This window comes from Ruditapes philippinarum, unplaced genomic scaffold (genome assembly GCF_026571515.1).
Source record: "Ruditapes philippinarum isolate M1 unplaced genomic scaffold, ASM2657151v2 ctg6983_1_1_1_1, whole genome shotgun sequence".
Taxonomy (NCBI): domain Eukaryota; kingdom Metazoa; phylum Mollusca; class Bivalvia; order Venerida; family Veneridae; genus Ruditapes; species Ruditapes philippinarum.
Window position 1 is genome coordinate 5154 of NW_026856954.1, and position 72089 is coordinate 77242.

At 29.8% G+C, this 72089-nt stretch overlaps 2 protein-coding genes across 2 annotated transcripts; both read left to right on the top strand.

The window, feature by feature from the left end:
• Nucleotides 1-25146: 25146 nt before the first annotated feature.
• LOC132748251 (uncharacterized) lies at nt 25147-25939 on the top strand. The gene has a single exon (XM_060737825.1). The coding sequence runs from the start codon at nt 25226-25228 to the stop codon at nt 25937-25939; it is 714 nt and encodes a 237-aa protein (XP_060593808.1). The 5' UTR covers nt 25147-25225.
• A 2710-nt stretch (nt 25940-28649) lies between these two features.
• On the top strand, nt 28650-32788 carry LOC132748252 (uncharacterized; the record flags this gene model as incomplete). The annotated part of the gene is made up of 2 exons (XM_060737826.1): nt 28650-29390; nt 32531-32788. Coding segments are annotated over exons 1-2 (999 nt in total), but the record flags the coding sequence as incomplete, so codon positions are not given.
• Between the last annotated feature and the right edge of the window lie 39301 nt (nt 32789-72089).

The window sequence follows — 72089 nt, forward strand, 5'->3', positions numbered from 1 at the left end:
AATAGATAAGCATCTATTAAGTATGATCATTGTAACCTTTAGCATTAAATTTTGATATATAAATAGTAACTTAAAGGAATTCATTTTATATTCGAGACTAAAAATAAAATCCGTTTATAACGGGGTCATGACATTGTGGAGAAAGGAGGACATTAAAGTGTTGTACATTTTGTCTAATGATTTTTATAAATCCCGAGACTTTTGCATAAGCCCTGTATCATGTGACAATTACGAATGCAATTTCTTAAGAAATCTTATGTAATTTAGAAAGGTCTACTTGTCTCAAGAAGTGCTTAACAGTTGATCCAATTTATTTGTTCGGATTGTTACAGCAGTGTCTATTGTCTATAAATGTCGCTGTCAATCACTTAAAGTCTTTTTAGTATTTGATTTAGACTAATTTAAAATCAGTATAACAATAAGTGTAGTGTCGCGTTCGTCTTGATACTTTCCTGATTTTAACTATATACATATGTAGATATAACTAATTGTTTTCAATTATGCCATTAAATAAGTAAAAGTCATTGTACATTTAAAATGATAAGTCGGTGGTATGAATTTAAATACAGACGGTGCCCGTGCTCGGTGAAGTCGGAAAAATGATAAGTCTGTGGTATGAACTTTACTACAGACCGTGTCCGGTGAAGTTGGCGGTAACATACACTTCATTGTACCGACTATACAAAGGTTCCATTAAACCTAATCAGCACTGTAACATTTACTGCGCAATCTCGTGACCTTAAGATTTTTTAATTTTAATAGCTTCTGATAAATCGAATATATAATAATCTACGGGGTCCGTGCAGTAAATAATAACCTAAACTTACTGCCTTGCATTAGAACTTGAATTAAGAGAAGAAATGAGACGATAAAATTCCTGAGGACATTCTAAATCGGCATTGTCAACACACACTGTATTTGATTTACATATTTCATATTGTCATCAATGAAATAAAATCTTTTTATTTCGTTTCTAGAATAATACAATATTAACAATAAATTTGTATTGTTTAATTCATGATGCTGATACATTACAATATATATCAAAATTCATCGCGATTTAAGTCATCAGCAATTATCATGTATGTCATGATCAGTTTTAAATTAATCATTAGTTTTGTCATTTTTATAAAAGAAATGTAATTATACATAATAGAATAATTCCATGAAATATCAAGAAGACAGTTTTACTGAATTGATATAAAATGTAAAAAATATAAATAAGACTATGTTGACCCAAATTGTTGTTTCATATCGGACAGGCAGTCACAGGCATTTATGGCATGTCTAGACCAGTTCACATCTAAAAATTAATTTTATCGCAAAGACATATAATTATATTAAAAAATCGTATGATATTGTATCAGTTGAAATTAACATTGTCGGTACAAAAACTTCAACGTTGTGACGATTTAATATAAAAAGATCTTCTAAGAATAATCATTAAAGTAAGTTTTATTTCGTTTTTTTTTTACAAATTACATGTGACAGGAACCGTCCCCCCCCCCCCTCTCCCGTTAGAATAATCTTAAATCCTTATAAGATTTGAACGATGCCGTATATGACAGACATTTGAATTTACACAGCTGCCTGTGCACAAAACATTGATCACGATCTGCACCACGATTAACAGGAAATTTTAACCCTTTCGCTGCCAGAGGGTTATTGTTTTAGTGATCACCTATTTGGCAGAGGGTTTTCTAAGAAATTACTACATTATTAATTAATATAATTATTATTATTATTTGTTATTAGTATTATAATAATTATATATGTTTCCAAATATGCTAGTATAATAATAATTATTGTCGATGGTATAATTTTCTTTATATTTATTATTATTTTTACTATTATTATTAATTTATTATTATTATGATTATTATAGAAACGGCAAAAGCCGTCCATATGGCAGTGAAAGGGTTAAAGCCAATTTCCTACATAATACAAAACTAAACTAAGTTTGACATTTTATGGAAAATATGACGTGTTGATTATTATACTTTCTGAGCGGTGAATAATTCTTGCCTTCATAATTCGACACAATTGTAGACAATAGCCTATTCGTGAAGAAAACTAATAAATGTTTAAGACAAATCAAGTTATTTTCGTGTTAATTTTTCTTTTTCTTCCTCGATAAAAATATTAATTTGCGTTTCATTTATCAATTAATAATTGATTTTAGCCAACATTTAAAACATTTCTGGATGATTTAAGAGTTCATATTTCATATCATTTATGAAACAATATACTATTTTTTTATTAGCTTACATTAATCTTATTAAGACAAAGTTCAACGTACTTAACACAGTTTCGCAGTTAAGTTCCATAACAAAGATGATTTGTAGCTTGCTTTCTTGTTTTTTCTACGCAATGCATTTGTCTGCAGACTGATTTGAAAATTTTGTATAATACAACCTGACAGAAAACTTAATTTTAAAACAGGCATATGTGACTTTAACATGCAAAAGAGTGATGTTTTAAAAAACATGTTGAAAATATTGTCGACATTCATAAAAAACCAACACATTCTCAATGGGTTTGTTATAATTTGAATGTTAACAATTTGTAAGCTCAATGATACTAGAGAGAACATACCTTTCTAATAAAGTTCTTTGCTATACAACTTGGGATATTTTCTTCTACATTGCTTATAGTCCAAGAGATGGCGGGGTTTTATTGCAATTTACGGTATCACCAAAAGAAACATTGCCATAATAAAGTATATTGTTAGTAGTTTCTAAAAACCCATTTCTTAAGTTACAAAATACCATATAATTTTTGTTTCTTGATTTTTTACATACAGATTTTGTACAATGTAGTTTTAATTGCACAATATCAGGTAAAATATGGCTAATTTATGATTCAATCAAGCAAAAATGACAATTACATGGCAAACTTTAAAATTATCACTATCAATTTACCAAAAAAGTGGTAAAAAATAGCATTTTTTGATAATATGATGACTTTCGTTTTTCCGTATTAAAACAATATAAATGGAATTGCATTGAAATTGTGTGTATTTTATCAATTTAACATAGCTAGACAAGTTAAGCATAAAAAATCATTATCTGAGTATTTATGATGTAAGAGTAGAGCTTCAAAAGTGGGTGGGGTAAAATTACCGAAAAAAATATTCAAAATTACAATGTTCCCAAAACATGCATTTACATTATAATTTCAGTTTAATGTATAGGATATTGTGTTTAAATTGTATGTTATTTGTCATTTGAACATTTCTTGATAAGTTAAGCATAAAACTTCATTACCTGATCATTTATCACAGATGAGTACAGCTTCAAAAGTGGGTGGGGTAAAATAACCGAGAAAGAAAGAGGAAAAAAAAGAAGAAAAAAGTTCAAAATTATTAAGCTTCTAAAACTTGCCTGTACTTTACAATTTTAGTGTTTTTATCATGTAATTGAATTTTGTGATAAGAAATATAAAGATTGTATTACATTAAAGAAGAAAGAAACATCATGACATCGCAATTTAAAATTATCACAAAAAATGGTACCGAAACACATTTTTGAGATTTTGTTGCCTTAAGATATATCGTAGAATGAAATTATGTCATAGTTGTCTGTCTTTTATCAGTTGATTATAGCTTGACAAGTCATTAAAAGTAGTTAACTTATCATATATCTTAGAATTTTAAAACTCGGTGGGGAAAAATAACACCTCAACCATTAAATATAATAAACTTGCTTCTTTTGTTCTATAATATATGTCCAACAATTATGTGATGGCATTTTATATGTTTTGAAAACAAAAATATTGTATAGATAAATACTTTTTTGAAAAGATTTTTTTATAATGTTCTTTCAGCAAAATTTGTAAAATGGATATTCAATCTCATTACATTTTAATATAAACTTTAGTTTTGGTTGACACATCATCAGTATCATTTTAACTTTGACTACTTTATTATCTTAAACATGAAAGAAAAGAGAAATGGTTATTGTCATTGGTAAAAGGAGCATTTATTAATGAATGTTGTGCAAATATCATACTGAATAAAATCACAGTCATAGAAAATTGCAATAGTGGATAGCAAAAGGTATTTAAGCCTTAATGGACATATCAATTTTTAAAACACAATTTCTGCACAAAAGAAAACAGTCAATTTCAATACTTAAAATAAAAGCAGCATTTTATGCCCCTCTCCTACAAAAATTGAGAGGAATTATTATTTGTACAGTGCCATCCCTTCTTCCATATTCTTTACTTTGAGTGTGGTCCATACCTTTGCATATTTTGCATACATAAATTGTGCACTGATGGTCATGTCAAGTCAATAATTATGTCATTCCTGGATGGATTTTTGAAATAAATTAATAAAAAATGTTTTTTGACGTTATATTAATGTGTGACATTCAAAAATCAAGTCACACTTGTACTTCCATATTCATAATATGATTAATAGATGGCGTTGTCTTTCCAACGACATTGTCATTCATGGATGATTTTTTTACAATTATGCATATTTTTTTTTACATTGATCTGATGTGTATCACGCCAAAACAAGATGTGTTGCTCAAAGTTACCTCTTAATTTTTAACCAGGTTTTCAACGAAAACCGGGTTATTGTAATGCCGAAGTCGGCGGGCGGGGCGGGCGGGCAGGCGGGCGGGCGTCAACTTTTGGTTTCCGCTCAATAACTTGAGTTTGCTTTGACCTATTGACACCAAACTTGGTGTGTAGGTAGCTTATATCAAGAGGCAGCTTGGGATTGCTATCCAGGTGTCTGTGATCAAGGTCAAGGTCACTGTTACTAAAAATAGAAATTCAGTTTCCACTCAATAACTTGAGTTTGCTTTGGCCTATTGACACCAAACTTGGTGTATGGATAGCTTATATCAAGAGGCAGCTTGGGATTGCTACCCAGGTGTCTGTGATCAAGGTCAAGGTCACTGTTACTAAAAATAGAAATTCAGTTTCCGCTCAATAACTTGAGTTTGCTTTGACCTATTGACACCAAACTTGGTGTAGGGATAGCTTATATCAAGACGCAGCTTGGGATTGCTACCCAGGTGTCTGTGATCAAGGTCAAAGTCACTGTTACTAAAAATAGAAATACAGTTTCTGCTCAATAACTTGAGTTTGCTTTGACCTATTAACACCAAACTTGATGTATGGATAGCTTATATCAAGACGAAGCTTGGGATTGCTACCCAGATGTCTGTGATCAAGATCAAGCTCACTGTTACTAAAAATAGAAATTCAGTTTCCGCTCCATAACTTGAGTTTGCTTTGGCCTATTGACACCAAACTTGGTGTATGGATAGCTTATATCAAGAGGCAGCTTGGGATTGCTACCCAGGTGTCTGTGACCAAGGTCAAGGTCACTGTTACTAAAAATAGAATTTCAGTTTCCGCTCAATAACTTGAGTTTGCTTTTCCCTATTGACACCAAACTTGGTGTATGGATAGCTTATATCAAGAGGCAGCTTGGGATTGCTACCCAGATGTCTGTGATCAAGGTCAAGGTCACTGTTACTAAAAATAGAAATTCAGTTTCTGCTCAATAACTTGAGTTTGCTTTGACCAATTTGACACCAAACTTGGTGTATGGATAGCTTATATCAAGGGGTAGCTTGGGATTGCTACCCAGGTGTCTGTGATAAAAGGTCAAGGTCACTGTTACTAAAAATAGAAATTCAGTTTCCGCTCAATAACTTGAGTTTGCTTTGGCCTATTGACACCAAACTTGGTGTTTTGGTAGCTTATATCAAGAGGCAGCTTGGGATTGCTACCCAGGTGTCTGTGATTAAGGTCAAGGTCACTGTTACTAAAAATAGAAATTCAGTTTCCGCTCAATAACTTGAGTTTGCTTTGGCCTATTGACACCAAACTTTATGAATGTGTAGCTTATATCAAGAGGCAGCTTGGGATTGCTACCCAGGTGTCTGTGATCAAGGTTAATGTATTTAGTTTTCATGTTATAACTTGAGTTTGCTTTGACCTTTTGACACCAAAATTGCTGAGTGACAGCTTTGGATTGCCACTTAGATATCTGGGAGCAAGTTCAAGGTCATTTGCTTACAATATAATTTTCAGCTTCTACTCAATAACTTCAGTGCACTTTGACCTATTGATTTCTGTCACATCAAAACTTGGTCGTTGAAACCCTGGTTTTCGTCGCATTGCGGCGCTTCTTGTTCATTTTATGCGTTGATACTCTTGTCTGGTCAACAATTCTGAGTTGCACAGATGTGTAGCATTTTAAGGTCGAAAAGTAAATAATCAAGTCTCAAAGGTTAAGGTCATAATTGTCAATTGTCATAATTTGGGGCTTTAAATTTTAAATCTTTGTTTAGTTTTTGGAAATATTTTTGCAAAAAATCCCTGCTTTTTTTAAAAGGGATAATCGACCTCAAGTTTGTAAACTTTACTTTTAATTATGACAATTTTTCCAAATTTATAAAATTTTAAATTTTGAGAGCTTGGGTTTTTTGGGCTTTTGCAGGTAATTTTGCAAGCATATTTTTTCAGAGATGGGATTTAGGGCCCCAAGGGAAAAACAACAACAAAAAATTTTTTAAAAGGGTAATAAATGCCATTTTTTTAAAGGGTCAGTCGCTATGTCCACCCTTGTTTTGCCTCCCTGGGCTCAATGAGAGAGCAAAAAAGAAATAAAGGATTTTCCCCTTGATTAAACCCTTCCGACAAAAAAAATTTCTTTTTTGGAAAAATTAAATCTCTCCATCGCTTTTTTTCAAAATTCAGGTGGGGTAAAACAGGGGTCACTCGCTCAGAAATTTGCTACTTAATTATCAAGGAAATCCGGTTAGGTGGATCGAAAGCCGAAATAAGACCAAAACATTTGTTATAGAACACCAAATTTATGTTTCGCCCATTGTTTTCTCATTAACACATCCTGATAATTATGGGACCATACGCCACTTTTAATGTACTGGCTGAAAAAAGTCAATTTGAGCTTTCCATGATGACCTCCATATTAACACATCTGCGAATGTTTCAAAATTCAAATTTTACTATTTCATGCTAAAGGTTGAACTTTCCTTGAGGAGGTGCTTGGGGTTGTGGACGGTAGTTTGCACTATTCAGTACCATCCATGAACAGGCTCAATAAACCAAGTCTACAACATTTTCAATTTTACTGTTTATTGGAAGTTCTTTAGGGATTGTATTTTTTCTCTATTTACACCTGTAACTTATGCCAGACTAGCATTGTTTAGAATAAATATGCTCAAAATCGTTCAAGCAAATAGAATGAAAAAGGGGAAGCTTTAAGAATACACAATATGGCACACTTACGCTCGTTTCTTTTATGCCTATATTTTGGACAGCAGTGATATATGCAAGCTTCTAACAATGTCCTCCAAGCAAAATTCAGTATTTAAACAAAAATGTAGTGAAATTATAAAAGTGAAACTTAAAATTTTAAACATCCGTAGACAAGTTCATAAGACGGTAATCAAGGGATCTTCAATGTAACAATTGCGCCACTCCATCAAAAACAGTATATGGACCCAAGTAAAAAATAATGCGTGTAGCCTAAATATGAAAATTATGTTGAACTAGATAATTGAATTTTTTAAAATAGGGTTATGAAGTCTTAATATCAGATAAAAGCCACCAAAGGAGAAATCTTAAGTCAGGCAACACATCCTTAAGGGTGATATTCAGTATTCACGAAGGAATACTAGAACCACCCAACGGGGAAAAAAAGTCAAAAAGAAAAAAACTAAAACAATGCAACACAGCAATGTTATTGTGCTGAAAGATATTCTAGGATCAAAAATATAACATCCTAGATTGATCAAACTGTCAAGAGCTGATGCATCATTTTTGCCATCTACACCGTCAGTGCTCAGTGTGATTTTGAAGCATTCACAATATACTGACATTTAAAATATTATTTCTGCTAAATAGTGAGACAACACATAACATAGCTAGTTGATCTGAAGGAAACAGTGACTATGTACTTATAAATGTAAATTACAACTAAATGATGGTCGGTTGCTTTATGCGAAAATTGTTGCTTTTAAATCGACTTTTGTACAGAATGTATTAGTGCATAATTTCAAGATGTATGTATTTCTATGACATGCATTGATAGCTTAAACATGTTTTAACTATTTGGATGTTTTGTGTGCAGTAACATTCACAACTTTTGCTAAACTTATTCATATATGATTGCTAATTTTATAAATGACAATTCTTCTTACCTTTGTCAAATTAAAAAATGATGATGTGTTTATATCATATTTCACAACTACACTCTCACAAAATGCATTTCACATACATCATGTTCTTGATTAATATATAAGTGTGTCTTTTGATGTTGCACTTATTCATTATCCCTCATGTACAGACTCAATCAAACCGAGTCTGCAATTCTTATGTTATTTTGTTGTGATTAATGCTTCCAAGGGATCACTTTGTTTCCAGAATTTTGTACTTCACAACAGCAGGTGTCAAGTGCCGTGTGGCAGCCGTAAAAAGTTGCCCCGTACTTCACTTCAGTGTTGTTATATTTTCTGGTCCTTCGGGATCATTGATGCCAACACTATAAAGTGTTGAGAATTGAGTACCGCTCAAGCCGGTGCTAGGGGGCGTGAGGGATGTTGCACTTATTCATTATCCCTCATGTACAGACTCAATCAAACCGAGTCTGCAATTCTTATGTTAATTTGTTGTGATTAATGCTTCCGAGGGATCACTTTTTTTCCAGAATTTTGATGTTTTTAATGCACTCTTTCTTAATTGTAATTATGATGCAAAATTTCTTACCTTTATCAAAGGCACATTATGCCTAAAAAACCAAATAAATTAAATAACGGTTTAAGAGAATGTAATATGCTTGTTACCTGAATAAAATAGCAATAAATCTAAAATACTTTGTAGTAAATGTAGCAAAATGTAAGCAAAGTAGTACTTTAACTTCCTTCCATACAAACTACTTATTCACAAAAACTATACGTATTGCCAAAACGTAACAGATAAAATAGTTCAAGTGATTGGCCAGTGAGTAAAGATATGCCGATAACATAAAACTATACCAAAACTAAAAAAGCTTTAGAGAAAGGAAGCTTTTCTGAGGCATAATGAGCCATTAAGGAAAACATAATCAATTACAGGTGTTATAAATATGTATCAAAATTAATAAAATTACATTTTTTTTTTTGTAGAAAGAACGTAATAAAAACTGTTTCTGTCCATAAGAGTATGTTGTAAAAGCATCGTGATGTCTTCAGGTCTCAGTTCAATTTTATCCCACACACTTTTTAGTGCTTCTTTTCTGAGACTCATGCCTCGCGACAATTTCAATTAAAACACAGTTACATCTATTTTATGTTACAAAGATGAAACAAAAGTTACCAAAATACTAGTATGTTGTTTTTATACATTTTGTGTGAATTAATTATGATAAATAAAACATTTAAATGATGTTTTTTTCTTAATTGATTAAAGAATTTATCTACTGGAATTTGAAAATAATTGTATTTGATATAGAGCCTCTTTTTTACCATAAAAACTTTTTTTTGAGTACACACATACAAGATTTGATAAGTTTTCACTCCATACACTATAGATAAACACGGTGTAAATACATAACGTCATTATAACTGGCGTTTTTTAGTAAGGACCATATTAACTTGACCAACAATAGGGAGTGCATCTTTCCAAACTTTTTTATTCAAAAATATTCATTAAGAATTTCGTAGATTTCACAAAAATATCTGCAATAAAAGTGGTTTACCAAAATATTACTATGCTAGGAACACCGTTAACATAATTTATTGATATTAATTGTCAGAAAATGGCAAAACATGACTATTAAACATTAAAAAGTAAAAGCATGTTCTGTTAGCTCTTTAATTTTTAAAGTGTTATGTCGGACCCATTTTTTTTAAACTCTATCCCTCTGTGATACATTCTCTTGTAATGATTTTCATGCCAAACTATTACAGCTATAATCGACTAAAACAACTGTAGCACAATTCTTCTACTTTGTGTCAAAAAGATACTAAAAGGCAACAAAATGCAAAAACTGTGTTTTTTTACCTATTAAATTTTTGGTTAATTGTGATAATCTTAAAGGTTGCTATGACATGATGTTTCTTTTCTTCTTAAATGTAATACATATTTATATATCATACCACAAAATTCAATTAATATATCATTATTGCACTTAAGTTGTAAAATAAGGGCAAGTTTTAGGAGCTTATTAATTTTTAACGCGCTTTATTTTACCCCACCCACTTTTGAAGCTGTACTCTTCTGTTATAAATGCGTCAGGTAATGAATTTTTATGCTTAACTTATCAAAATATGTTCAAATGATAAAGAACATACAATTAAAACACAATTTCCTATACATTAAACAGAAATTATAAAGTAAAGGCAAGTTATGGGAACATTGTAATTTAAATTTCTTTTTCGGTAATATTACCCCACCCACTTTTAAAAATCTACTCTTACGGCATAAATGCCAAGAAAAAAATTGTTTATGCTTAACTTGTATATCTATGTGAAATTTAAAAAGTACACACATTTTAAATGCATTTTCGTTTATATTGTGTAAATACGGAAAAACGAAAGTCATCATATTGTCAAAAAATGCTATTTTTTTAAAACTTTTTTGGTAAATTGATAGTGATAATTTAATGTTTGCCATATAATTGTTATTTTTACTTGATTGAATCATACATCAGCCATATTTTATCTGATATTGTGCAATTGAAACTACTTTGTACAAAATCCGTATGTAAAAAAATCAAGAAACAAACATTTATATGGTATTTTGTAATTTATGGCGGCCATATTGGCGGCCATCTTGAATTTTTGTACTTTTGCCCGGGCTGCGTAACTTAAGAATTGAGTTTTTAGAAACTACAAACAATATGCTTTATAATGACTATGTTTCTTTTGGTGATACGGTAAATTGCAATAAAACCCCGCCATCTCTTGGACTATTACTATTGCTAATTGCCATCGCCTGTAAATTTATCAAGTTTTTCTTTCTGTATTAATAGAAACAGGACATATAAATTACTTTTTATTTGCTTCTAGTATTAATTTTAGTTCCTAAATGAAAAAGTGAAATGTGATAGTCGTAAAATTACGAAATTAAGTGAAAACAAAAAAAAAAGAATTTAATTGTTTTTGTTTATATGGAAAGACATCATGTATTGATAACGTTTAAAGTTATTTATCCTGACTTTGCAACATAGCTTCATTTCAATTGATCCCCCTTCGTTTAGATATCAATTACACAGATATTCAAATATCAGCAATTGTAGTATTAAAACTTTCTCTGTTTGATCTAATATATATATCCTTGTTTTTCCAAGAATGAAGAAAGTTAGAAGTACTTTGATAGTTATTACTTTTACTCTTTCTCAATAATTCTTTTGGTTGTGAACCGCCCTGCTAGCTTATTTCTTCCTCAAACAATAAAAAATAATAATAATATTTTTAATCATATATCCTTATCAAGGCGTATTTGCGAACAATTTACAACAGTCATTCTGAAAGTTGATTTGTTTTTAGATTAATTAATATTCGCAATGGAATGATTAGAAACGACATAAATGATTTGTCATGTATTGCTTTTATAACATAATATAGAGAGTTATAACATAAACCGCGACGCATGAGTGTAGGCGCGTCATTTAAAAATTGACTCTTTTAAACAGTTTACCATTCTTATTTTAGATTTGTGATAAAAAGAATATTATATTCGTGTAGGTTTAATACTAAATTTATTAAACTCGTTTATTAAAACAATATTATGCTCGCCAGAGGCTCGCATAATATGATTATATTCAACTTGTTCAATAAATTTAGTATTAAATATACACTCATTCAATATCCTCTATTTATAGACTGTAAAATAAAATCCATAATAAGATCAGCGAATTACGCCTGATGAATTTGATTATTTACGGAGTGGAAAGATTTGAACACAATAGACATAAGGATTTTTAGAGGTTTTATAATAAGTTATAAACAGCGTCGTAGAGTTTTTTGTGTTTAGATAATCGTTCATTTTCTATACTTCACGATCTATTTCAATATTTTACAGACACATGCAAGGGGACTGGTCGTTGTTAAAGGTCTTAACAGACGGTAGGGTTTAGAAGTACAACACCAATTAAAACATAGATGTACAAGCAAAGCTTATTGGGTGAAAGCTGCTATTTCTGAATTCGTACAACTTAGTACTAGATTTACAGGATAGGACATGTTCTATTTTGCAATTCTTGTTACTTAGATAATTATTAAAAACTAAAAGGTTCTTTTAAAAAAAATAGAAATGTCCTTAATTACTCATGATGGAAATACAATTATTTCACCATAAGACCAAAATACAGAACATGTTTCCCCATAAACATTTTTCGTTTTATGTAGTTTTCATTTACCAATATGTATATATGCAACCTTAGCATACGCATTTTAATTAATACTACGAGCAATAAATTACGTGCTTAACAAAATTTTATCAAAAAATCCTGAGCATTTGCAAAATTAAATTTCCTTTTACGAGGCTTTTAAAGATAAAAAGAAGGCAATATTTTGTTTTCCAAACGTCAGTCTAATTTGAATTTTCCTCCTTTAAAGACATCATATTTGGAAGAAAGAAAAAAAACATGAATTCAAACTGGAAATATCAGGAGTGGATGTCGACATAATCTAAGAAGTGTGTTTTCTCGACCTGTGATTCAAATGTGTTTTCTGATTATAAAATCACAAAAGGAAATTTAAAAATGAATCCTTATCGTGCAATTTAATTAACCCTTTGTTTGACCATCTGTCCTTATTGATTACATTGTGCATTTATCATTTTAATCTTTGAAGAATTTATATTTCTTTTACATTAAAAAAAACAAACATTTCAGATTGCCATAACAACTGCGTGTGTATTAAAATGATCACACCACAATTGAGCAAGATATGCACTTTTCTAAAAATATGTATATGCATGGCAAGTAGAAAAAATAACCAGGAAAATGGCTCGTTTACATTTCACATACATAAGGCATTTTACGAAAGATTAAACATGCAGATATAAACACAAAAAAGATGATAAATGATTTTCAAGTCTATTCTGGTCATATATGTTAGATGTGTTTCGCTAAACTAATTGTGACACAAAACTTTCACTCATTTGATTTGATTTAGAAAAGAAATGTACTTTTATGATCATACAATTTGACATTTCAACAAAATGCAAATTAATTGATCAAATTTGTATTCATCCATTTTCTGCTTATTACACAAGCCTTAAGAATTGTTTAAATAAAGTCTAAATATTCATGAAGTATTTTGTCTGAGCTAATAAATATTATATAATCAAATTTGTTAAAGTTGTGCACTTCAAATATTTGTGAATTGCCTGCGGAAAATACTTTTGGAAGATAATTTGAATAACAACAAAAGATATATTGAAGTTCAAATACACATTTGTTACCGTAACGGTAAAGAACAATCAATTCACAACCTTTTAAAAACATAAAACAATCACATGTTTGGTAATTGCTGCTGATTTGAAACACACTTTTTTGTAAATCTTAACTGTTAAAATCTACTGTTCTGTTCTTTGTGCCTACAGACAGGTAATTTTCAGGTATCTATAAATTCAATGTTGCCCAAGAAAATGAACATATTTTTTTTTTATTTTGTTGATGTATTAAAAGGGGGCATAAAAAGACGTTAAGTCTTAAATGTCTTTGTTTTTCAATTGATGGATGATTTGTTACAATGTGTAATTTACATGCATTAACATTGATAGCAAGTCATCCTTGGGATAAGCAATAAAGATTTCTCAATTTCTCGTTGTCTTTATATTTCCAACCGTAATTCGAATGTCCTTGTTATCATACTATTATAAAACGTCACATTAGAGAAACAAATAAGGGGGAGAGTTAGGCAAGGGTTCTTAACCAAAAATATGCAAAGTTAAATTTTAAGTCGTCATTTAATGATATATACAAGTTTATCAATTTCGAAAGAAATGGTTAACTTTCTTTGACAGTAAAATATATATTTAATGTTAGCTTTTTACAAAATATATATTTACCTCATTTTGAATTTCGACATACTTTTTCTTTTTTTAATGTACATTAAATTTTTCAGAGTAAACGCATTGTGTACAATCATGAATTTAAAGCTTCTCTTGTGAGCAAAGAAAGAAAGAAAGAAAGAAAGAAAGAAAGAAAGAAAGAAAGAAAGAAAGAAAGAAAAAGAAAGAAAGAAAGAAAGAAAGAAATAATGCATTTCCATACATCACTACATTTCATTACTACAGTCTACATAATATCTTGCAAAAATAATATATTCCTAGAATAAATGTGGATATCATACGTATTAAAAATCAACTTGCCGAATTTATTTTACACAATTAACACACCAAATTATCCAAATATCTTGAGTATTAACTACTTTATTATTTTATTTTACTTCAAATATTACAATAAATGAGTAATTCATTACCATTTTAATTGCCCAGGATAATTCACACATAAAAAGAATATACAACATCAATGGTATCTATGTTTATCATTCTACATATTTAGTTGTATATTTCTCCGAACATATCTAATGAGACAATACTACTCGTACTTATGTAGAAATGTCTTTTATACGACAAAGTTATCTTTGAAAGGGAAGACATAAAAGAACATAATATCTGAGGATTATAATTTGACATGATTGGTTTATTGTATAATGCATAATCTCGTTTTAGAATTACAAAACTATTTAAGGATTACAAGAGGATTACATACTTTTATCTTGATACCTATAATTGTCTCCAGACTGACTCATCAGCTTTAATGTGACTTTTTTAAGCAGCAGTATATTGAACCCTAACTATACTTAATATCATTAACATACATAGACTTGTCTATCTTTTTATCTGAGCAACATCATTCATCGGTTTTAGAGAAGTTTTGTAAAGATGTACAATAATAATAATAATACTGAACATTACAGACCATGCTCAAACGGTACAGGTGTACCTTCTGATCTTAGTGTGCAAAGATCCATTATATAGATAAAATCGGTTTTTATTTAGGAGCCTTAAAGTTGAAGTCCTACATTCAATTTAGACTCTTACGATCCCTTAGCAACGTTATTGCTTTACGAGTGTATGACTTATCCATCTTTTTTCTTTTGGATAACTTTTCTCCTTTCAACTTCCTTTCTTAGTCCCTATGATTTACCAATAAGTATAGCTTATAGACGAATTAGATTTAAATACGTAATATGTTATATCTAATTACATTGAGAGGTATTTAGAAAATTTGACATCGTTTGTTTCGACACACTGGAAAATATGAAATACGAATTAATATTTTAAGCACGTATGTCTATCTCGAGACATTGAAAGGCATTATTGAGAGTAATGATAAAATTTATTATAAGAAAACAAACATTCATTTGAATTTTTTTAAGTGTGGAAAGAAGAAGAAGGAAATTTTAGTCATATCTTTATCAAAATGACAATTATATGTTGTTGTTTGCTTTTTTATTTTACTTAGCTTGGTTTTGCAATGTTATGAATAGCATGGTTATTTCAAAATAACATGTAATATCTAATTTTAATGCAATGACATATACAATAAAATACAAATACAAATTTATCAGATAAACTTTTTTCTCTGTCCTTTTACAAAATGATATATCTCATAAGTATCATATTGTCATTTATTTCAATCGTATATAAGTAAGTGTTTGGCTTCACTTCAAATGGTATTGTGGTAACTTAACAAGGCTAGACAAGTCTCATTTTCTACATATTCGTATATATTTTTATATATATTGAATTAATAAATAAGTAATATAACAAAAGTATCGAACCATGAAAATGCTTACATTTGGTAAATTAACCCTTTTACAGGAGAAAGAAATCAGCTAGGGACGCACAAAAAACACACAATATCGCAATGCAAGACAGAAATAATGCGCAAAACAGGTAAGCCAAAAAATGAAACATGTTTATTACATAAAACTTTTAATAAACACAGTCGGTAAATGTTAAAATTGCATTTGGATACATTTAAAAAAATAAACAGACAACATGTACATATTTTTGTTGCAACAAATAATGTTATGACAGAATCATTGCATATGACATTTTGTTTTTATTTGTGTTGCTTTTATTATAATTACTATCTTTTGAACAAGATCATTTTTAACAATTTAAGTGAGTATTTGTCGTGTGTACGAAGGGGAAATAATTTTTGAGAGAGGTTTTAAATATATTAAGGCATGTAATGCAATAAACATATGAAATAGCATATCTAAGTATCAGAAATAGCAACAAATCACGAAAATATTATATATTGGTGTTGTTGGAAAGTGTCGGATAAATAATCTGATATACCAATTATTTATATAGCAGATGATAATATATTCTGGAATGAAATATTATTATTAATCATATAAATGTATATAAATATATATAATTTTGCTGTATTAATGCTTCCGATGATCACTTTTTACCAGATGTGTACATCTTTTTTTTTTCTTTTTTTTTTTATTGTCCTCGTCTAATGATGCTGAAGGGTCGAGGGCATCCCAAACAGCATCTTACAATGTCATTTCATGTATAATTATAAACTGTATACAATGACAAGAAACAATAATATAAGATACATGTATATAGGAAAGTTACTTAATAGCTATAATATTAAACAAAATAACAACAACAAAAAAAACACAAAAACTTGCCCACCTTTGTTACATGAACCATTGGTAGAATTTTCTTTGCTAAAAGAAAAATATTTAAATATAAACTTAATCTGAGGCGTCCTGAAAAATATTTTTGACCAGTTTCCATTCTTTTTCAAAATCTGATAGTGTATTTCTTTTGAAAGCTATATTTCTGTTTAAATTGTATTGAAATTGAAGAAAAAAATTGAGTCTAGGGAATGTCAAAGTTCCATTTAAAAATCTACTTTGAAAAATAAACTGTTTTATTAATAGTAATGTATTATACAGTGGTATATTGTTTGTACCTAGGATAGTTTTTCTTTCATTCACTTGGAATTGTATATTATTTCTTTCACATACTAATTTTACCTCATTGAGAAGCCTAGATGTATGAACACATGACCAAAAGAGATGCTCAATGCTTTCATTTTCTACATTACAATAAGAACAAAGTGGGGAGTCTTTCAATTTTAGTTTGAAAAGGTACTCATTTACTGGTAATATTCTATGTAGTATTCTAAATTGTAGCCATTGTGCACTAGTATTTTTGGTGTTGTTAAACGGCAAACTATAATAAGATTTCCATTTGGTTTGTTCAACTGAAAATTTATGTTGCCATTTAATCTGACTTGTTGGTTTTTCAGTGTTATTGTTAAATATTTTGTATATGGCATTGGTACCTTGTTTATTCTTAATTATGACTGATAAGTAAGCAGGTAAGAAGGGTTGTTGTAGCTTATCTATAATGATTATATTTACACTGATTTTCATTTTTTTACATCTTTATTAGCATATCTTTAAGTAATATTTCAAGTGATACATTTCTATTAAATTTATCAGTATTTAAAATACTTATGAAAATAATTAATATATTCTACCAGCTATAGATGTATTCCGAATTCACTACATGTAAATATCTAAATTTTATATTCGTCATTTGACAAGAAAAACAATATTTTAGTCATAATTTCAAATTATTAATTTGATATTTATTCTCAAAATATCATAAGGGACTGTAATAAAATCTGTTTAAAACAATGCCATGATATGGTTAAGAAAGAATGATTTACATATTAAGTTAATTTAATCGGATGATTCTGTGGTAAAATCTTGCACGTTTTTGCATAAGACTTGTCGATGTGACAATTACAAATGTAATTTAGTAAGAAATTTTATATAATCTCGATACGTCTTTGTTTCTCAAGAAATTCTTGACAATTGATCCATGGTATGAGTTTGGACTGTAACAGAGGTGCCGTCTTTTTCTGTAATAGCTTCTGTCAATCATTTGAGGCCTCTTTTACAGCATTTGCATATTGAATTTCGACATAAACAACGAAAATTGTATTTTCACTCCAAAATGTTACTTATTCCGAAATCAACTTTTTTGAGAAAAACTAAATGTTTTCTGTTTTTTTTTTTTTTTTTTTTTTTTTTTGGGGGGGGGGGTATTTTTTTTGGGGGGGGGCGGTTTTTTTGTTATGGTTGATGTTATTGATGTTTGTAATCTTAATTTCTTACACTGTTATAATCCAGTGAATTTAAAGTCAGTAATAAATGAGTTTGTGCCACTTAAAAAAAGTCATGGGAAGATATGTCTTGCATGTCATTTTTAAAGTGTTCTCTTTACTAGACTCTACCAGAATCTCATTTTATCTGCTTTATGTGAGCTTTAATGTTCTTGGTGTTACAAAATGGTCAAATAACCCTAATTTGATGCAGACGGCAACACACAAATAGTACAATATTATAATGATGGATGATTTTCAGATATGGTATATTTCTGATACCTGAAAATCTTTCCGGCCATATATGTAGATCATGTGCTTCTTTCAAAATAACCATTCTCTTATATGGTTACATTATTCCATAACTAACCCTTTGGCCTCTTGGCTGATTTCCAAATTTCTTTTTGAAAGCTTTCTAACCCCTTATCTACTATCAAATTCCATTTTGCTTTGTTCCTAATTGCTCAAGGATTCTACAAAATAGAACATACGCTTGTTTTCATTGAACAGAAGTGTCACATTGCAAGAAGGCTCAAAATGATAGGGGGCTGATTAGTGCCATTCCGCATGAGCGTGTTTTCGAGGGCAAAAGGTGGAACTACGAAGCCAATGTTTTCGCGGGGCAAAAAGTGAAATTTTTTAAACCTGACAAATGTTTTGCGAGTGCTTTACACGGTACAACGTTTCAAAATTTATTAATGATTATGAATAAATAAACAAATAAATAAATGACAAAATCCCTATAACATGTATAACGATTAAGAGAAAGTTGACAATTTCTAAATTATATTCTTAGTTCAAATTTAGTATAATCTAAAATCTAACAACAGTACAAATGAAATAAATAAGATTAGAAGTTTGATATACAGGGAAACTATAATGTAATATTTTATATTTAAAAGACATATAATCATGATATAAGAGATGTTTTTCTTAAATGTAATTTTGAATATAAAGCCACACAAATACATTTGTAAAGTACATTTTATAAAGAAGGATAAAGTTTGACCTCAATCCTAAACAGACCAGACGGAAATGACACATATCTTACAATTAATGTTGACATTTCAACAAATTAGATAATAAACTTTTCAAACAAAAATTGACGGCAAGTTAGTACTGCTTTTTATTATACTTTTACATTTTTTTTAGATTTCGCAGCCTATGGTAAATGATAAGCCTTACGTTTGCCAGTTTTGAGTAGTGACTACTCTAAATCTATAATATCTTCCTGATGCCGTTTAAAGTTTAAACACCGATATTTTTAACAGATTTTTAATTGTTGTTAACTGGGACATGATTTGTCATTAAAAAGCGAGTTTCATTATCTTTGTGTAATCTAAGTTTGAATATAGAAAGAATGTGATTAAGAGGCATATAAGTTCCTGGGCACGGATACAGTCAAAATTGCTAGACATACACATTCGTATTTTCAAAAGTAGTTTTCATAAGGAACACTTTACAATTCTGGAATATTGGCAACGAACGCCCTCCATAAGGTACGGGGTGTTTTAATTTTTTTTTAAATTATGGTATTAATTTACCATAATGATGCCTTTATTATGAGACAGGAAGGCAAATGCAGTGCCTCAAAGACTTTTTGTTTGTAAAACCATTCAATATCATAATTCTTTTCACTAGTCATTTTATTGATAAACCGTTTCAATTTGATGGTTAATGACTGGTTACAAAATATTTGTTGAATAGGTATATCTTGAAGCCATCTCTTATTTTCAATACTTCTCAGAAGAATGGATATCGTGGAGAAATGAATATCATGATTGTGACTGGCTCAACATTGTTATATCAATAAATGTGTCCAAAACAGCCCAAATATCTAAAATTTCTCTCCGTAAAAAGTCATTTCAAATATACTATATTAATTTAGTGTAATGTGTAAAATAGAACAATCAGCCGAAAAGACAGTTATAAACTATATGCTGCAATATTGTAAATAAATCTTTGTTATCGCTAATTCTAATTGATATCAGATAAGAGTAATTTACATTTTAATACTTTAGTATCAACAATGACATATACGTTTATTCATGACAGACCAATATACAGAACAACTTGACATAATTTGAAAACAATGTTCTAAAAATGTATACTGGGATAATGAGGTGTATTCGTTTCTTTTGCTCCAGATTTTATTTCCTCCTACTTGTTTTCTTAAAAGCTTCCGACTTGGTTTCGGCAATTTCTTTTATCAAAATACAACCTATCATACTTGAAACAGTGTACTTGAGTCACGATAAAAATAGTCCCTTTCTAGAGCTATTTATATCTCGCATCAAGGATTTAAGCTACTTATTCAAAACAATACAAGTCTGTTATCAGTAAAAACATGATTGATGAAATCAAATAAGAAACCAATCAAGGGTGGTTATTTTAATATAAAAATGTAATTAGAAAAGATAACAAATCTCAGGAATGGTACTGATGAATTCATGAAAATTGACAAATTTGAAAATAATTATGACTGACTTAATCTTATATAAAATGGACTTAATCAGCTTCGAATTGATCTTCCTTTTTAACATATTTCAAGTCTTTTTGTTGGAAATGATTTTTTCTAAAGAGTCTCATTTAAAAAGAAGTCCCATAAGAAGTTGATTAACTAATATGGTAGCATTGGGAAACCAGTTATGTCAATGAAAAAAATCAAATAACAAGACTTTCAATCAAATTTAATGGACTTAAGTGAAACCGAAAAAAGATACTAAAAGCGTTGTCAGTTTAAAACTTTAAGATAACCCATTTTTTACAGTAATGCCAAAAAAAGAGTTTTATCCTCTTTACATTGGACATTATACACTAATTAGAAACATTATATTAAATGACTTATGATTTATGAGAAATACTCGTTAATTATCATTATAATACTAAGAAAAAACCAGTAATTTGAGGCATATAATTATGTATATCTACATAAAATTTACGGAAGGTATTTTTAAGAATGCAAACGACAACCTCATATGTATTTTTTTCAGAAAAGAAAGAAGTTACAAAAATGCTATTGTACATAAATGGTGTCTAGAACGTTGACAAAAAAAACCCCTTCATTTAATGTCATGTATTACATTTCTACAGACTATTTAATTGCAAATACTTTAAACATACATATTTGAATATCAGTTGGTTGGATAATAAACGGTTTAGTTGTTACAAACAAATTTATATTTCTTCAGAGAAGTTGATCATTGATATGCATTACTAAGTGAGTCTTCACTTTGAAAAGTAATAGATGGTGTAATGCCGTTCAGCAATGTTGCCTTTTCAATATAAATTAACTTCCTGGCAGACCATATCATGACCCGGTTTTCATGATTACCATAACAATTTATGATTTAAAAGAATTTTAGACTAAGTTTGATCTTAGCCTCCTAGATAGATGAGTAAATACAGTAATTGTATTTTATGACCAGATATATTGGAACCGAGGTTGGTACAGTGTTAAGAAATATTTTGAAAGTGTGTTTCAATATTTAGAGCATTGCTTTGTATTTGATCGTTTACATTTGAGAAGCGCTTAATATGCAATTACAATAACTTTATTTTGATACCAGGCATTCACTGTTAAACACAGTTGACTTAAAGAAACATTGACAGTTATAAAATGTCTTAGAATCTCATTTCTGTTATGGTCCTAAAAACACAAGGACATGCATTAATATTTAAATGCTCTTGAATGTATGGATTTTTTAAGGAAAAGTTTATTTGTGCAATTTGCCAAATCTTGATATACTGGTCAACGATTTCCATTTAAGGATTACGGACCCAGAAAAATCGGTATTTTCCGTGTTATTTCGGTAGATTCCGGAATGTTACGTTTCCGACCATGTGACCATGATAAATGACCACTTGATCGGATTCTGAGCTGATACAAAGATGGCCGAACAAACGCGCAATCGTAGAGGCAGATTTGCATCCTTAAAAAAAGAACCTGCTAAGCAGAAAGCATATGAGCTGAAAGAAGAACACAGCTATGTAGCAACTGATTATGTTGAAGTTAAGAGTTGCAAGACTGTGGATGGGAGTTGGAAGGAAGGCACGCGAGTTGTTGAATTCGCCGTGTTGTTGGAGGGACTGCGGTTTTGCAAATCGTGTCGACTTGGCCCTATTCCTTTAACTATAGAGAACGTCATTGGGGAATTAAAGAAGGGATAAGGAGGATATCTAAAAGTGAAATGTTTGAACTCAGATTGTGGTCACGTGAACTGTATAGCGTATGGAAAATTAGTGAAAGGGAGTAAACAGGTTGCCTCAACTTTTGCCGTGAATACGAAGCTTGGAACAGGTAACCTCTTGAAATTTAATTCCTTATGTTGATAAATTATTGTATTAACACTTGATCTCCATCATTGATTCATTCAGTGGTCTGTTAAGAAAGTGTGTACGATTTCACACAATATTTTGTAAACATATGTTTCGTACCCAAGCAATTTCGAACCCAGTAAAAAAGGTCATTTTATATCACAGTTTTGGGAAATTTTCTATGCCAATTTATCTATTTATACTGCAGCACACTCGTCAAGAGCATTATGTGCAATTGATAGTCATATGTCGAATTTGTTTCCATTGATTTTTTTTGTAAAACAACAATTTTTTATTGAATGTTTGCCATTTGTTTATGCATTTATAATTTATTTGTTTATGCATAATTACATGTATTAGTGAAATGTTGCGCAGAAGCCCGCAGTGAAATTTCATAGGCATACTGCTACAAAATGTAATGCTTTATGTAAGTGTTCATGTATTTTATGCCTTTTAATTCATCCAAAAGCATATACATATATAATTGCTAAGAATGAAATTCATTGGCCTAGAAACTAAATTGGGTTGAAATGAAAATATTGTCTCAATAGAAACTAGATGTTTCTGTGTATTTTCAGCCATGATCGACACATTGGGAGGCCCGAATAAAGTCAACAACATGCTGGCAGCTATGAATATACCCACTATCAGTAATAGTAAACTGAAGAAAATGGAGAGGAGGGCAGGGTCATGCATTGAAAAAGTGGCGTCTGAGTCAATGGAATCTGCAGGCAAAGAAGCATTTCAGAGAGAAATGGAGTAAGTATTTTTCAAATGCATTTCTTAAAATAATAAGTTATTTGAAGAATAAAATGAACAAATATTAGTTACATCTGGCACGAACCAAAATTATTCTTGTGCTTGGACATAAAACATATATGATATAAATCAGTTCAATGTGATATTTCGTTGAATATTTGAAAATGGGCGACAAAACTGAAGTGCATGCACATACACGTATGGAACTGTTTCACATTTGAAAATCCCATTTGGACTTCACATCAGAAATTTTCCAGAATACCTGGTTAAAGTTATACTTCTATAAAAACATTTATATATTGTTTTCTTGTATCTTATAATTCTTTCTTTCTAAAGGGACATAGCTGTGTGTGAGTGTTTGGAAGCAGAGAAGTCAACAAACATTCTTATAAAGGACCTTGGGGTTTCTATTCTTCCAGAGGCTTCTCCTATGAAAGAGTAAGTTTAAAAAATATACCCGTTACTGGCTGAAATAAATGTTGAGTAGTACATGTACTGTTTTTCTTTGTATATAGTTTACTATACACTACTGGAGTTCTCAAAATCTTCTTTGCACATGACTGTAAAAATTTATAATTATAAACATGACTGATGACACATATGTGTCTTTTGTCTGGTTTAGACTGTTGTTTACTTTCTTTTCTTTTTGTCTTTTCAGGGAGTTGATAATACCAAGCGACACTAAAGACATAAGTTGGGCAGATGATACAATGAGTCCACAATCTTCGCAGGAGAAAGGTGTTAAGAGAAGGTAGGACTCATATGAACATAGATTCATTGTTAGAACATCAGTTGAATTTCAGTGCAAAGTACACAAAGCTTGAAAAAAAAATATCTAAAAAACTTCGTAGTTGAAAATCCCTTAAACTAAATTTGCACTGTAAATGCAAGGGCTATTTGTCACACTTCTGTTCTGTTTCTTTTTATACCAGTGTTCATTCTGTCAAAAAAAAGCTATGGGACCATTAGGGCCACTTAATTATTATATAAACCAGCATGTTAAATATACATGTGAACATTGTTCTTTTCATACACTGTAAATGTTTTGACAATCAATTAAGATATTGAAACATTGCCTTTTCTTTTTTTCTTTTAATACAGAAAACATAGATTTGTTATCCATGGACATAAGCTGGGTAAAACTTCATGTAAGAAGAGTTTGTTGAAAAGGTTCCCTTGTAAAACCCGCTCTGGCATGTCTTGTTCAAAAATTCAAAATTTTACTATTTCATGTTAAAATGTTGAATTCTGCTTAAGCCGGTGCTAGGGGGCGTGGACGGTAACTTGCACTTTCCAGTACCGTCCATGAACAGGCTCAATCAAACCGAGCCTGCAACATTTTCAATTTTGCCGTGTTGGGCTTTCTTTAGGGATTCTGTATTTATCTATTTTGTGCAGTTGATACAGCCTGGCAAAAACGAGGCTTTGATAGTCTTACATGTAAGTAGAAAAAAATGAATCTGTAAATTAATGTTTCAGAGTAAATTTTACACAAAAATAATAGCAGTGTTTTAGTTTGTGATCTGTTAACCAGTCGGACGATTGAAGGGTTATGACGTTAGCAATTTATTCGGTTATTGCCATCCCTAGTAAACAGCCTTATAAAAATCTGGAAGAAGTGTGATTCTTCAGAAGCCTTAACCAAAACAAAATTACATGAAAAATTGCAGACTCAGTTTGATTAAAGTTAAGCTTTTTACATAATGATCACTTCGTAATTAGTTGAACATGCTTTAGCCTTTATGTATGTTTACACTTTATGTATGTTTACATGTAAATGTAGTTTAAAACATGCAGTCCAGCTGCTTTGTAAAATCGTGTCAATTGAAAATGATCTTTCAAACAATTTTCTGTATTATTTTGTTTTACAGCTCATACCTTTTTTATGAGTAAGGCGAAGTATGGTAAAAAGGTATTGAAGGCTATTGTAAAACACCGAACCTGTGGAACATGTAAATGGTGGAAAAGAAACAAACCAGATCAACCAGTACGTCTACACCGCTTGGTCCAAAACCATACAGGAAGTGCAAGATCGATGGAGAGTGCGAGCGGGAACAAGGTATATTGGAATTGTTCAAAGAAGGAACACCTGTAGAGTATATTGAAGGTGATGGAGACAATACACTTATAGCTCGGTTAAAGTCTAATCAAAATATTAATATGAAAAAGAGATTTGATAGGAACCATGTTGTGAAGAATGTTGGTAAACACCTGTTTCAGTTGCAAGCCTCCAAGAAAGTTCGTCTCAGTAAAGTTGTAATTAACCACATCCAGAAGTGTCTCAAATACGCCTTTGCTAAAAACCAAGGAAACAAAGAAGATCTAGAACAAAATCTGAGGGCAATCATACCCCATCAGTTTGGGGACCATAGCTTCTGTTTCCCAAAGTTTTGTGGCTACAAGAGGGACCAAAGTGTAAAATATCTTCATCGTAGCTTGCCATACAAGGGCCCTATCAAAGATGAAACAGGTCAGCTTCGGGAAGAACTTGACAAAGTTTTCGCACCTGTCATTGGCAATGCAGAACAGTACTCTGACTTGGGTTCTTCACAACAATGTGAACATGCTAACAGGGAAGTATCGTTGAGGGCCCCAAAGTCACTTCACTATGGAATAACTCTGAGGTCCCTTGGACTTCCGAGTGCAGGCGAAGCAAGCCTTCAGCAATGAAAGGATAGAACTTATATGCAAAGGTACTAACAAGAGTTTGACACTGAACTTGCATGTGATTAGTTTGATTTTGTTTTATTTAGGGCTGGATCTCATTTTGATATGAAATACTTTTACACAAAATTTACCTTTCAAAAATTCATCAAGATGACTTTACAAATTTAATTTAAAACTATTTTGATGGGTATGTTTGTACCCTTTTGATATCCAGCACAAAATCAGTAGGGTTTAAGCTGCAGTTAGTGATTTGTTTCTTATTTGTTTTAAATACAAGCAAAACAGCTGTAAAATAGCAGTATTTATTCTTTTAGATGATTTATTTCAATTTATAAAGCCTGCAAAATACTTAGCCTGAAATTTAAATCTAAATCACTGGCTGTAGCTTTAAGGGTTAAAAATGGTATTCCTTTTTCAATTCAGGAAATGAAGTTGTCAGACATGTTTTGCTAAGATTATTTGTTTCTCACGTTTTTTTTTATTCGTTTGATGTTTACAGTTCACAGTTCATGTTGATTTATGTTTACAGTTCACAGTTCATGTTGATTTATGTTTACAGTTCATGTTGATTTCTTTGTTTGTGTTGCAGTTACACTGTTGGATATTTTCATACAGTTTCAAGCATATGGTGCCTTCTGCAAGTAAGTACTGTTCATAGTTTGTTATTATTTGTTTACATTATACATGTATTGTCTATAAAGTTAGAACACAACAATGTTGCAGAGTTATGTTGCTTTTTTCAAGTGAATATACATGTATGCATTATATGCTACTTACATAATAGTCCTTACATTTTTACATTATTAAAAAGGCGAATGAAAACTTTTATCATACTAATATAATAAGCTTTTGGGCATCATTCAAGTGTTATGAATGATTACATTGAAGAGCAATGGTGACCCATGTTACTACAACAACTTAGTTCACTATGGCAACTAAATCTAGACCAGATATGTCAAATTGTCTTGATTGGTAAATGTATGTAACTATCAAAGCTTACACAATTTTTTCTATGTTAGGCTAATGAAGAAGGAGGTCTTTCTCCGGGGTTCCACACAGAAAAGTACTCTAAGAAGTGTATGAATGAACGCAAGCGCCGAATGGAACGCTCCAGTCTTCCTTCGTCCAAGCGTCGCAGACTCACATTGAAACAAGAGAGGTGTATATGTAAAGGAGCAACTGAAGTGCTAGAAGGTGCCACATATCAGTCAGGTTAGCCTTTTATCTTGTAATGTTAAAAAGTAAAAAAAAAAAGTGGTACGTCAACTGCTTAGTGCACTGGGTACTTATAGTAGAGTTTCAAATCCTAAGAAAGTTGTAAGTTCTACCACTGGTCTGGTCATAGTACTGATCAATAGATGGACAGAAAGTATTGTTTTTATAAAAAGGATGTAATGTTTGCTCACTCAACTGTGCTGAATATGGTTAAAAGACCTTTGGTACTCTAACAGTTCAAATGTTTACATTGTCTTATAATTTATGATTGGACACACATTATTCTAATACAATGTACTTCAGAAATTGGTCTTCAGAATGATGTTGATGTGGAAACAATTCCGGACGCTGTACCACGTGGTGATTTTAAGCCCCTGAAACTTCAAAACTCGATGCCAACATTTGTTGTATTAGACTCAATCAAAATTCTGGAAACAAAGTGATCCCTCGGAAGCATTAATCACAACAAAATAACATAAGAATTGCAGACTCGGTTTGATTGAGTCTGTACATGAGGGATAATGAAGAAGTGCAAAACCGAGTCTGCAATTCTTATGTTATTTTGTTGTGATTAATGCTTCCGAGGGATCACTTTGTTTCCAGAATTTTGTACTTCACAACAGCAGGTGTCAAGTGCCGTGTGGCAGCCGTAAAAAGTTGCCCCGTACTTCACGTCAGTGTTGATATATTTTCTGGTCCTTCGGGATCATTGATGCCAACACTATAAAGTGTTGAGAATTGAATACCGCTCAAGCCGGTGCTAGGGGGCGTGAGGGATGTTGTACTTATTCATTATCCAACATGTACAGACTCAATCAAACCGAGTCTGCAATTCTTATGTTATTTTGTTGTGATTAATGCTTCCGAGGGATCACTTTGTTTCCAGAATTTTGTACTTCACAACAGCAGGTGTCAAGTGCCGTGTGGCAGCCGTAAAAAGTTGCCCCGTACTTCACTTCAGTGTTGTTATATTTTCTGGTCCTTCGGGATCATTGATGCCAACACTATAAAGTGTTGAGAATTGAGTACCGCTCAAGCCGGTGCTAGGGGGCGTGAGGGATGTTGCACTTATTCATTATCCAACATGTACAGACTCAATCAAACCGAGTCTGCAATTCTTATGTTATTTTGTTGTGATTAATGCTTCCGAGGGATCACTTTGTTTCCAGAATTTTGGAGACTACAGATCTTAGAAAGTGTGTTATATAACTACTTCTTATATTGGCGGTCTAATATAGATTTATGTTCCATTATTATAAAAAAAATAATGTGTTGCTTTTCAATAACATCATGAATGTTTTACATATGAAAGTAACTTTAGAATGATGGAATATTTGAGCTGCGTCATGTGAAAATGGGCCTTAAGGCGATTTCCACCAGCTGGCATGGATCCATACTGGTTGGGCTCGCTTTTATATCCATTTTCTCATGATGCGGCTCATATCTGATGTGTTTTATATAAATTGCTTTTTTGTTTATTTCAGTACGAAGTGGGAAAATGCCTCATTTGACCCAGATTGCTGCCAGAGAATTAAATAGTGGTAGTGAGTTTTCAACTTATGTTACACCGAAGCTACTTATATCAGAAGGAGCACAGCAGACCACTGGTATTAGAATGGCAGATAATAATGTTATGTATGTTTCCGGAACTATAGTAGAAACTGTAAACATTCAATGTGCTGTTGAAAATTTCATAAAGTGGCTAAAAAAGTATAACATAGTAGTGTTGGTGGCACACAACGGGCGGAGGTTTGATTTTTCAGTTCTTGTTGCTGCAGTTTCTAATGTGAATAAGTTGGAAGAATTTTTAGCAAGTGTTGTAGGTTGTTTGGATACATTACCATTGTTTCGTAAGACCTATTCTGACAGAAGTAGTTACAAGCAGGGAGATCTTGTACAGGACATTCTCGGTATACAGTATAATGCCCATGACGCTCTTGAAGATGTGCGCGCCTTAGTGAAATTGTTCCAACATTGTTGTGCCTTAGTAAATGATATGATAAAGTTCACTTTTTCTCTAAATGCAGTGTATCACCAATGTTTGTCATCGAAGGAAAAGGCAAAGAATTTACCGTCATTGTCATGTCTTATAGCAAGTAGTGTTTGTAAACTTCCTACAGCTGAAAATATCGCGTCTTCTGGGTTAAACCTGGAGCATCTAAGGAAAATCTTTATACGTGATGGTGAAGATGGACTACACAGTACATTCACGATGAGAAACAGTGAAGGCCAACCACGTGTAACAAACACAAAAAGGACACTTGAGACTGTCATTCCTAAACTGGCTGATTTCTTACAAAAAAAACAGTTAAAATTTGTTTTACTGATAATTGAGCCGTGTCATGACAAAACCAACATAATGCGTTTGCGACCAGCATGGATCCAGACCAGCCTGCGCATCCGCTCAGTCTGATCAAGATCCATGATGTTCGCTATCAGTTTTCTCTTCTTGTATTAGAGTTAGTAAGCGAACAGCATGGGTCCTGATCAGACTGCGCGGATGCGCAGGCTGGTCTGGATCCATGCTGGTCGCAAACGCATTATGTTGGTTTTGTCATGACACGGCTCATATATACTGTTGGATCTCCAAATGCCATAAGTTATATTGTACTGAAGATATGTTTCAGCAATTTTCTATTGCAGGAAAGCAGTATATTTCAAAGTATTTTCACTCAAGGCCATATTGACATGTTTTCATTGAAATTTAGGCTTACTTACATTTTTAACTTTAGTCACAGAATCAAAACCAAAATGTTACATTGTTAATACATTTTTTTATTTTTTGGTATCTGCAGCACACATCAAAAAACATAACATATGATAAATAGTAGGATATTTTTCTTTGTAAGTATTATTTTTGTGAAAATTTTAGTGCTTGGTGTGGATAAATAGTTCTTGGTCACTATTTGATTTTCTAGCTCTCGACCACATGTATGTATACAAAATTTTGAAGAAAACACATGATTTTATTGTTGACAGAAGGTACCTTTTCTATTGATATAAGTGTTTTTATTGCATTGCAAGTCTTGTATTGTTTCTAAGCAGAAGCTGTAGCATTATTTAATAGTTTGAAACAAAGAAAGAATAAATAATGAAATTTGACCTCAAATTGTCTCCCTTGACATTTGATACCAAACTCATAAAATGTAGTGGTTTGAACTAACTAGACGGTAAAAGTTTTTCCTTTTTTAATATTTTCCCCTTTATATCTGATAGAAACTTTGTATTTGGGTTTTATATTGTGAAACAATATTGAAAGCATTAAAAATTTGGCCAAAACATTGTGTATTTGGACATGACATGGAAAAAAAGCCAGAGTCCGCAGGGTCAAAATTTTTCACATAATACATTTTATTTTTCTTTTTTCTTTGTGAACAATTGTTATCAGTAAAGTAATGCATGATATAAACTAAGGTCATATGAACAAACAAGGTACATTTCACAAATATATTCCTCAATTTGGAAAAATTACACAAGATTTATAGCATCTAGGTATTTGCTCTTTGGGGTTCTTCTCGGAAAAGTGGGGTAGCCGACATCAAATGTACATATCTCATGTTTTGAACGGTAAATTTTAATAAAATTTCATATTTGGGTTGTCTTAATGGATGCTTAACAAGAAATCATCAAGTTGTTTAAACCAAATTTTTTTAACGTGGTTTCAAGGGGCCGTAAAAACCCCTTTAAAAAAATTTTTTAAACGGCCCCTTTAAAATTAAAAAAAGATCTTTTCGCAATCAATTAACTTATTCAAAAACGAAATTGAATGAGGGAAAACTTGCTCATTTTTAGCATATGTGTAGAATAGTTGCTCAAATTTATATGCTGTCAACAACTCGTGTCTTGATTTCCTTAAGGTATACAATTTTGTTCGTGCACAATGATTTTGAACATATATACAATCTGTTTTATTTTTTGAAGAAATGTTCGGACTAACATAAACAATGCTTATTAAAATATTGAAGTTAAATGAAAATCATATCAATGTAATTTTCCACCGTAGAGCAACATTCAAATCTGATTGACCAGATATCATTGATATTTACCCATGTAGTTTGCTTTTCTACCGGGGCACTCAATTGAGCAATTACACACAAAGAGAGACGGTATATGTTTTCAAAATAAACTTTTTCTAATTAAGCTGATTCAAATATGTTTGGAATAAAGAGACAATATCAATACCGAATATTCAGGATAATGCTCGGAAAATTTATTCATGGCATCGTAATACTGTCTAGTTGGATAGAAAACTTGTTTATTTTAGCTTTAGTTTTTTTTTTTAAGAATTGAAAGAAATGGTACCATTGCTATTGCTAATAAACTTAGATTTATGTGGTTGCTTTTAAGTTATCACATAATTGCAACGTCTGCTTCCTCTCGCATTATTTAGAAAAAGGTTACCGGTTAGTGACTTCCTTCTCGTTTTGCGTAAACACAGTACTAATTAAATCACAATATTTCTATATCTAGATACGAGTCTGTGGTATTTCTGAACAACATGGCCTTCTCCAACAAATGTATATGGATCGGACATAAGATAAGCTAGCTACAGATAACGTGTTATCATTGCACAAACATTTTAGAACGTACTTAAACATACAGAAAACAAGATTTTATTGCCAGAAATCAGATTGTATCAGAATAAATTTTAATATGAATTTGTATTATTGTATACTATGTATGAGTATATTTCCAATAAAAACAAATGGTTACATCAAGTGATCTATTTTCAAAATATTTTCCCTATCGGAGCCTGATACTAGCTGGCCAGACAACTAAAGTAGCATTAGAAACTCTTCAATGAGTGAATAAACACACAAAACGTTGTCTTTTACTTTTGTCTTTTTCAAACTCGGCATATAACTAAAATGAGCAATGGAATATCGTTGCATTATACTCTTCACGTATTTAAATTTAATATTATTCATATATATTGTATAATGACAAGTGCTGAATAAATTCCAACTAGAAGGGTCCCCACTCCAAAAAAAATTTTAAAAAAATCAACACACGTCTCCCAGAACTAGGTATGATACTGATAACTCCTGTGAAGTTTAGTCAAAAGCCTGATAAAGCCGGACAGTACTTTTCCATCTAAAACTCGTGTAGTCATTTTGTGCAGCGAAGCATGTCCGCGATATGCATAACTAGGAATGGTACTGATAACTCCTGTGAAGTTTGATTGAAATCCCCCTACAGTTTGACCTGTGTAAGTCGGACAAGGTTTTTCTTTTTCTAGCTCTGGTGGTCATTTTGTGCATCGAAGAATAACATGGCCATGATGCGCACAAGTAGGGATGGTACTGATTACTACTGTAAAGTTTGGTTAAAAACAGTTTGACCTGTGAAAGCCGAAAAGGAGTGTTCTGTTTTGTGTAGCGAAGCGGAACAAGCTATGCACAACTAGGGATCGTACTGATCACTCCTGTAGAGATTGGTCAAAATCTTAGCAGCAGTTTGACCTGTGAAAGCCGGACGATCTTGAAGCGGAGGGACGGACGACTGGACGGACAGAAGAATGGCGAAGGCAAAAATAATATGTCTCCCAAAGATTATGGGTCACGTATAAAGCAGCCCAACCATTCTATGAAACACAATATGTCATCACACATTAAATATAGACATATTCGAGCAAAGGTAAGTCATATGAAAATGTGTTGTTGTATACATTTAACAATCAAATTATATTGATGGTGACTTGTTTGATTAAAGTCGATTAACTACAATCAAAAATGTTAGTTTGAATGCTAAATGGTGAATCATATGTACTCGGGGAAATATTTGTTAATGCGAGAAAAGAAAAGAATCTATCTAATTTGTTTTAAGAATTAAATCATACATTTTTTACCATATTGTATTTATATAAACATTGGATGCATTAATATGATTTTAAATATACACTTATTTGTTTTCTCAATGCATTTTCTAATCATTTGTTTGGCTTTGCCACGTTAATGAGTATTATGTTTTGTCTTAGATCATCATTATTATAATTAGTTACTCTCAGGTACAAGTTCTATTCAGAGTTTATATGCTGTACTCAGGAGATATCATACGAAACCAATTTGTTATATATTATCTTTAAAAGCACCAGTTGCAAATTTCCATACATTTTGATGAACCTCATATAAACATTTTAAAAATTTCAGTTTCCGAAAAATGGATACATGATTTTGTAACTCATGTACAACTTACTATATATAGGTAACCTTCTAAATAACAAACTGTGAAAATGGTTCTACACGGACAGACAAAGGACCAAATACCTTTGTTAAATGTTTACAAAATAAATCGAAATAATATGATATCTGTCTGTTTGAAAACAATGTTTTTTGTACGCGCTTTAATCAGGCATTATTACAAAAGGAACTCATAAAATCTGTTTTGTATGTATATAATTTTAGTCATGTTCTTCTTAAGTATATTCACTAATAAACAGTTTTTTATTTTGTCATCCATTGTCTATTTTTATTATAATGCCTTAATTTGATGTAAATTTGTTGTTGGTCAACATTATTCCACTTTATGTTATTTCAAGCTATTCATGTATCTAATCATAACAGACATTTTAAGACTTTCAAATTATCTAAATTGTACTTTGATAGACATAAATTGAAGAGGTTTTATCTCAATTTTATTGTAACGAACAATTTTATGAATCGCATGTTATAATACGCTTTTGTAAAAGAAGTTTTAGAACAAAACCATTCTCTTGGACATCATTATTTCCATTTTATTGAAGTAAAGAATATTTATAAGTCATTTAAGAATCCTAAAATAAGTTTTATAACTTAAATAAATATTTATGAAATAAAACTCTCTGGATTTGTTAAATCCCACCAGATAAAATACCGTTTTTCTCGTACCTAATTGTATATTAAGTATTGAAATATTCCTGTAATGTCATTTGTTATTACAACATATCAAAGACAACTAAATAAAATATAATGTAATGAAAGTTTTTTTCGTGATAAATTTAAGACAATTGAGATATTAGGTCGGTAAACTTTAAAATTTCTTTCTTTTCTTGTTGGAATTTCTTTAAACGAGACAAGACATTCTCTCAATGATTTACATAAAATATGAAAAACAAGATCAACAAGGAAGGGTGGAATTCAATTGACGCATCTCCCTACACGATCCAGCAACGCAGACCTACCGACACATTATAAACGCAGAAAAAATGTGAAAGCACTCTCCGGAAATAAAACGTAAAAACGAGTGAAATTTGTATTTTCTGGATAATCTTGTTAGAAATGTGTAACGTGCTTTTCTTCGTTAACGGCTGAGGTAGGTTAATGTCCTGTTAACATAATTTATGCCAAAATAATTAAGATCCTGTAACACAATTTTTTATGGTATTATTTTATAAATATGATGCTCAAATTAAGATTTGTCAATATTGTAAGTTCCAATAAGTATTATTTATTAAGGTATTACCAAATTTAACATTTCATGTAAATAAAGGGAGGTAATTAGAAATTTTTTTTTCTATAAATTCTAAGCCAAATTTGCAATAAGAAATGAATGCATATAATTCATTGATTACATATATTGTGTTCAAATATTTGCAGAACATATTTTACATATTCTTCGATGTTTGAAAATTGTTTATTTGCGTAATTATATAATTATATACATATATAATTTCTTGTAAGTGTGGTACAAACACAGTAATAATATCAATCACAAAACATACAGGATCGTTTAATGATTACAATTTCTAGTAAGAATCGTTATCTGCTTGTTTGAGGCCCGACTCATGTTTTCGTATAGTATTTTCATTGAAAAATATGGAAAAAGTGTGATGTTTCGGAAGCACAAAAACACAAATAAACATGAAAATAACAGACTGGGTTTGATTGAGTCTGTACATGCGGGATAGTAAAAAAGTGCAACATCCCTCACATCACTACCACTCGCTTTAGCGTACTCAATTTTTAACTATGACCATCTTGATACATTACCTCCGCTTTGTAAAGTATTTTCAAATAGGTTACAACTACGATTGAATACATTGAAACTTAGGGCAATGGGTTCAAACCCGAGAAGGGTCAAACTTTTCTTTCTTTCTTTTTTTAACATTATTTATGTATCTCTCAACTACTCTCTCATATCCCTTTTGGGAAGAAAATTTATTAATATAGCTACTTATTGGCTGAATAATGCTAAATCTAAACCTGCAACTATATAAAATGAAAACTACACGGTAAAAGTATTTAGTATTTTATTACAAACCAATATACTTTTGCAAAAAATGGAAAATTTAGGGATTTTTCTAATTAGGCTCTTTAATTAGGAAAATGATTAAAAAGGTATTACAAATGGATGGGTTAGGGTAACAATTTTTATATATATTTCATAAATTTTAGTAGAAACAATCATTTTGCTTATGTGGATTGTTAGTTGATTGTTACATTTTGTTTCTTATTTTAATTTAATGGGAGAACATTTCATGTAATTTTGTAATGCTTCAGAGGGATCACTTTTTTTCCAGATATCACAACGCCAGTTGCCCGTACTTCACTTGAATGTTGTCATATTTGTCTGGTCCTTCTGAATTATTGACTCCAGCAATTTAAAGTGTTGAGAATACTGCTCATGCCGGTGCCAGGGGCATTAGGGATGTTGCACTTTTTTACTATCACTATTCCTCATGTACAGACTCAATCAAACCGAGTCTGCAATTGTCATGTAATTTTGCTTCCGAGGGATCTTTTTTTCAGATAATTCTATCAATAAAAATATCGTGTCTTTCCATAAACCGCAAAAAGAAGCGAGGCAAGCCTACACCCTAGTATTAAATATGTTTCGTTAGATTTTGTAGTGTTTTTGGTATCATTCGGTGTAATATATTTAAGAACAAGAGTTACGTCTGAAATAATGATACTTGTAAATGCCTCAGTTGCTTAATGGATAACACAAATTATACAAAATTGTAAAAAAAGTGTTATACGCGTGCATATAATTTTTTTATTAAGTTGCTCATCACCACATCACACTAATCGTAATAAACCTATGTGTTTTCTTTTTACAAACCTATTATATAAATCGTTGAATTAAAATATATTATTTATTCTGCTATATTCTGTATTTAATATACATCGAGACAAACTTAGTAGACTTTTGTTTTGAAAAAAATGCTTTTAAATTTTAGATAAATGTCATTGTTTTTCCTAGGGTTTTTTTAAAACTAAAAAATAAAAAAAAACGGGGTTCAAAGATTTAAAAATTTATTCTTCGATTGTTTAAAGGGAAAAAGGTTTGAAAAAGAAATAGTGTTTTGCCCGTTTTTAAAATTTTTTATTTACTAATTTTTCCCGTGATCTTTTAAATACTTTTGAAATTTTCTAAAAGTTTTTAACTTTAAAGGAAAAAAAGCCGGTTTTAGAGGGCATGAAGGGTTGCGGGTTTTTCCCTTTATCAGTCAAAAACAAAAATTGATTAAAACCCGGTGACTAAAATTTTTTCGTTGAAATTGCCCTCATGATTTGGGTTCCCCTTTTGGGAAAAGATTATTTCCCTTTTTTGATGCAGTTTTGGGGGTTTTTGTTTTGGACGGGGCTTTAAATTTTTCACAGAAAACCCCTTTTCAGGGGAAAACTTTCCTTTGTAATGAACACATTTACGAACATTTCTCAATTCCCACTATTTTCATATTCTGCTTAAGCCGGATCTAATTAGGGCGTGAACGTTAGCTTGCAGTTTTTCAATACCGTCCATAAACAGGCTCTACCAAGCCGAGCATGCAACATTTTCAATTCCGATGTTAGGCGAAATGAGGAAAAATTCCGTTGATCTCGATAAATAGAGTTCTTGCCCCTTAACAGTTCACAATCGCAAGGCATTGTTTAAATTGTTTATATACAATTTTCTAATACCCTAAGCATCAGACACCGAGCTTTATTTAGCATAAACACTGAATAATGGAAATAAGCGAAAGCCATGCCAGCGATAAATCATATAAGGCACACTTTAACAAAACTCATCGTGTAATTTTCAGTGTATAAAAGGAAGTAGGGTATAAAAAATAGTCGGTTTTGAATAGCTTCTACAAAAAAGTAATACAAAAAGGAAATAAACCGTATATAGTTTGTATAGAGCATGAAAAAAGGTAGCTTATACATGAAGGTATATGACATTTAACTATTCCAAAACAGTATGATAAATGGCTTGTGCAAGTTCAATTATAATCACGCAATGAAACAATTAGTCACTACGCAAGATTGAATGAATTAATGACAAATGGAATCAAGCATTATGCAAAGTCTAAATATAATAAAGCAAGAAGGAATTAAGCATCCTGCAAGTTCCAGTGTCATCATGCAAGATAGAATAAATAAATTAATTTCTTTCCGATTTGCAGATATATAAAGATATCTTGTATCATTGTAATTTTCTACACTAAAGCAATTGAACAAATATCATTAATATTCTCATGTGTAGTTTGTTTTTCTGTCGGGGTACTTAATTGAGCGATTACATATAAAGAGATACCGTATATGTATCTCAAATTTAGCTGATTGTGGAAAAAAGAGACAGTATTGACACCATATTTACAGGATAATGCTCGGAAAATTTATTCATGGCATCGTAATACTGTCTCCTTGGATAGAAAGCTTGTTTATATAGCTCTATATTTTAAGACTTGAAAGAACTGGTAAAATTCCCATTGTTAATTAACTTTGTTTTATCTTACTGTTTTAAAGTTATCACATAATTGCAACGTCTGCTTCGTCTCCTTTAGAAAAATGTTTTCGGTAAGTGACTTTCTTCTTCTTCAGAGTATATCAAGAACTTATTTAGTCACACCATTCAAATTTGCATGCACAAAAAATAATTTTTCGCATTGTGATTTAAAATAGAAAGAAAAAAAGAATCCCTAAAGAAAGCCCAACAAGACAAAATTGAAAATGTTGCAGGCTTGATTTGATTGAGCCTGTTCATGTACGGAAACGGAAAAGTGCAAGTTACTGTCCACGCCCATCAGCACAACAATAATGCCGTGCTGAACGATCTTTAAGGATTGAAAATATAACATCCCTGATAGAATGTACGAGCCTCCACACGGCACAAACAACGCTGATGTGGCGATAAAATAGAGAGAAATAAAGAATGCCTAAAGAAGGCCAATAAGACAAGATTGAAAATGTTAAAATTTATTTGTTTTGAAAAACTCCTTTCTTTATCCAGATATTAATCTAAAGCATTTATAACATAATGGCTTTCAAAACTAAATTTACATCATGATCGGTACACAACTACGCTAGCAAAAGTTCATTGGCTTTTGTGGTTCAAGCACAAAAACAACGTGTACGATTATTACGTATAACACCCCGAACTTCATAACTTAGAATGTACCTTTACTTACAGAATAACCAGATGATATCACATTGTCTGACAAACATCTGTAATCAGATTGTATCAGAATAAATTTCAAAGTTAATTTGTATTATTGTATTAGAAGTATGAGTATATTTCCAATAACAACAAACGATAACATCAAATGGCCTTTTTAAAACCGTTCTGAGAAACTCTATAATCTTATGCCTTATCTGGCCAGGAACTTTTATCTAAATTATCCTAAACTTTATCTTGATTCTATTCACGTATCGGAATGTACAACAAAAAAGTTTTGTTTTTGTTCATAATATTCCAAGAAACATTAATTGTATTAATTATCTCTATCAGCCAAATCTTGAGATATGATAAATGTATCACATTTTTATCAGTGATCATTGAATTAAACATAAGACCGGGTTTTCGAAGATGATATGCATCTTTATACTGTTTACCTTGATGAAAACTATTTTGATATACAAGATTGTAAAATAACGTTTATACACGGCCATAAAAACTGTCCAAATATTTATAACGGAATTTATAATACAGCACAAAAGGAAGAATACTGCAGTATGGACATATTTTGTAAGTTCATTATTATCCAAAAAAATAAAACCTGCAGTTTTATTATTTTCTATGTACGCATTTACTTGTCACCGTTTTTAATACTTATATATATAAGTTTTTTCTTTGCTTTTTCATTTTTTAACCTTAACTTATTTACATTTATCATTGCTGTAAAGTCATGTACAGACTCAATCAAACCGTGTCTGCAATTTTCATGTAATTTTGCTGTTTTTAATGCTTCTGTGGGATCACTTTTCAAAGACATTTTAGAATTCATCATGCCTTTAGAAGATTTCAGAAAAACAGCTGTAATTTCGGTATTTCAAAAGTTCTATAAAATTGTTGAAAGAACTCAAAATGTCGCTTTAGAAAGCTCATATGTTTATTCAGCACATATATAAATCTAATATTTAATTATCAGGTAATAAAAACAACAAATCTGGTTTTCATGTTTCCATAAAGTTAAGTTCCACTTTTGTCGTGATAATTACCGACAAAATTAAAAAAAAATCAACAAAGCAGAGCGGCAATCACAAAATGCAGTCCCCAACAAAATAAAGCCAGACACGGCCATCATTGAAGACGCCCGTAAAGCATAGCGGTAATTCTTACTAATACAAACCCAGCAGGGAACAGAAGAAAAAGCAAGAGGACACAAAGGCTGCATCACGTATAGGGGGCACCGACCAATCAATGTAACACCATATGGTACTTAGTAATTATATATTAGAAATATACATATTTCAGCTATTGTACGTCATTAAACCTTAATATTTTAATCCACGGTTTGTTGGCTCTGTCGTATTTTCTAATAATTCATTTATCTTTGGGAAAAGTACTATATATGTATTATAAACGGTGACTGCAATACTGATGCCTCAACCCATAACGGTTAACACCTCAGCCATTATTATTATCCTTTTTATATTTTATTTACGTTAAGTGCATTTACGTATATGTCATTATAGAACCCTTTAATAAGTTAAATGTTTTTAGTAATTATTTATGAAATAAATTCTCTGGATTTGTTCATTTTCACTTTTAGCATGTATTATGATTCTTTCCATTTAGAATGTACTTATTCCAGCTCTCTCGTTTTACAATCATGCAACTGAATAAAAGAATGCAAGTACGTGAACAAAATTATTATGGCTTTTACGAGAATGGAAAAATAGGCAAAAAGAATATTCTGAGAAATCGGTGATAAATGTGATGGGGTACCACTGAGATGTCAACCTCGATAAATAATTAAACTTCTTTGTGTTCTTGATGTAGTTTCTAAGAAAGAGAAAATGGATTTTATTTTTTCAATTAATTATTCAAGTTACATTTGGTTGCAAAGTATTATAAGGACGGAACTTCTGAAAGGGCTCTCCGGAAAGAAATGGCCCCTCGGGAACAATGCAAAAAAGAAACATAAAGACGAGTTAAATACAGATTGAGATTCGAGAAAACTATGAACGAAATTTCTAGTGTTTAACAAAAGTTTTGCCAAAACATTAATGTTTAAAACTTTCTCAATAGAAAGAATGGGCAATTTCTGGTTCCAGTCCCGTCTCAGATTTTCATGTAGTTTTTTTACATTTACGTTATCTTTCCTTTTTTAAGTGGTATGATATTTGTCTTAAAGTTGAGTTATGTCGTTATAATCGGTATGATATTCTAGGTGAAAACATATTTAAACATAATTATTTCCATTAAAATATAGCAAAGAATTACAAAGCCCTATGGCAATGAAAGTACTATATTTTCGATTTGAATCCTTTTATAACCAATGGGTTTGGACAACTTTTTATCTTCTTTAGTGAATATTTGTCATTCTTGCAAAAGCTATTTTCTGATCAAACATATTTGTACATGTAATAAATACTTGTAGAAGATAATCGATTGTTATCTTGGTGTAAAATAAAACTTATTTCATTGGAGATAATTTAAACGTAAAATAAAATACTTTTGTAAGATGAACATGCATTTCTTTCTAATGAGTTATCTTAAGGTGTTTAAAATATTTATAGAAACCTTGCAATTTGTACTTGCAGTAATACTAACTAAATTACATAACCTTTATGTGTAAGAAGCACGCAATGAAATCAATACTATAAGGCTATTCATGTTTCAATGTTTTTAATTTTATTATACAGGAAAAGACTACCAAGCTGGATAAGCCGCTAGGCGCGACTCATATAGGTAAAATATTAACAAAGAAACTCGAAATAGAGAAATTATCATTTCATATGAAAGTTATTTTGCTAACAAAATATGAATATTATTCTCATTTCGATGTATAAATAGATGAACAAACAACACGTGTGTAGTGCAGAGGTGTAAAAGTGTATGGTAAAAACATCAGCTACACAAGTGAAGTGTCATGACTTAAATCCTCAGCGAACCAAGTATTACATGTATTATAAAAAAAAAACTTTCTGACAAGTGAGACGCGCTTTAAGTTATTTCAGATATCCCTGTGTTTGGTGTCATTGGGTGTATTGTGTTTATGAGACAAAATGTACTGTTTGTAACAATTGTGTTTGAAAATGCCTCGGTTTCTTAATGGGTAATACAATTTCTACAAAATTAATAACCTATTTTTACAGTGCATACGATTCATTAAGTTTCTTAACACCACTCCTATGGAATCACTTTATTTCTGTTAAACTTATATGTCTGACTATTGTTCTGTTTTTATATCAATTGTTGAAACATAATATTATGTACTTTACTCTGGTCGTCTAATGTATTTATTATACGTTGAGACAAACTTAATTAGACATTGTTTGTGATAAATTCTGTTAATATGGTAAAATATAAGGACGTGTCATTGTATATCCTGTGGTACATTAAACCTCAAATAAATATACCAGGTTCAAAGAGTTCAAACATATCTTCAGTTGATAAGTGCAAGGTTGGTCAGAAGAATACCAAAATTTTATTGGTTAAGGCATATTGTATCTAAGTTATAAATGCATTATGATCCTGAATTCTTTACTAAATTAAATATATCTTTAGAATCAGTTTCACTAAGGCAATCGTTACTTTAATAATCAATTAACTCTAAATTCGACTGATAATATCTTTTTAGTGCGGTGATAATTCAACCATATTAAGATTAAATGCATTTTTTAAATGTGCATAAACTAATGTAAAGTATTATTTGTCCCAATTATTTGAGAAAATATTTCCCGGAGTGTTATCATTCAAAATTAATGTGTTGAACTTGAAACTTATTGTACAGCTTTATATTCGTGTTTCTTTTCTTCCTTCTTCTATTTTTGAAGGCGGATGCAGGGGGACTTTTCCAACAAATTACTCATGATGATACTCTTAAGTTATTTTACAAGAAAATCTACGGTAACGGAGCTTTAAAAACAAATGCTAGCTAAAAATGTAAATTAGTAAACAATCTTGGAAATATCTGACAGTAAGAATATATATATAACAAAATACACATGCATGTGCAACAATGGGCAACTACGCATATGTATTTTACATCTATATATCTGATCGATAAAGATCAAATATTTCAAATATTCTGGACATATTCTGGCTGATATATGAATGAAAAAATTTATCTATACCATATTGAATTGCAAATTAAATATACGCATTTACGGATTTTTTCGTCTTGATATTTCAAGGGAAATAATGAAATCGAATCGTTATCGTGACGCTACGATTCAACACAATTTGTTTTGTTTTTCCTATCCGCAAATCTAGATATTTTGAATGAGTTTGATGCAATAATAAACAAGACAGTTAGTCCCAAGGTAACGTGTCTTAACATGATAACCTTGTATAATATATTCAAAACCTCGATAATTTCGTCTGAAACACATAAAGAAGACAAATTATAATGCTTACAGTCATCATTCGTCAATACAAATTAAGCGCTGACGAAAGTGAAACTGAAATTAATGAGAAAAGCATTTTCAGCAATCTGCATTTGTCTTCTATCAAGTGCATCACTAATCTCTTAAGAAAATTGTTGTTTGTAAAGATGTAAAGTAGTTTTGTCTCAAAATTGATAGATTGTTTTCTCGGCAAAGGCTTTCATTATATGTGTGGCATTATTCTTTTATAAAAATCGTTATTGACAATTCATTTTAAATATTGTTATAAATAAAAAGGAAAACGAAAGTGTACATGTTGTTTTTTCCACCTTTACCAATAATTTCCCTTTTCAAATATTTTAATTTAGAGAGACATACATACACCCATGACATTTAAATTTGTTTTGAAAATATTTTCTGTTTTAATGTCGTGTCTCGAGAAAAATATATATTAAAAGACATAACATCATAAATGTAAACATGAAAACATGTTTTTATTTCATTTCAATTTTTCAATTAAATCAAGCATATAAAATAAGAAGAAAAAGAATCACTAAAAGTTGCCAAAAACGGAACAAATTTAAAAAGGTTGTTGCTCGATTTGATTAAGCCTGTTTATTGAAGGTAGTGTTAGTGCAAAGCTGCCGTGCAGCACCACCTCCCCCCACCCTCACACACACACACAGACACTTACCAGGCACCGCCTTAAGCAGAACATGAAATGATGAAAATTTTGCATTTTGAAAACATCCGTACATGTTGTAGATGTTTCAGTGAGTCATATGATTTATTCGTCGATACATTCACTCGTAAATAACGTTTAATAGAATCTATTGATAAACTTCGATTCATCAATTAACATTTTTACGCTTTTACTTACAATTATCTTAATAAAAACGTAAACATTGCAAGGCTTAATCCTACATTCTCAATTGATATGTTATCAATAAGATGTTTTTATTTCACAAAAACAAGATAGAAACTTATTAGATATATAATAAAAAAATATTTCTAAAAACCTTTTATAATCGTCATTGCAAGATAAACAAATATTGAATGAGTTGGATACCTGTATATTTTACAGACCTTTATCATGACGAAATGATATATATACTTTCAACTGAATCTAAAACTAGTATGATACAGCATCATTTGACATTGCATGATAAGATTCATTTTTAACGTTCTCCTAAAATTGTGCCTGTGAAATTTTATTCACATTTTATAGCATTTGTATTATTCCATATCCAGAGATTGCAATATAATTGTATAAATGTAATATCTAAAAGAACTTGCACGAATTTTTCCCAGAAAACCCATAATTGCTTTATAAGATAATTTTTGGGAAAATGTCAATCTTTTTTCCCCAATGTTTTGGGAAATGTAAAAAAACATTGTTTTTTGTTTTAAATTTAAAGATTTCGTCCCAAAAATTTAACACTTAAAATTGCCCAGCCCGTAAATATACCCCCCAAAACAATTTTTAAAAAATTTTTTTTTCTTCTGTAAAAAATGTTCAAGGTTTTTTAAAAAATTCCCAAAATTAAATTACTAAATTTAAAACCCTTTTTATAGAAATTTAAAAACAATTTTTTTAAAAATTCATCAAATTAAAAAATAAAAACAACATTTTTTAAACAAAAATTTAAAACAAAGTTTTTTTTAAAATGTCTGCTTTTTCGATTGAAAAGAAAAAAAGGGTTTATTTTCGGGTAATTATTTCTTTTTCCCCTTGAAGTTTAAAAAAAGCAAATATAATTGTTTTAAATTTTTTTAATGTTTCCCTTCTGCAATGAAAGGAAAAAAAAGGGAAAAAAATGTGTTTATCCCGACAAAATATTTATTTAAATTTTCTGTTTTTACTTTTTCTTTTTTAAATCTAAATTTTTCAAATTAAAAACAAATGAAAAAAACTTTATGTTTATATATTTTGGGAAAAAAAGAAAACAAAAATTTTTAACTTATTTTTTTACATTTTTAAAAAACTTTTTTGGGAAAAAATGACGGATTGAAAAACAATGAAAAATTCCCTTAAGAAATTTAAAATTTGGGGAAAAAAAAAACTGAAATTTTCCCAAACTTTAAATCAAAAAGTCTGCCCTTAACTTGAAAAAAAACTTTTGCTTTTTAAAATTTCCCAATATAATCAAAAACCCGAAGGCTTTTCCATTGAAAATCTTCCCTTTTTTTAAATATACGTAAAACAGAAAAACTTTTTTTCCCAAGGTCAAAAATCATAATATGGCTATACATTTACGCTGTTATAAAAAGACACGGAAAAAGAAAACTTTCCCCTAAATTTTTAAAATACCCCAAATTAAAAAAAACTTATCAAATTTCTTTAATTGACAGAAAAAATTTTATTTTATTTCGTGCTTTTTTTATGCGGGAATAAAAAGTCTGGGTCAAAGTTTTTTGAAACCGGTAAAAAAAGGATTAAAAAAAAATTTCCCCTTTTTAAATTTATCCCCCCCGGGCCGAGAACTGGTTTTTAAAAAACAACAAAACTGGAAAACATAAGGTTTTAAATTTATAAAAAATTTATAAAATGGCCTCCCAAATTTTTTTTTTTCCCTTAAAATTGGTGATTCCCAAAAAAATTTTTGAAATCAACCCAGCATTGGGAAAAAATGAAATAGCAAAATTAATGGTTTTTAAATTGCCAACGGCCAAATTTAAATCAAGGGGTTTTTTTCCCTATTTGAAAATACGGGCAATTGGGGCATAACTAAAAAGGGGCCCAATAACTCTGCTTAAAGGGCCCTGAAAAAAGAAAAAAGGGGAAAATGCACATCTCCTCTTAGTATTAAAGGGTTTTCCCAAAATAAATTTCCCATGAAAAAATGGAAAAGAAACCCAATTTTTTGCTCTTATGAAAATACAAACTTGAAAAAATTTCCAAAAGGGCCCAAAACCGGAAAAAAGGGCGACGATATCCCAAATCTCCTCTTAAAAAAATTGACTTTTCCCCAAAAAAACTTTTGTTGAATTGAAAAGGAGAAGGGGGAAAAAAGGATTATTGCTTATATGCATACTGCTTTAATTTAATAAAAGGGCCTAACTAAAAATTTTTTAAAAAAGGGTTCCCCCAGAAAATTAAACCAAAAAACCAAAATATGCGAAATACTTGATTTTTAAATGATTCCAATAAATTTCCTTAAATTTTCCAAAACCTTTAAATTGCAAAGAAAATAGCCGAAAACGTTTAATTTTTTTAAAAGTGCATACGCATAATTTAATAAAAGGGTTAAATTCTCGATTAAAATGTCTAAAACCGGAAAAAAGGCCCGATATGCGCATCCCCCTTTTGGGGGAAAAAAAGGGTTTCTTTAAATTCTAGCCATTTTTGCAGAGAAAAAACTAAAAAATTTGGGTTTTAAATTATAAAAAATGCAAACTAATAAAAGGGCCATCCCCTCTCGGGTTAAAACTGCCCTGACCGAAAACCGATAAATTTACGCATCTCTTTTTTTTTTTAATGTTTTCCCAAAAATTTTTGAAAAATTCCCAAACCCATTTAGTTGCGAAAAGGGGGCCGGAAAAAAATTTTTGGGCCCCAAATATGCATACTGCAAATTTAAAAAAAGGGAAATAACTCTGAGTTAAAGTGTCTCCCGGGAAAAAGGGGAAAAAATATGCCCATTTCCTCTTGGTTTTGGGTTAAAAAATATGAAAAACCAAGATCAAAAAAAGGAAAAAGGGGGCCAAGAAAAAAATTTTGGCATTTTTTGGGAAACAAAAAAATTTCCCGGCGGTTTAAAAGGGAAATTTTCGAAAAAAATTTTAAATTTTTTTAAAAAAAAAGCCAACACAAAAAACCCAAAACAAAGGGAAAAAAAACAAAACCCCCCCCAAAAAAAAATTTAAAATGGGGGGTTTGGCCTTTAAAGGTCCCAAAATTTTCCGGGTTTTTATCTTTTTCCCCGCAAAAATTTTGGTAAAATTTTAAAAAGCATCCCTTTTTTTGTTTCCGGGAAAAAATTTTTTGGGCGGGACGAATTTTAAAAAAAATTTTATGATTTTTTCCCGGGAGATGGAACGTTTTCCCTCAAAAAATTTCCCCAAAAAGCTAATTTCCCAGTAAAGTAAAAGGGGCCCCCCCCTTTAAATTTACAAAAAAGTAGAAATGAAAATTGTTTTCCCCCTATAAATGAAATTTTGTTAATTTTAAAAACTGAATTTTTTGTAGTCTGGGAAAAAATTTAAACAATTGCAAAAATATGTATAAAAACTATTTTCATTTTTAATATTACGGGTTCGTAAAATTCAAATGGTTTTTTTTCTTTTTTTTTTTTCTTTTTTCTTTTTTTTTAATTTTTTGTTTTTTTGTTTGGTTTGTTGTTTTTTTGGGGGTGGGGATTAAAAATTTTTTGAAAATTTCCCGTAAGAAACAGTCCAATGAAATATTCTCATTTACAATAAGGATACATTTTATAAGGTTATTCGAAGGGCAAGGTATCAAATTCAAGAAAGTTATATTTTATTTTATGTTTACCCTTATACAGATAATAATACGTTTTTATTTTATTTTTTTAATACTAAAACCAGAAAAATATAAGTAACGCATAATAATACGTTGAATGGGCCCCATAAGAAGTCATTTGGTCTGCAAACAATTTTATGATATCTGTAAGATTAATTCTAAAGCTAATGGCTAGTAAAGCTATTTTCGGTCGTTTAATAAAAAAGCCGACAAATAACTGTTTTATGTTTATGGCATGAAGAGTAGCATACAACTTTTATATTTAATTAGCAGGATAACGTTCGGGAAATTATATTCATGAGATCGTAATTACTGTCTCGTCAGAGATAGAACTTGTTTATCAGACATAAGATTTTGAGTGTGGAAAAAAGTTTGACTTGATTTGTGATAAAGTTTTCCCGAGGGATAAAAAATTTAAGGGAAAAAAGTGAGTTTAAGTTTTTGGGAAATGTTTTAAATCAGAATACAAAAATTTCCTGCAGCATTATAAAATAAAAAAGGGTAAAATTTTTAAAATTTTACTGCAAAAATTTTTTTGGCTTTTTTAAATTATTAAGCTTCGAAAAATGTTGTATTTTTATCAAATTTTTTAAATATGAAAAAGGTAATGCCCAAAAACAAATTTTTTAAAAAACCAAATTACATTATATTCCCCTTTATATGAAAAACCCTTTATTCAAATTTTTCTTTAAAAAAATACAGCAAAGGGCCCGGGAACTAAAAGAAATTTAAAAAAGGAAAAAAAATATCGGGTCACTTTTCTAATCACCCTGTTTGACAAACAAAATCGGTCCCAACAATACATAAACTTTAATTATTCAACTATACATGTGTAAACACTTTTCCCAAAAATCCCTTTTCTGAAAAAAAAACTAATTTAAATTAAAGAAAAGAAAATTTTTTTCCTTTTTTAAGTATTTCCAAAAATTTAAAAATAAAAAATATAAAAAAATACAAAAAAAAAAACAAGAAAAAGGGGCCAGTCCTGAAAAATTTTAAAATTTTTTAAAACGATTAAATAGAAATTTTAAAAGTTTTCCTTTTTGGTTTTGTAAAATTTAAATTTTTGTAATGTGTTTTTCCCCACCCTTTACAAAAAAATTAAAATATATGTATATAATTATAAAAAATAAAAAAAATTTTTTCCAAAAACATCAAAAAAATTATGTAAAATATGAAAAGGGAAAAATTATTTTTGGGAAACATTATTTTGAAACCCAAATAAAAAATTATGCTTTTCATTTTTTAAATTTAAAAAATTTAAAACTTAAAATCAAAATAGAAAAAAATTTTTCCTTTTTTAACCTCCTTTATTAAAAATAAAAATTTTAAAAATTGGTTTAATTCTTTATAAAAAAATGCTTTTTTGGGAAAACTTACAATTTTTTGACACATTTTAAATTTTGAGAACCCAATATTTAGGGAAAAAAAACCCCAAAAAAAAATTGTGTTACGGGAAATTTTTTGGGCATAAGACAATCAGGGAAATAAAACAGACCAAAAAGCCGTTTAAAACCCCCCCCCATAAAAAAGGTAGAAAACTGATATTCATTTAGGGGCCTGGAAGGGTTTTACAAAACCCGCAACTTTAAGGGGCAACTGGTTTTAATAGGGAAATAACATCGTCACTTTTTCATTGTTTTTATAACCCTTTAAAATACAGAAAAAAACAAAAAACTGCAAAAACATGTGTTGTAAACGGAAGTGCAGCGTCCGCTTTAAATTTTCCAAAGCAAATAATAAAAAATTATAATGTTAAAAAAATTAATATTTCAAAAAAAAACCAAAAAAATTTCAATTGTTCTGAAAAAAATGGGAAAAAAAAATTAAAAAACATAATAAAAAATAATTAAAATATGAGAAATGAAAAAACTTTTCCAAATGTTACATTTTTATCATAAAAATAGGCCCTTCCGTTTTTTTTTTTTTCAAAATTCTTTAAGATACAAAATAGAATTTTTTTTCCCCAAAATAAAAATTATCATTTGAAACTAAAGAAAAAGTCCAAAAACGTGAAAAATTCCTAAAAACCCTTTCTTTTTTTTTTATAAATTTTTTTCAAATTTCTTTCCCCAAATGTAAAAATTTTTAAATAAACGGGCAGGGGTTTGCTAAACAAATGATCATTTTTTAATTTTGTCCTGCATCCCTGCTTTCCCCGGTCAAAAAAAAGCGTTTGTACATTTTTTTTTTCCGCCCCCCAAATCCAAATTTTTTTGGGAAAAAAAAATTTTTAAATTTCGGAAAAACTTATTTTTGAACGAAAAAAAATTTTAAAAAATTGATTAAAAATAATTAAAATTTAAATTATTTCATGTATTTGGGCGAACCAACAAGCGCTTAAAACAAAAACATAAAACATTAAAATGAAAAAATTTGTTTTTCTATTTGATGTAAAATTTCATATGAAAAAATTAAAAAAATTTAATTAAAAATGCTTGATATATTACTTTCATTTTTAAAAAATATCATACATTAAATGTTTTGAAAAATAGGGCAAAAAATTGGGCCTATGTATGGTTGAGAATTTCCACTTCTCTTTTGAAAGCAAAATCATTTATGCATCGATTTTTAAAATTTTCCCTTAAAAATCAAAAAACATTTTTTTTTAATAAAAAAAAATGAACTAAATTTATAATTTTTGATGATTCAAAAGGCAATGTTCAAAAGCTTTAAAATTTTTTTTCAAGGAAATCAAAATAAGGGCAAAATTTGCTTTTAAAAAATCGTCCAAAAAGCAGCTCCTTTTTTGGGGGTTTTTCCCTGCATAAATGTTGTCAAAAAAAAAACCAAAGAATAATTTTGGGAAAAATTTTTGAAAAAAATATTTTATTTTTTGTATGAACATTAATTATTTTAAAAAATGAAAAACTAAATTCAGAAAGAAAAAGGAAATTTTTTAACTGCTTTTAAAAATTTTACAAAAAAAAGTATACCCCTTTAAACAGAATTTTAAAATAATATAAAAAAATTTTTTTAAAAGGGCTTAATAAATACCAGAACTTTTTAAATTAAAAGAATCTATAGGCCCTTAAATAATAAAAAAAACAAAGTTTTTTATTTTTTTTGGAAAAATAAAAAATACCCCGAAGCCCCCCTTTTTCCTCCATTTCAAATTTTAAAAAAGAATAAAAATTTTTTAAAAGATATGAATTTAAAAAAAAGGGAATTAAACCCGTTGTTATTTTTTCCCAAAAACCCTATGAAAAAACCGAATTCCCTTGTTTAAAAACCAAAATTTTCTTTTCAAAAAAATCGAGCGGGATTTAAACCCTTTTACTTATTTTCAAAAAATTAAAAGAATTAAATAAAATAATTTTAACAAAAATAAAATAGCCAAACACATTTTTTGCCCTGAAAGAAAATGAAAATTTAAAAGTTTTTAAAAAAAAATGTTTTATTTAAGGTGGTGAAAAAAGACCAGAAAATTTGAAAAAATTTTTGGGGAAACCCAAAAACAGTTTTTTTCAAATTTTTAAAACCTGATTGAAAATTGGGAACTGTAAACCCTTTTTTCCATAACTTAAACCAAAAAACCGAAAGTTGCAAAAAAATTTAAAAATAAATTTCCAAAATTTGGGTTTTTTGAAATTTTTAATTTTTTTCAGGAACGAAAAATGGAAAAATGGGAAAATTTTTTCCCCGTCCATCACCGGGAAGCCCCCAAATAAAAGTTTTTTAAAACAAAAGAAACCCAAAAAAACAATATAACAACACAATAAAAAAAAGAACAAGGGAACTTTTTTAAAAAGCCAAATAACAAAAAAAATTTGGGCCTTTTAAATTTTTTTAAAAAATTTTTAAATTTCACCGAAATTTCCCCAAAAATTGTTTAAAAACATTTCAATTTTAATTTAAAAAAAATTTTTTAATTTTTTTCACCCCCTTGGGTTTTTTTTTAAACCAAAAAAATTTTGGTTTAAAAAGTATTTCGGCAATTTTTTTCAAACCTGAACTGTTTCAAAACTTTTAAAGCGGGAGAAACAGAAAGGAAAAAAAGTTTATTTTAAATTTAAATTTATTCAAAAATTTTTGTTTGTGAAAATAAGAAAAATTCCCGATAGTATTTTAAAAATTTTAACAAGGGTTAAAATTTTTAAAAATTTTTTTTAGGGGTGGTTTTTTAAATGCCAACCGGGAGAAAAAAGAAATTTTTTTCAACTTAAAATTTCAAGTAAAGGAAAAAAGGGTTAAAAAGCTGGTGTCATTGTAAATTAAAAATGTTCATAAAAAATCATTTCCTTGGAAAAACCTTTTGGGTTTTTTGAAAAGTCTTTAAACCATAACAATATGGGGCCCTTTAAATTAAATTTTAAAACTCAAAAAATTTATAAAAAAAGTATTTTAAAAAAACAAAGTTTAAATTTTGTAAACCCTTTTTTTACTCAACCCTTAAAACAAAAAGTTATCGTCCCCTAATTTTTCTTTTTTAAATCAAAATAAGGCATTTAAAAATTTGGGAAAATCAAAAGAATCTTTTTGAAAATTAAAATTGGAACCCAATGACCAAAAACAAAAATAAATGAAAAGATGCGTTTAAAATTGGGTAACCCTTTATAAAATTTTGATTTTTTTTGACAAGACAACTTTTGCAAAAGGATACAAACGATTTAAAACAAAGTTAAAATGTTTAAAATTAAAAAAACCCGGGGGCCCTTTTCTATATAAAAAGATATTTTTTGCCAATCGCTCGAGTTTTTGTTATCTGCTGTTTTTTTTATTCGGTTTTTTCTTTTTTTGGGAATGAGTTTTCCCTTTTTGGGAGATTTAAAAGGGGGGGCCCAAAAATTTTTATCAGCCCCTTTTTTAAAATTAAAAGAAATTTAAAAGGGGAAAAATTTTTTTTAAAAACTTTTTTAAAAAAAAACAAATTTGGGTAGATAAATTTAATCTACTACCCCTCTTTCTTATTATGACAGGGAATTTTATTTAATCAATTTTTTTATTAAACGTTTTTTAAGTTTTGGTTTATACTTTAAAGCGAAATTCAAAATTTTTCCCAAAATATTTCTTTTAAAAACTTTTTTCCTTAAAATTTTTTTCATAAAAACAAGGGTTTTAAATGGTTTTTTTTTTATTCAAATTTTTTATGCAATATGGCACTTTTCAAAAATTAAACTAATTTTTATTTAAAAAAAAAAACCCCCATAAAAAAAAAATAAAGAAAATAGGAAACATTTCTTTTTTCAAAGACAATTTTAAAAATTTTTAAGAAAAAATTTTGGTTTTTCAAAGGAAACATGCTGGTCTTAAAATTTAAAAATTCTTAAACTAAAAAATATTGAATCTTTAAATATTAAAAATTTTTTAATAAAACTATTAAATTAAAATATTTTGGGCGAATTTTAAAAGGGAGAATTAATACCATTACAGTTTTTGTTCCACAGGGAAAAACATCCAAAGGCCTTTTTGAAAAAAAAACTATTAAAAATTTTAAAAGATAAACTTTTAACAAGAAAAGAATGAAAAAAAATAACCATTAAGCAAAGAAAAAAGAAAAAAATTCAAAAAACCCAAAGCCGGGTGGAATAATCAAAACCCCTTATGAAAAAAATTTAAATTTTCCCCTAATGCAAAAATAAAACCTTTTAAAAATTTAAAAACCCTTTTAAACATAATCATCCTTTTTTATAAAAAAAACCAAAATGTATGAATTAAAAAAAAGTTTATAAAAACAAAAAAAATATTTGAATATTTGTGAATAATTTCTAGTTTTGAATCTGTTTTAGTAGGAAATGCTATTTTAGATATTGTTTGTAATAACCGTTCTATTTAGCTTTTACATAAGTTGTAAAATTAATGATACGTTGACTATTGTGAATTGAGCAATGAGCATTGGAAAGTCTCTGTTTTCTTTCTTAAAAGAATTTTGTCTAGTTTGTAGGGTTTTATTTTAACATGGATTTTTTGAAATGCAAGATGTATTCTCAATATCAAATATATCTGCTCAGAACTACATGTATTTTAATAAAGTATTTATATTCCTTATTAAAAAAGCGTTTTGTTTTCTGGACTTGTTTTCAGCTGATGAAAGCAAATGTTGTCCATTTTTTTGTCTTGTGAAGTACATACACAGGTCATTTAGGCACTTTCCAGCCTTATCGGTGCAGTGCCCCTTCGTTCATTTTTTAAGACACAAGCAGGAATCAGAGTAGAACCACCGACCTTCTGTTAGCTAGCTGGATAGCTAACATGTAGAAATTCAAAGACTATTACGAAATTCAAACATACAGCAGCAAAAACAAGGTTTTAGAAGACAAAGACTATGACCAATCGCTTTAACATTAATCATATTATTACGTCCTGATTGATTACAATAATTATTGAACTTTATCATATAGTTATAGAGTATATCATTGAACAAAGGCGATATTATAGGAACTGAGATAAACTGAATAATATGACAAATATAAATTAGAGACTAGACAACTACTTTTCTTTGTATCAAATCAATTGTGGAGGTTATTGACTTTATTGGAACTATAAAGAACTACCAAGAGCAGACAGTCGATTCTCTAACGGTATATTTAATTGAATAATTGAAGATTCTTTTTGACTTTAGTTCAGCAAAGAAGTGATTGTCCGCACGAATATCATTTCAAAGACACGAGTCGCAAAATCTTGTTAACCGTTTATTGAATGTTTCAAAGCCAGACATGTGAAATTCTTAGGAAATCAAATTTTCGGAATACTATTTAAATATATATTTATGAAAATGTTAACAATTTTTCACTTTTAAGTTTATAAATTAGTACTAGTAAGCATTGATTGAGCTTAATTGTTTGATAATAGGATTTCTACGTTGATTATTGTTTACAAGTTTATCCACTTTTATATATTGAATAATAAATAGTGTATTATCATTAATGTAAAAGATCTTATCTAAAGCAGTACACAATTATTTTAACAAATGTGTTAGGCTATACATATTATAAGTGTACATGTACTATATAATTTTATTGTAGATTAAAGTCCTTTCCGTTAAAATGTTGCATCATTCTGCTGAAGCCGGAGCTAGGGTGTAAGGTAACCTGCCTTTATAAATACCGTCCATGAACAGGCTCAATCAAACGAGACTTTAATATTTTCACAGTTGCCATTTTGGGAATTCTTCGAAATTAAACATCAGCACTTTTTTCTGCTAGGGTCGCTTATTAAAAAAATGCATGTACATGTAACCAAAATAAACTGTTTTCAAATTACATTGGTTCCAACATTTGCTTGTGGAATAAACAGACAGTATTTATACCAAATTTGCAGGATGTTCGGACAATTTATTCATGGCATCGTAATACTTTCTCGGCAGATTAGATAGAAAACTTATTTATTTAGAACTGAAAAAACTGGTACCATTGCCAAATCAGTGAACTTAACTTTATCTAGTATTGCAATGTCTGCTTCGTCTTGACTTTCATTTAGCAAATTGTTTTCGGTCAGTGACACTCTCCTTTTGTGTAAATAAAGTACTGATTCAATCACATTAAGATCTATAAGCAAACCATTTATTTCGGCATTGTGATATGAAGATGTATGTTGTTTCTCAAATGTCTTTTCTGTATTTTTTATTTCCGGACAATATGGCTCTCTCTATCAAATTTATGTCTGGAGCAGTACATGAAATAAGCTAGCTATAGTTATAACGGAATAACATTGCAAAAGGACAAAAGTAACTATTCCAAACGTTTGCAACATTGTTAAACATATCACATAAATTGCGAAACTTCGAATGTACTTTATCATTCAAAAAACAAGATTAGATCATTTTGTCTGACAAACATCAGTTATCATATTGTATCAGAATAAATTTCAATAAAAATTTGTATAGTATAGAATATACAAGTATATTTCCAATCAAATCAAAAGATAACATCAAATGACCTATTTTTTTATAAATGTTACTCTTCAATCGGAGCCTGATACGAATTGCCATAAAACTAAATCAAGTCGAGAATCTCTATAATCTAATGACTTTATCTACCCAGGAACTTTATCTAAGTAACCCCAAATTTTATCTTGATTCTTGTCACATGTCAAAATGTACAACAAAAATGTTCAGAAGTGATTTGTTTAGGTGAGCATTGTAGTTAAGTGCATATGCACCAGAATAAGGTGTATTGTTTCAACTCAATTCTATTCAATATTCGTAAATCTCATAATAATGTATATAAAAGAAAAGTAATAAACCTAGATTTTTGTGTTTGTCTCTAGATGTGATTGCATCTGACAAACGTTAGGTATTAATAACGGCAAGTGGTACAAACTCGGTGGTTAAAAATTACCTAATAAGATTGAGACATAAGATATAAGGGCTTGTGTTTAAAAGATACCCTGAATAGTTTCAGGCGTTTATTTATTTATGCACACATGAATACGTGCTTATAAAGAACTATGGTAAAATAACAAAAAATAAAGTACAACAAATTCATAAGAAAACCAATTCTGATAATACGTAGAGATTTAAAACAACTTTGAGAGAGAGATTAAGTTCTACAAGATGTGTCATGTGTATAACTGCTTAAAATGATTATAAAATAGAGTCAAAAATACTTAAAGAACGCATAAAAACTGCACAATTCAAAATCATATAACACATTAATATTTATCTTATCATTGCTACGTTCTATAACATTAATAATTGTTATCTAAGTTCAGTCTTTACTGCATTAATGTTGTTGTTTTATGTGCCTTTAAAATCGACATATAACAAAATGGTCACTTTATATTCAACACGTTCCGTTTTGCCATCACAATTACTGGTTCAATACAAAATCTATAACACAAGATAATAAAATCAATAACGCAGAGCCACGTCCCCGAGCAATATATGATAAAGTTTCCTTTTAAAAGGTAAGGCTTGCCCAGTTGTGCCATCATCCAATCCCTTTAAAAATGATTTTTTTTTTGAAAAACCTCCTAATTATAAAAAAATAATTATAAAAAAATAACAAGCCAGAAAACAAGATCAACGTTACAAGTCAAGCAAGAAATGGCTAGCGTTAAAGGCACTCGTGTTCCCAGCATAGCAGAAGTACTTATGAATTCAAATTCAGCTGTAAACAAATCAAAGAGCTAGAAAATGCGTAAAAAGTGTGACGCGTATATGGCACACCAACCAATCAATAAAGAAACACTATATGAAATCACATTAGAAATAGACATATTCGAGCAATTGTAAGTCATGATAACTTATTTTTTACTTCCAAATTTGGTTGACTCTGTTGTTGGTATTATTTTGATAGAAGGATGTACACATCATGCATCATTCTATATTGATGAGTAATTTTGTTTCATCAAGATCTTTTAAAAGCTATCAAAACATACTTAAACAAACGCAGGTTCTGCACATTTCTCTTCAGTTTTGTAAGTCATAACATTTTTTGGGAAATACATTTGTTAGTGCAAGCAATGAAAAGAATCTCTAATTTGTTTTAAATTTCACCCTTTAGAATTAAATTTTACATTTTGTACCATATTGCAATTATATAAACGTTGGATCCATTAATAGGATCTTTAACTTACACTTATTTGTGTTCTCAATGCATTTTCTAGTCATTTATTTGGCTTTACCGCGGAAATGAAAATTGTGTTTTGTCTTACATGATCATTATAACAATTAAACACTCTCATGTTACGTAGTGTATTAAGGTTTTATGTGTTTTATGTAGAAGAAATAATTAGAAACGTATCTGTTACATAGAATCTTTCAAATTGCCATACATTTAGAAGGAAACATGTTATCAAATGGTTTTTTTACACTTCATTTTCCGAAATATTAATTTTTGAAAATTCAACTATCGTGGTAGATCTATAACTTAATATAAAAAAGTGTTATACATGGATAGACAAATTACCAAATACCAAATACTTTCGTTTTCTTGCATGTTTACAAAATAAAAATCGTTGCAATAAAATGTGTCTTGTTTGAAAACAATGTACGCTTACTTTAATCTCCGATCAGGAAATATTACAAGATAAACGCGTAGTTTATAAGTTGTGTTTGATATTTCTGTCATTCAATGTTCTTCTTGAGAATATTCTGTGATCAACAGATTTAACATTTTTGTCTATTTTTGTAATAAAGCCTTATTTTCATTAAAATTCGTTGTCAGTCAACATATTTTCACTTTATTTTATTTCAAAGTAAAATTGTATCTAATCATAGTAGACGTAATATGACTTTCTAATTACCGAACTTGTACTAAAATTGTAGTGTTATGTTTAATGTTATCTTTTATATTTCTTGGTAAAACATAAAATGAAGAGATTTTATGTAAATTATATTGTAACGAACGTTTTTATGAATCGGATATAATAAAATGTTGTTTTTTTTGTGAAAGAAACATTAGAACAAAGCCGTTCTCTTGAGCATTCTTATTTTCATATTTCCTTTTTATTGAAGTAAAGAATATTTATAAGTCATTATAGAACCCTAAAATAACTTTAATGTTTTAAATAAATATTTATGAAATAGAACTCTCTCGATTTGTTAATTCCAACGTGATTTGCTTCCGTTCCTACTAATATTTAATTGTTCTTTAAGTATTTAAATATTGCTGTGTTGTCATTTGTAATCATTACATATCAAATGCATTCTTCAAAATTCATATAATTTAATTATTATTATTTCTTTGTGGATAGCTTTCAAAGTAAAAATAATGTAGTTAAAAGAAACATATATAAAACATGTGTTTAAGTTTACGGTCGTTTTTAAATTCAAACAATAACCATATTGAATTATGCTTTAGCCGAATCTACAGGGGACGTAGGCGGTGTCTTGCACTTGCGATTATTCACTGTCTCAATTAAATACAGAATGCAACATTTGAATTAAGTTTTTGAACAATTCCTTTGTATAATAACAACAATTTTAAAAATAGCTTTTATTGGCTTATATGTGCATGCAATACATAAACATTATTCAAACATGTGAATATGTCGTCCGTGCTCTTACAAGAAGAGATAGTCATCTGCGCATTTTCTATTGAAGCATAAATTTTAATATGAAACGATATTAAAAATGTGAATTTGACATTTGTTTATGAGAAAATTGGAATGGCTTACACATATCAAATGGGGCAATCAACAGGGGCGCTTAAAACAAAATAATGTGCAAAGTTTAATAAAAGACTTATTGTTTTTTAATTGAAAATATATTTTAGTCTATCCTTAACCCGATTTGAGTTAAAAGCTTTTAAAAGTTTTTCATTATAGATCTTTTTGCAAAAAACTTACTTATTGTCGAAAAACGAGATTAAATGATGGAAAATTTGCTCATTTTTAGCATATCTGTAAAAAAGAAGCTCAAATTTATATGCTGTCAACAGCTTGTGTCCTGATTTCGTTTCATTGCATTGGAAACAAGATTCACACTTTTGTTCGTGCACAGTGATTTTGAACATATATACAATATAATCTGTTTTATATTTTGAAGAAATGTTCGGACTAACAAAAACAAAGCTTATTAAATATTGAAGTTAAGCAAAAATCAATCAATTTTCCTTAGTAGAGCAACAATCAAATCTGATTAACCAGATACCATTGATATTTTCCCATGTAGTTTGCTTTACTACCGGGGCACTTAATTGAGCAATTACACACAAAGAGAGACGGTATTTGTGTGCAAAATTAACCTTTTCAAAATAAGCTGATTCAAATATGTTTGGAATGAAGAGACAGTATTTATACCATATTTGCAGGATAATGTTTGGACATTTTATTCATGGTATCATAATACTGTCTAGTTGGATAAAAAACTTGTTTATTTTAGCTTTAGTTTTTTAAAGAATGGTACCATTGTCATTGCTAATAAGCTTCTAGATTTATGAGATTGTTTTTTAAGTTATAACATTGTTGCAACGTCTGCTTCGTAAAAATGATACCGGTTAGTGACTTTCTTCTCGTCTTGCGTAAACACAGTCCTAATTAAATCAAACTATTTCTATATCTAGAAACGCGTCTGTGTTTTTTCTGAACAGTATGGCCTTCCCCAACAAATGTATCGGAAACTAAAATAAGCAATGGAATATCGTTGAAATTCAAAATTTAACTAGAAGGGGTTTTTGTCTTCTTCCCCCCCCCCCCTTAAAAAAAAGAAAACCAAACAAACAGCACAAGTCTCCCAAAGCTAAGTATAATACTGATCACTCCTGTCAAGTTTAATCGAAATCCCGCCAAAAGTCTGATAAAGCCGGACAAGACTTCTCGATTTAAAGCACTGGTAGTCATTTTGTGCAGCGAACCATGCCCGCGATATGCACAACTAGGAATGGTACTGATCACTCCAGTGAAGTTTAATTGAAATCCCCCTGCAGTTTGACCTGTGTAAGCCGAAAAAGGTTTTTCTTTTTTAGCTCTGGTGGTCATTTTGTGCATCGAAGCAAAACATGCTCACGATATGCACAAGTAGGGATGGTACTGATCACTCCCGTAAAGTTTGGTTAAAAACTTACTAGCAGTTTGATCTGTGAAAGCCGGACAGGATTTTTCTGTTTCGGAACGAGCCATGCACAACTAGGGATCGTACTGATCACTCCTGTAAAGATTGGTTGAAATCTTAGCAGCAGTTTGACCTGTGAAAGCCAGACGATCTTGATGCGGAGGGACGGACGACCGGGCGGACGGACAGACGGACGGCGAAGGCAAAAACGATATGTCTCCCAAAGATTTTGGGTCACGTATAAAGCGGCCCAACTAATCTATGAAACACAATATGTCATCACACATTAAAAATAGACATATTCGAGCAAAGGTAAGTCATAAGAACTTAACATTTTAATTCAAAAATGTTTACAATGTTGTTGGTATACATTTAACAATCAAATTATATTGATGGTGACATGTTTGATTAAAATCGATTAATAACAATCAAAAATGTTAGTTTGAATGCTAAATGGTGAATCATATGTATTCGGGAAAATATTTGTTAATGCGAGCAAAGAAAAGAATCTATCTAATTTGTTTTAAATATCTCCCTTAAGAATTAAATTATACATTTTGTAGCATATTGTATTTTAATAAACATTGGATGCATTAATGTGATTTTAAATCTACACTTATTTGCTTTCTCAATGCATTTTCTAATCATTTGTTTGGCTTTCCCACGTTGATGAGTATTATGTTTTGTCTTAGATCATCATTATTATAATTAGTTACTCTCATGCTAAAGGTTCTATTCAGAGTTTATGTGCTGTACTCAGGAGAAATTATACGAAACCCATTTGTTACATAATATCTTTCAAGCATCACTTGCAAATTTTCATACATTTTGATGAACCCCATCAAACATTTTAAGAATTTCATTTTCCAAAAAATGGATACATAATTTTGAAACTCATATACAACATATTATATATAGGTCACGTTCTAAATAACAAATTGTGAAAATTGTTACAAAGCGGACGGGAAAATGACCAAATACCTTTCATAAATGTTTACAAAATAAATCGAAATAATATAATATCTGTCTGTTTGAAAACATTTTTTTTGTACGCGCTTTAATCTCTGATCAGGCATTTTTACAAAAGGAACTCATAAAATCATTTTGTATGTATTTGTATATAATTTTAGTCATTTTCTTCTGAGGTATATTCTCTAATAAACAGATTTATATTGTCATCCATTGTCTATTCTTATTATGATGCCATAATTTCATGTAAATTTGTTGTTGGTCAACATTATTCCACTTTATGTTATTTCAAGCTATTCATGCTTCTAATCATAACAGACATTTTAAGACTTTTAAATTATCTAAATTGTATTGATGTAATATTTTATATTGCTTGGTAAAACATAAATTGAAGAGATTTTATCTTAATTTTATTGTAAAGAGCAATTTTAAGAATCGCATGTAGTAATACGCTTTTGTGAAAGAAGTTTTAGAACAAAACCATTCTCTTGAACATCATTATTTCCATTTTATTGAAGTAAAGAATATTTATAAGTCATTTAAGAATCCTAAAATAAGTTTTATAACTTAAATAGATATTTATGAAATAAAACTATCTGGATTTATTAATTCCCACCGGATAAAATACCGTTTTTACTCAAACCTAATTGTACATTAAGTATTAAAATATTCCTGTTATGTCATTTGTTATTACAACATATCAAAGGCATTTTTTTAAAATCCAGAACTAAATAAAATATAATGTAATGAAAGTTTTTTCTTGATAAATTTGATAGAAGACAATTGAGATATTGTGTCGGTAAACTATAATATTTCTTTCCGTTCTTGTTGGAATTTTTTACACGAGACAAGAAAATCTCTCAATAATTTACATAAAATATGAAAAACAAGACCAACAAGGAAGGGTGGCATTCAATGGACGCATCTCCCTACAAGATCCAGCATCGCAGAACTACCAACACATTATAAACGCAGAAAACATGTGAAAGCCCTCTCCGGAAATGAAACGTAAAAGCGAGTGAAATTTGCATATTCTGGATAATTTTCATAGAAATGTGTTACGTGCATTTCTTTGTTAAGGAATGTTAATGTCCTGTTAACATAATTTATGCCAAAACATTAATGATTACAATATCTTGTAAGAATCTGTTACTGCTTGTTTGAGGCCCATCGCATGTTTTCGTATAGTATTTTCACTTAAAAATTCTGTAAAAAGTGTGATATTTCGAAAGCACAAATACACAAATAAACATGAAAATTACAAACTGGGATTGATTGAGTTTGTACATATTTATAAATTACAACAGCAGGTGTCAAGTGCTATGTGGCAGCCTTACAGTCGCCCCGTACTTCACTTGAGTGATGTCATATTTTTCTGGTCCTTCTGAATCATTGACTCACTGCTCAAGCCGGTGCTAAGGGGCATGAGGAATGTTGCACTTTTTTACTATCACTATCCCTCATGAACAGACTTAATCATACCGAGTCTGCAATTTTCATGTAATTCTGCTGTTTTTATGCTTCCGATGGATCTTTTTTTTAGAAAATTCTATAAATAAAAATATCGTGTCTTTCAATTAACCGTAAAAAGAAGCGAGACAAGCCTACACTCTAGTAATAAATATGTTTCATCAGATTTTGTAGTGTTTTTGGTGTCATTCGATGTAATACATTTAAGAACAAGAGTTATGTCTGAAATAATATGTTTGCTAATGCTTCGGTTGATTAATGGATAACACAAATTATACAAAATTGAAATAACGTGCTTTAGCGTGCATAGAAATTCTTTATTATTTATTTAGTTGCTCATAACCACATCACTATAATCGTAATAAACGTATGTGTTTCATTTTTGCAAACCTATTATAAAAATTGTTGAATTTAAATATATTATTTATTCTGCTATCTCATGTACTAGTATTAAATATACGTCGAGACAAACTCAGCAGACATTGTTTGTGATAAATGCTGTAAATATAGATAAATGTCATTGTATTCACTATGGTATATTTAACTCAAAATAAACGAAACAGGTTTAAAGAGTTAAAATATATCTTCAATTGATAAATGCAAGGTTGGTAAGTATAGTGTTTTCGACGTATACTCTTAAAATTTAAAATGTTTATTAACTAATGTACGTGAACCTTAGAATGCATGAAATGTCTATAAGTTTTCTAACATGAGGTTAAAGCCGGTGCTAGAGGGCATGAGAGATGTTGCAGTTTTTCTTATCAGTCATAAAAATAATGATTAAAACGGTGACTACAATTTTTCGTTGCCATTGTTCATGAGAGGTTCACCCTTCCGAAGACTATATCCTTCCTCTGATGCAGTTGTGAGCTTTTTTTTTGGACTGGCATGAACCTGTCACAGTACGGTTTCATGGTAACGTCTGTATAAACACATTAACGAACATTTCTCAATTTTCCACTGTTTTCATATTCTGCTTAAGCCGGATCAAATGAGAGCCTCTATCAAACCGAGCATGCAACATTTTCAATTCTGATGTGAGGCGAAATGTGGAAAAATTCCGTTGATTTCGATAACAGTGTTTTTGCCTCTTAACAGTTTACAATCGTAAAGGCATTGCTTAAATAGCTTATATACAATTTCAGATGATCAAAATAAAGGCATCAGACACCATGCGTTATTTAGAATAAACACTGAATAATGGAAATAAGCGAAAGCTAACAGTAATCACTCCATGCTAGCTATAAATCGTATAAGGCACACTTTAACAAAATCCATCGTGTAATTTTAAGTGTACAAAAGGAAGCAGGGAATAAAAAAAGTAATACAAAAAGGAAATAAACCGTATATAGTTTGTATAGAGCATGAAAAAGGTAGCTTATACATAATGGTATATGACGTAGATTGAATGAAATAATTCCAAATGGAATCAAGCATAATGCTAAGTCTAAATAATTATAAAAAAGCAAGATGGAATTAAGCATGATGCAAGTTCCAGTGTCATCATGTAAGATAGAATAAATGCATTAATTAATTTCATAGAAAATCTTTCTTCTTACGGTTTCATTCATATTTATATACTGACACATGAGCTAATTTTAGTTCCGATCGGATGACTTTAGTTTTCATTTCTTTTCGATTTGCGGAAATATAAAGATATATTGTATCACTGTAATTTCTACAGTAAAGCATTTGAACAAATGTCATTAATATTATCATGTGTATTTTGTTTTGCTTCTGGGGTACTTAATTGAGCAATTACATATAAAGAGATACTGTATTTGTAACCGTAATAAACCGTCTCAAATTAAGCCGACTCAATATATATTATTGTGGAATACAGAGACAGTACTTATACCATATTTGCAGAATAATGCTCGGATAATTTATTCATGACATCGTAATAATGTCACGTATGATAGAAAGCTTGTTTATTTTTTATTTAGCTCTATATTTTAAGACTTTAAAGAAATGGAAAATTTTCCATTGCTAATTGATTTAGTTTTATCTTACTGTTTTAAAAATGTCACATAATTGCAACGTCTGCTTCGTCTCGACTTCTTTAGAATTTTTTAAGTAACATTCTTCTTCTTCAGAGTCTTACAAATACTTATCTAGTCACACCATTCAAAATTGCATGCAAAAGCTTGATTTCCGTATTGTGATTTTAAGATTTATTTGTTTTAAAGAGCTCCTTTCTTTATCCAGATATAAATCTGAAGCATTTCTAACATAATGGTTTTCTCTACTAAATTTACATCATGATCGGTACACAACTTAGCTAGCAAAAGTTAATGGACTTTCGTGGTACGAACACAAAATTAAGTAGAACGATTGTTATATATAACACCCCGAACTTCGTAACTTAGAATGTACTTTTACTTACAGAATAACAAGATTAGTTCACATTGTCTGACAAACATCTGTTATATTATTTTATCTGAATAAATTTCAAAATAAATTTGTATTATTGTATTCGAAGTATGAGTATATTCCCAATAACAACAAACGATAACATCAAATGACCTTTTTAAAACCGTTCTTCTTTATAGGAGCCTGATATAAATTTGTCATAAAACTAAAACAAACCATTTAAGTAGTCTGAGAAACTCTATAATCTTATGCCTTATCTGGCCAGGAACTTTTATCTAAATTATCCTAAACTTTATCTTGATTCTATTCACGTATCGGAATGTACAACAAAAAAGTTTTGTTTTGTTTATAATATTCCAAGAAACATTAATTTTATTAATTATCTCTATCAGCCAAATCTTGATATATGATAAATGTATCACAGATTTATCAGTTATTGTTGAATTAAACATAAGACCGGGTTTTCGAAGATGATATGCATCTTTATACTGTTTACCTTGATGAAAACTATTTTGATATACAAGATTGTAAAATAACGTTTATACACGGCCATAAAAACTGTCCAAATATTTATAACGGAATTTATAATACAGCACAAAAGGAAGAATACTGCAGTATGGACATATTTTGTAAGTTCATTATTATCCAAAAAAATAAATCGTGCAGTTTTATTATTTTCTATGTACGCATTTACTTGTCACCGTTTTTAATACTTATATAAGTTTTTTCTTTGCTTTTTCATTTTTTAACCTTAACTTATTTACATTTATCATTGCTGTAAAGTCATGTACAGACTCAATCAAACCGTGTCTGCAATTTTTATGTAATTTTGCTGTTTTTAATGCCTCTGTGGGATCACTTTTTCCAAGACATTTTAGAATTCATCATGCCTTTAGAAGATTTCAGAAAACAGCTGTAATTTCGGTATTTCAAAAGTTCTATAAAATTGTTGAAAGAACTCAAAATGTCGCTTTAGAAAGCTCATATGTTTATTCAGCACATATATAAATCTAATATTTAATTATCAGGTAATAAAAACAACAAATCTGATTTTCATGTTTCCATAAAGTTCTGTTCCACTTTTGTCGTGATAATTACCGACAAAATTAAAAAAAAATCAATAAAGCAGAGCGGCAATCACAAAATGCAGTCCCCAACAAAATAAAGCCAGACACGGCCATCATTGAAGGCGCCCGTAAAGCATAGCGGTAATTCTTATTAATACAAACCAAGCAGGAAACCGAAGAGAAAGCAAGAGGACACAAAGGCTGCATCACGTATAGGGCGCACCAACCAATCAATGTAACACCATATCGTACTTAGTAATTATATATTAGAAATAAACATATTTCAGCTAATGTACGGCATGAAATCTTAATATTTTAATCCACGGTTTGTTGGCTCTGTCGTAATTTCTAATCATTTATTTCTCATGGAAAAAGTACTATATATGTATTATAAACGGTGACTGCAATACTGATGCCTCAACCTATAACGGTAACACCTCAGCTATTTTTATTTCCTTTTTATATTTGATTTACATTTAGGACATTGACGTATATGTCATTATAGAACCCTTAAATTTGTATTATGTTTGAAATAATAATTTTTGAAATAAATTCTCTGGTTTTGTTCATTCCCACGGGATTAACATCCGTTTTCTACTTACACTTAAATATTTATAAAGTATCTAAATATTTCTCTAAAGTCATTTGTTATTTCAACTTTTAGCATGCATTTTGATTATTTCCATTTAGAACGTACTTATTCCAGCTTTCTCGTTTTACAATCATGCCGATTGAATAAAATAATGCAAGTACGTAAACAAAATTAATATGGCTTTTACGAGATTTCAAAAATTGACAAAAAGACTATTCTGAGAAATCGGTGATAAATGTGACGGGGTACCATTGAGATGTCAACCTCGATAAATAATTAAACTTCTTTGTGTTCTTGATGTAGTTTCTAAGAAAGAGAAAATGATTTTTTTCAATTAATTATTCAAGGTACATTTCGTTGCAAAGTATTATAAGGACGAAACTTGTGAAAGACTTTTCGGAAAGAAATGGCCCCTCGGGAACAATGCAAAAAAGAAACATAAAGACGAGTGAAATACAAATTGATATTTGGGAAAACTCTAAACGAGATTTCTAGTGTTTAACAAAAGTTATGCCAAAACATTAATGTTTAAAACTTTCTCAGTAGAAAGAATGGGCAATTTCCGGTTCCAGTCCCGCTTCAAATTTTCGTGTAGTTTTGGCATTTACGTTATCTTTCTTTTTTTAAAAGTAGTATAATATTGTTTAAAGTTGATCTATGTCTTAATAATCGGTATGATATTCTAGGTGACAAAAAATTTAAACAAAATTATTTCCATTAAAATATACCAAAGAATTACAAAGCCCATTGACAATGGAAATAATAGATTTTCGATTTGAATCTTTTTATAACCAATTGGTTTGGACAACTTTTTATCTTCAATTAATAGTGAATATTTGTCATTCTTGCAAAAGCTATTTTCTGTTCAAACATATTTTTACATGTAATAAATACTTGAAGAAGATAATCGATTGTTATCTTGATGTAAAATAAAAGTTTTTAATTGGAGATTATTAAAACGTGAAATAAAATACTTTTGTAAGATGAACATGCATTTTTGTATTTTCTGATCGCAGATCAGATAATACATAGCTAACATCCACGGTCTAACACAAAACTTCCTAACAGTCCTAACAACGCAAATTAGTTCTCACTCAAAACTGCTTAAAAACCAGCAATTTAAAAGAAAGAACAATTTTTTGTTACAAGTGTCCAACAAATTACTACACCTTCAAACTTTTGAAGAAGCGTTGGCTTATAGAGTTTTCAATAAATGCACACTCACAAATTACGCGGATGAATATGATTTAAATCAATGAAAATGCTATTTTTAGCGATGTCGATTACCGAATACTACACAAATAAATCTGACTGCCGAGTAGTTGAATATATAGTTTTTACATGTTGGACTGCTTTGGCGAGAAGATTTTTGCTAAATTATTTACTTCAATTTTAAACAACGGGTTTACCCTGAACAAAATACCTCGAAATTACCCTAACCCGAAATGCAATGGAAATTCTAAATATAGAATGACTTGATTTTATTCAGCTTTTGATTTTAAAACTTCTCCGTGGTGCAGGGGTAACGCGCTCGCTTGGTGTGTGAGAGGTCTGGAGTTCAAATCCCAGTCGAGTCACAATTATTTTAATTCTTTTTTTTTAGTGTCTTTGTTAAGGAAATAGCCACGATATGCAAGGATAAAGTGTGGCTATCATAAAAAATGAACATAAATTATTTTTTGATGCAACTCTAGTTATGCAAATTCCGTATGTATTAAACTCTGGTGCCCTGCAAGATGACTTATAGTACATAAAAATAAACTTATACAGGAAAACACATACAGATATACAGTACGATTTAGATTGCAGGGATCAGAAAATATCACAGAGCTTGCAGCCCTTTGATTATCTAATGAGGTATCATAACTTGTTTAAAATATTTATAGAAACCTTGCAATTTGTACTTGCAGTAATACTCACTAAATTGTATTACCTTTATGTGTAAGAATCACGCAAAGAAAAGAATGCTATTAGGCTATTCATACATAAATGTTTTTATTATACGGAGAAAGAATACCAAGCTGGATAAGCCACCATGCACGTCTCATATAGATAAAATATTAACAAAGATACTCGCTTAAGAGAAATTATCATTTCATATGAAAGTTATTTTGCTATCAAAATATATATATTATTCTCATTTCGATGTATAAATAGATAAACAAACAACACGTGTTTATCGCAGAGGTGTAAAAGTGTATGCTACACAAGTGCAGTGTCATGAGTTAAATCCTCAGCGAACCAAGTATTTTACATGTATTATAAAAAAAAACACATTTCGTTGCATAAATCGTGAGAACAAGTGTTGTTTTAGATGTCCTGTTTGTGAAAAATATATTTGTACATGCCTCGTTTTACAATACAAATTCTTAATAACCTGTTTATGCGTGCGTACTGATTCATTATGTTGCTTATCATCACTTAAATGGAATCAATCTAATTGTTTTAAACCTTTTGTCTGACTTTTGAACAATTTTATATCAATTGTTGGAACAAGATATACACTTTACTCTGATCTTCTAATGGATTTATTATACGTTGAGACAAACTTAATTAGACATTGTTTGTGATAAATGCTGTTAATATGGTAAAATATAAGGACGTGTCATTGTATATCCTGTGGTACATTAAACCTCAAATAAATATACCAGGTTCAAAGAGTTCAAACATATCATTTGATAAGTGCAAGGTTGGTCAGAAGAATACCAAAATTTTATTGGTTAAGGCATATTGCATCAAAGTTATAAATGCATTATGATCCTGAATTCTTTACTAAATTAAATGTATCTTTAGAATCAGTTTCACTAAGGCAATCGTTACTTTAATAATCAATTAACTCTAAATTTGACTGATAATATCTTTTTAGTGCGGTGATAATTCAACCATATTAAGATTAAATGCATTTGTTATCATTCAAAATTAATGTGTGGAACTTGAAACTTATTGTACAGCTTTATATTCGTGTCTTCTATTTTTGAAGGCGGATGCAGGGGGACTTTTCCAACAAATTTCTCATGATGATACTCTTAAGTTATTTTACAAGAAAATTTACGGTAACGGAGCTTTAAAAACAAATGCTAGCTAAAAATGTAAATTAGTAAACAATCTTGGAAATATCTGACAGTAACCTTGTATAATAATAAATCTAAAACCTCGATAATTTCGTCTGAAACACATAAAGAAGACAAATTATAATGCTTACAGTCATCATTCGTCAAAAGATCTCAATATTGTACAAACATGACAGATTACTACAATATAAATTAAGCGCTGACGAAAGTGAAACGAAAATTAATGAGAAAAACATTTTCAGCAATCCGCAATTGTCTTCCATCAAGTGCATCACTAATCTCTAAAGAAAATTGTTGTTTGTAGAGATGTAAAGTAGTTTTGTCTCACAATTGATAGATTGTTTTCTCGGCAAAGGCTTTCATTATATGTTTGGCATTATTCTTTTATAAAAATCGTTATTGACAATTCATTTTGAATATTGTTATGAATAAAAAGGAAAACGAAAGTGTACATGTTGTTTTTTACACCTTTACCAATAATTTCACTTTTCAAATATTTTAATTTAGAGAGACATACATACACCCATGACATTTAAATTTGTTTTGAAAATATTTTCTGTTTTAATGTCGTGTCTCGAGAAAAATATATATTAAAAGACATAACATCATAAATGTTAACATGAAAACATGTTTTAATTTCATTTCAACTTTTCAATTAAATCAAGCATATAAAATAAGAAGAAAAAGAATCACTAAAAGTTGCCGAAAACGGAACAAATTTAAAAAGGTTGTTGCTCGATTTGATTAAGCCTGTTTATTGAAGGTAGTGTTAGTGCAAAGCTGCCGTGCAGCACCACCTCCCCCCACCCTCACACACACACACACACACTTACCAGGCACCGCCTTAAGCAGAACATGAAATGATGAACTTTTGCATTTTGAAACATCCGTACATGTTGTAGATGTTTCAGTGAGTCATATGATTTATTCGTCGATACATTCACTCGTAAATAACGTTTAATAGAATCTATTGATAAACTTCGATTCATCAATTAACATTTTTACGCTTTTACTTACAATTATCTTAATAAAAACGTAAACATTGCAAGGCTTAATCCTACATTCTCAATTGATATGTTATCAATAAGATGTTTTTATTTCACAAAAACAAGATAGAAACTTATTAGATATTATAATAAAAAATATTTCTAAAACCTTTTATAATCGTCATTGCAAGATAAACAAATATTGAATGAGTTGGATACCTGTATATTTTACAGACCTTTATCATGACGAAAATGATATATATACTTTCAACTGAATCTAAAACTAGTATGATACAGCATCATTTGACATTGCATGATAAGATTCATTTTTAACTTTCTCCTAAAATTGTGCCTGTGAAATTTTATTCACATTTTATAGCATTTGTATTATTCCATATCCAGAGATTGCAATATAATTGTATAAATGTAATATCTAAACGAACTTGCACGAATCTTTCAGAAACATAATTGCTTTATAAGATAACTTTTGGGAAATGTCAATCTTTATTTCGCATGTTTTGGGCATGTGAAAAACATTGCATTTGATTTTATAAGATTTCCGTACCATATTACACTTCATTGTCAGACCGTACATATACCTCCAAAACAATCTTTAATAATTTTTGTTTCTTCTGTACAAAATGTTCAAGGATTTTAATAATTCTATTCATTACTCAATCAAACCTTATAGAAGATTTCAACATATGTTTTCAATTCATCAAGATTAGCATCAAACAACATATTTAAACAACATTTCAACGAGATTTTTTGAATGTCTGCTTATCGATTGATAAGAAACAATGGTTATCGTTCAGTAATTATTTCTCTTTCTTGAGATTAAAAGCTATATAATTGATTTAATTATTTAATGATTCTTCTGCAATGAAAGGAAACAAAGGGACAAATGTGTTCTATACAGACTAATATGTTATGTTGATGATTTCTGCTTTTACTTATTCTACTTTATCTGAATTATCAAATAACAAACAAATGAGAAAACTCTTATGTGTATATAGCTTTGATAAAGAACAACGAATTTACTTATTATTTACATTTTATTAAAAAACTATTTTGGGATTACATGACGGATTGACAAGCAATGAAATAATTGCTTAAGAAAGTTAAATGTGGATAAAAACTGTATGTTCCACTTTAAATCAACGAGTCTGACTTCACTTGCAAAAAATGCATTTATGTATTTACATATAATCATAAACGCATTTGCGTTCATTGACATCGTTCTATTTCAGGATATACGTGAACAGTAAACTTTCTTCCAGGTCATAATCATAATATGGCTATACATTTACGCTGTTATAGAGACACGGAATAGACACATTCCTCAATTTTAATACTCAAATTAAGAACTCAGTCATATTTCATATTGACAGATTAATTTTACTATTATTTCGTGCTTTATATGCAGTAATAAAAAGTCTAGTCAAAGTTTATATGCACGTAAAAACAGGATTGACAAAAAATTCGTTAAATTTATATCCCCCGCCGAGTACTGGTTATTACTAACACAACAACTAGAGACATAAGGCTTTATTTATATAAATTTATCATGGCATGCAAATTTCTTTTTCGTATTGATGATTCCCATAAAAATTTGTTGAAATCAATCCAGCAGTTGAAAAGAAATAGCAATATTGTTCTATATGCATACTGCAAATTAATCAAGGGCTCTATTTGCATACGGCATTGCATAACTAATCAAGGGCCATAACTCTGCCTTGAAGGGTCTGACAAGA

Excerpts from the sequence above, each read along its gene's own strand:
- LOC132748251 (XM_060737825.1), top strand. The coding sequence starts at position 25,226 with ATGGTGGAAAAGAAACAAACCAGATCAACCAGTACGTCTACACCGCTT.